The 72,089-nt window shown below is 34.3% G+C and overlaps 1 protein-coding gene and 1 long non-coding RNA gene across 9 annotated transcripts in view; one reads left to right on the top strand and one right to left on the bottom strand.

Annotated features, from left to right (window-relative positions):
- Window positions 1-4,934, bottom strand: part of LOC136035372 (uncharacterized) — a 5,307-nt gene extending 373 nt beyond the window's left edge. Inside the window, exons 1-3 of the long non-coding RNA XR_010619399.1 lie at window positions 4,672-4,934; window positions 2,406-2,717; window positions 1-380 (exon numbers count right to left, since the gene is read on the bottom strand). The exon at window positions 1-380 is cut by the window's left edge and continues 373 nt beyond it. This is a non-coding gene — a long non-coding RNA (uncharacterized LOC136035372). The remainder of the gene's footprint in view (window positions 381-2,405; window positions 2,718-4,671) is intronic.
- An 11,577-nt stretch (window positions 4,935-16,511) lies between these two features.
- Window positions 16,512-70,467, top strand: LOC136035370 (2-(3-amino-3-carboxypropyl)histidine synthase subunit 1-like). 8 transcript variants are annotated; one of them, XM_065717132.1, is made up of 3 exons: window positions 16,618-16,633; window positions 50,722-50,912; window positions 69,158-70,467. In XM_065717132.1, exon 3 carries the CDS (start codon window positions 69,227-69,229, stop codon window positions 70,418-70,420), a length of 1,194 nt encoding a protein of 397 aa, XP_065573204.1. In that variant the 5' UTR covers window positions 16,618-16,633; window positions 50,722-50,912; window positions 69,158-69,226; the 3' UTR covers window positions 70,421-70,467. The 8 variants fall into 8 exon arrangements, with proteins under 8 accessions (XP_065573206.1, XP_065573204.1, XP_065573207.1 ...); XM_065717133.1 differs by lacking the exons at window positions 16,618-16,633; window positions 50,722-50,912 and adding exons at window positions 43,239-43,361; window positions 51,589-51,696; XM_065717131.1 differs by lacking the exons at window positions 16,618-16,633; window positions 50,722-50,912 and adding exons at window positions 43,239-43,361; window positions 51,589-51,710.
- Window positions 70,468-72,089: the final 1,622 nt, after the last annotated feature.

Raw genomic sequence — 72,089 nt, 5'->3', positions numbered from 1 at the left:
ATTCACAACAGAATAGTTACAAGTATTATTGAGCAAACATTATACAAATAAAATCTTGAATAAATGGTAACTGTTTTTAGCAGTAATCATGAAAATTGAAACTCTTCACAACGTTTTCTTGTACTGAAACCCTATTTACTGCCATCTCTGTATACTTAGCAAGCACTCCGAACATTTCAGCCTGAGCCTTGACTCTTAAGTCAGTCGGCAGTTTCTTCAAGTCTTCAGCCAAGGCCATGGAGACCCAATCCGCTGGCTGTTCTTTTTTGCTTTTTTGTTGCCCAATGACATCCACTAAGTCTCCAATTTTGTGTGACACGGAAAAAATTTGTGCATCCAGGTCTGCTGGGTCACAAAACTTCCTCCTCTTTTTATGGCCACTTGAAAAAGGAAAAAAATGAACAAAAAAAACATGAATGTTTGAACAACAAAAAGAAACCAAAGAGCAACCCCAGGACAAAGTGAATGTAGGAACTAGTGTAAGAGGCAATGAGTTTGAGCTGCAACAGCTATGAAAAAATGACAGATTAGGTCACAGGGTCAGACTAGGGCTAAGTCAAGAAAGGTATGCTTATTAGCTATGAATATACTAAGATTAATGCATAATGACATCTTAAGAACCATGGGTCACTCAACTGATAAGTGAATTTCCTTTTCCTCATACAGTAGGCCATTTTACATTTATAACCAAGCTGATGCTTGAGATTTTTGCATTCTCATATAAATGCATTCTATCAATTTGTTCTTGAACAATACAAAACAAGCCCCATAGTGATTAAATCCATTGATATAATTTTAGTCTTATGCCTAAATAAGATTGAAATTACCTCTCAGACTTTGGACCTACTTGGGATGCTTCCTCTGCATCAGTTTCTTTTGAAGGCACAAAAGAGACTGAAACAATACCAAATAAAATGTGGCATTGGTAGAAAAATGACGTTGTAAAACCTTTCTCAACGAATTGTGAAATTGCAATTGTGGAAGTCCATGGACCTAAGGTGTTAAAACACAGAGAACATAGCTCTGTGACATGATTTGTTGATTATTTCACAAGGGGCTCTAGCTATGGGGTTGCTAATGTCTCTACACTTGGTGTGCAGTGCATTCTGGCTTGTTTTGATTGTAGCCTATTTGCTTGAGACTACTTCTCAACCCATTTCCACCCTGATTGGACACATTGTGTAGTGGCTTCTTATGATTTATTTTGCTTGCTTAATATAGGCTACTACTGAATGAACCCCTGCCCCTCTGCCTTTGTTTACTTTACTTTCTTGGCTTTGCTGTGTTACCTGTTTGTTTTTAACCTAGGCTATTGGGATATTTGTTTTGTATCCTCAACATTGATGGTGGTCTTATCAATAATCTACCTATTCTTGAGAATAAGCTTCAGAATCATTATATATTGTGTTTAAAAGAACATTTCATGGCTAACCACAGCATTGGTGTACTAGACATTAGTCCCAACTTTAAAAAAATTTCAGTTCCAGCTAAGCATATCTACTTATGTAGCATCACACCTTAATTCAAGAATTTTATTTCCAAGTAATACTTTTTTTTAACTGTAGAAGTGCAAAGAGCATAGTAATAAATGTGTAGCCTATTTACCTACAAATTACAAAGATGAAGATTTGGAGAGATTTTTTCACAAAAGAAGAAGCTTGATTTAAAAAATAAATATATTAATAACAGAAAGCAACTGACATCAATGAAATCAGACAAAAAAACTCATGGAGAATAAATAATGTCAGCCTTATATTTAACCAATAAGGAGGTAGCACAAAAGAGTATTCCTAAATTTAGAAAAGCCAGTGTTATGGCCATAAGTTCTACTGAATTAACAGGAATTGCCTTTTCAGAACTAAGGCCAGAGAAAAAGAAACTAATAATAAAAAATTAAGGTAAAATGTTGTTTTGTCAAAATTTTTAACTGTAGAAGTGCACAAGAGCATAGTAATAAATGTGTAGCCTATTTAGAAAAGAGTATTCCCAAATTTAGAAAAGCCAGTGTTACGGGCTTAAGTTCTACTGAATTAACAGGAATTGCCTTTTCAGAACTAAGGCCAGAGAAAAAGAAACTAATAATAAAAAATTAAGGTAAAATGTTGTTTTGTCAAAATTTTTAACTGTAGAAGGGCACAAGAGCATAGTAATAAATGTGTAGCCTATTTACCTACAAATTACAAAGATGAAGATTTGGAGAGATTTTGTATTTTGACAATTAGTTAGTAACCTTAGCTCATGTCTCTGGGGGTGTTTTAAATTGCAGTTAGTCTTCAGCTTCTAGGATATCTGTGCTTTTTTACTATATGGAAAATTTTGTTCTCAAACAATACAAAACAAGCCACAATATTGATTAAATCCAGTGATATCACTTTAGTCATATGCCTAAATAAGATGAAAATTACCTCACAAAATTTGGACTTGCTTGGGATGCTTAATCTGTATCAATTTTTTTGGAAGAGTTCTGTGATGCTTCTTCAGCTTCTGGGGACAGGCTGACTGTTGCTATGTTGCTACTTCCACTAGATGCCTGTACATAATTAGTTATGCCAGCTCTTGGCTTGCGGAATTTAAGTTGGTCTGAGCAAAATGCATCAATAGCAAGGAAATGTGGCCAGGCAATAGGTTTTATTTCCCCACCTTTGGCTCCTGAAGGCTCCGCTTGTGGCGGCAATAGGTTTCCCTCAGCTTTTTCCACTGCTCTTCACATGAGAGAGCTAAAAGACAACTAAATATTAGCAAGGTCATGGTGGTTCTGTGCTGAAGATAGAAGCTTTTAGAATAAATAAAATAAACCTGAATATGAAACTAGGAAATATAGAACTCCTGTCTGTTTACAGGAAATGGATAAACATATGTAGGTTTTATTACACTAAAGCCATAGGGACATAGCAATTAAAACAAAACAATGAAGATTAACTTATAAAAAATGACATTATATAAACATAAAAGTCACAAAGAAAACAAATCACAAATTTTACTTTCATGCTCAGCTGCCAACCTGAGCAATTGCCCTAAATTTTTAAACCTTGTAAAACATTCACCCCCATTACATTCACCAGCCATCTCTCATGACCCTCTCATGCACTTCTTATGAAGTGCAATAGGAAGCTATGGGCCAGCCATTCTATACTTTTGCATGCCCTTCCTGCTTACTGTCCCCAGATTTCTTCTTCCAGACCTTCCTGGGACATACAGACAATCAGCAATATTAATACAACATGTAAAACGAACAACAGTCCATACTTTTTCACAAAAGAAGAAGCTTGATTTAAAAAATAAATATATTCTTAACAGAAAGCAACTGACATCAATGAAATCACACAAAAAAACTCATGGGGAATAAATAATGTCAGCCTTATATTTAACCAATAAGGAGGTAGCACAAATTAGTATTCCTAAATTTAGAAAAGCCAGTGTTATGGCCTTAAGTTCTACTGAATTAACAGGAATTGCCTTTTCAGAACTAAGGCCAGAGAAAAAGAAACTAATAATAAAACATTAGGGTAAAATGTTGTTTTGTCACAATTTCAATAGATATAGACTTATCATGTAGGCAAATTTCAGGCTATCTAAAGGGAGAAGCAGTGGATGTGGGTAGTTCAAAATACATTCCTGGGGCATACTTTAGCCTGTAGTCACATCCCTGAAAGTCTCATTTTCCAATTTTGAAAAAAATGAAAAAAAAAACATTGATATGGCTCAAATATCTACTCAAATAGCAGGAATTGGATTTTCAGAACTAAAAGCAGAAAAAAAGCAACAAGTAAATGAAAATTTAGGAAAATGATGTTTTGTCAAAATTTCAGTAGGTAATAGACATGTCATGTAGGCAAATTTCAGGGCCCTCTAGAGGGGGAAGGAGTGGAGGTGGGTACTTTAAAATATCTTCCCAAGACATACTTTAGCCTATAGACCCATCCCAGAAAGATTCATCTTTTTAACCTAAACCTAACAGGTCCATTAACTAAAATTTTTACCAAAACTAGGCCTGTTTAGGCCAGCATATGGTGTGCCAAATGTTAGAAACATAATGCAAAAAGTATGCACTGGGTATGCCAAATGTTACAAATAATCTATTTCTATATCAAGTGTGTGTCTGTGGTAGACTTGTCTGCCATTCAGAAAAGGGGTATGTGCAAATAATTAATAGTGAGGTAGCCTAGTATGCCAAGTAGGCTACTAGACAAGCCAAAATAAAACACTTGGAATATGGTACCTAAAATCATATGGCTTTGTACTGGTTCCCAGTGAGGTCCACAAGTTTTTCTGGGTTATCACTCATTTAACAGGTCACCACTCCAGGGACTGAAGGCCCGTTCTTGAAATCTGGGTGATCTTTTTGTGGAGTGTTGGCCCAGTCAGAGCCATCACTCTTCAGACTGATCACTCAGATTCAAGAATGGATCATCAGTCTATAGAGGTCAGCTAGATTTCAAGAATAGGTCATAACTCTATCAAGAGATCATTCAGATTTCAAGAATAGGCTATCAGTCCCTGGAGTGACGACCTCTCAAATGAGTGGTCACCCATAAAGACCTCTGGACCCCTCTGCTGGTTTCCCCTGCTTTGAAGGAATGAGTGAGCAATAGTTGCTTCTTTTGCAGATAGTATAGCATCTGATATATGGTCTAAAGTGCAACCACACAACAAAAGTAGTGTTCAACCCACCTGTAAACTCACCACCAAACTGAGGGCACATAACAGTCATAGCATAACTAATTTCTTTGAATATATTTTCTATGCATATTCTATCTTTGTGTTTTCCTTGAGAAGCCTGGAATAAGACAGGCTTCTCTCGGACTAGAGAAATGAGAATGTCTTCAGCTTCAATATTCCACATTTCTCAATATGTTTAAAGTTTTGCTCTGAAACTCTTTCCCTATTGGTCAACTTTACGAAAAAAGTTAACTAAACTTTAACTTTAAAGGTTGACTTTTTTTTTCTCTGCTGCCGTTTTATTTAGTAAGAAGTCGACCTAGAAAGTAAACACAGAGGGTGCGTTTCTTTACTTGTCCGATTATTAATCTGATTAATCCAAGCGTTTCTTTAGACACATATGACGTCAGAGGTTAGTCGGATTATCCCCACAAACGCTCAGGATTACTTGTCCGTGGGCTGGCACTTTATAACCCCCAAATAAAAAGATTATTTGAGGTTTGTGACGTCAATGCTATATATTTTTTTAAATGGATAAACATGTGAAATCGTTAAGTCTAGAGAAAAGACAAGGAAACTGTAAATAATAGAAATAATCTTAGCTTTTCAGTGACCTGTAAGTAATATTATGCATATTCCTTAGTATCTAAAGGGTTTTTGGTGTTCTAGGCCTGTCTTGCATAGGCTAAGCTTCATAAGGAGTCAGAAGAAAAGTTTTTGTGTTATTAAAAAGGTTGATTCTTAGGGAGGCAGCTATCACATTGGTGAGTTAGTCAAATGTTATTATATCAAACAGGCCTAGTTTCTAAACCATCCTATAATTATTAGTTGGAAAAAATTTAGAATGATTAGGCCAATACCTATAGCCTTTTATATAGTCTATATTTGTTGAGACTGCTATTTAAACTGGATTTTTAAGATACAGTAGGGGTAAAATTTTACTTTAGCTACTTTTGGCTATCTTTGAAAGAGGTTAGGCTAGGAAAATGAAACTTTCAGGGATGTGTCTACAGGCTAAAGTATTTCCCAGGAAGGTATTTTGAAGTACCTACTTCTACTTCTTTTCCCTCTAAAGGGTCCTGAAATTTTTGGGTGCCTTATTTTTTTGGTTATCAGTTTCTTTTTCTCTGGCCTTAGTTCTTAATTATTCTGGCCTTAGACAACTCCTGTTGATTGAGCAGAACTTTAAGCCATAACACTGTTTTTTTCTAATTCTAAAAATAATCTTTTATGCCACCTCATTATAGGTTAAATATTACCTTAATTAATTACCTTAATTTGCACTTCGGAGCAAATTAAGATCTGTAGATCTGTTGAATGCTCCTGAGTTGAGTCGGTGATGTCTCATAGCAGGTATGAGCAGGACGGAATGTCCCACTCATACTTCCAGTCTTTCGTGGCCCACTCTTTATCCAGTGCCTTCTTGAATGCTTCGGGGGTGGGGGCTGAGACATTTGCTTATATTATTTATTCTCCATGAATTTGTGTTTTATTTGATTTCATTGATGTCAGTTGCTTTCTGTTAAAAATATATTTATTTTTTTACATCAAGCTTCTTCTTTTGTGAAAAAATTTGAACTGTTTTTCTTTTTATATATTGTATACAATGTAAAGGAATACCTGGCCCTTCATTTCACAGATTCAACTGAAAGTATTAGAGGCATCTTACATCAAAATTCATTTGACACATTTTAATGTTTTTTTTTTTTTAGATGACATAGGACACCATTAAAGTTTTGCATTTGCTTTGCTAAAAATTGTCTTAAAAAGTGCCAAGTTTAGAGAGTTATGTTAATATTTTTCTTGCTGATGAGTATAATTTTTTTTTAAATTCCTTCTGTTTAAAGAATTTTAGAGAGATTCTGAGCCAACCATGGGTATATTGTTGTTACAAATGATTTTTCTCAAATGGGGTTGTGGAAAACAAGTAGAATATATAATTTCTCTTTTTTTATTATTTCAAAACCAGAATATCACAAAACTAAGCATTAATATTGCTGATTGTACCTTAAGTAAATACAATCCCTGATGGAGTTTTGTTGATACCTGTTTAAAAATTTATTTGTCTTAATGAAATACATATTGTTTGTGGGACAGCAATGAGCAACTATGACTTGAGTTATTTTTTTTTTTTTTCAATATTTTCTTTTTTCCAAATAATTTTTGTTCTCTGGTGACATTTGTATTCCTTCCTAAGTGGCTGGCACTCTAGGTTGAGAATCCTTTATCCAAAGGGCACAGGTTTAATTTCTGGCATTAGCAGTTTATTTGGTTTGGGACGAAGGTCAGTGATGTAACTCTGTAAGTTCCGCCAGAATTGGCCCAAACTTAACAGGTTACCTAGAGAAATCTGGGGTCAGTAAGCAGGAAGGACATGCAAAAGCATAGGATGACTGGCCCCTAGCTTCCTATTGCACTTCCTGTCTAAAGGATTACCTGGTCCTTTACTAGGCTTCTGACTTAGCCATAGGAGCTTTCTTTTAAACCCATTAAATATAAGTACAAAGGAAGAAATGTCAGTAAGGTGGTCCTTCCTTTTCCATGAATTTTTGATGTACAGACAACAGTGTAGGTCATAAGAATTGGCTGGTGAATGTTTTGCAAGGTTTAAAAATTTAGGGCAATTGCTCAGGTTGGCAACTGAGCACAAAAGTAAAATTTTGTGAATGGTTTTTCTTTGTGAATGTCATATTTATGTCATGTCCAGAATTTTAAAGTTAATCTTCATTGTTTTTTTTTTTAATTTCCATGGCCCTAGGACTTTAGTGTATTAAAACCTACCTATGTCCATCCATTTTCTTTTAAACAGAGAGGAGTTCTATGTTTCCTAGCTCCAATAAATTTATATGCAATTTTGAGACCAGGGTTACAAAGTAGGTCAAAACTTGCAAGTGGAACTATGATATGACTAATTAATTTGTAAGAAATGTATATCAATTTAAAGATTAAAAAATTATGTAGAAAACAAACAAGACAAATAAATAAAAGTATCCCTTTACAACCATTTAATTAAGTGTAACAAATGTAGATTATCCCTAAGATTGAAATGAACAAAGCTTCAATTATGAATCTGTTTTCTTTAAACAGACTGAAGGGACAAACCTCCAAGCTATGACAAATTCAATCTCACTTTTGATCTCTTTCCTTTTCAATAGGAACTTTCTTAGGATTTTTTTTTCAACCAAGTAAAAACATTAGGGACATGATCAGGTATAAGTGACCTTCCACTAAGCCTACATACCCAGGGGAAAATTGTGCAGCTATACTAATAATTGGTAAATTTTTTGTTGTTCATATGTTTGATTTACAAATAAAGTGAACATACTCCTTGATGCCCTTTTTTATTTTTTACAAACATAATAAGTGCTTCAAGTACAAGTTTTTGAGCTCTTGAAAATGACCAAAGTATACTCAAATAGTTTTTGGGTATAAGAAAGCTTAAAACATTGGTCTCAAACTTACTGTTTCATTATTAATCCATTTTTTACATGTTGTATAATCTATGAGCACTGATTTTCCACAATTAAGTTGGATTAATAAATTTTACAATATTATGCTGTATTTCTTCTTCTTTGATGCCAAATTTTCAATTAAGGTATGTGTTTTTGGTCATTTTTGACAAAATAATATATGTTTTTCACTGCCAAAATTTGTTAGGTTAAGTAAGGTCAAAAAGTGCTTAAACTTGAACTAGCAAAATAAGCAATTATTATATTTGTAAAGAACATACAAAAAGGCATCAAGTGGTATATTCATTTTATTTTTAAATCAAAATATGAACAACAAGAAATTCACCTCTATCATGCCTAATTTGCAAACATATAGCCCAAATTATATATTTCCAATGTTTTCTGCCACCTGTTACTTGTTTTTCCAGTTCTTGTTTTGCCACAGTTGCCTCAATTAACAGGTACAAGGGTTGAGGGATAGATTGGCAGAATCAATAGAAAATATGTAATTTCAGCTATAGATTTCCATATTAGCAGGGTTGGGGCTAAAGTAGAGCAGGGCTGCATGTAGAAAGCTATAATTATTATGTAAATTACAAAGAATCATCTTTTTTTAACAGGTTTTCTTCTATAGGTCTACAGGTCCTTCTCTTGGCTTATACCACATCAAGCATTATATAACCAAAGAAGAATAAGTAGCAAAAAGCTATATATACATAAGCACATGTTATTTAACAATGACTTCTCTAGTGCTTAACTATGACCCCTTAGTAATATTAACAAGAAACAAGGGTAAAACTGGTGCAAACAGTATTACTGGCTTTCATATAAAGTGAATATACCACTTGATGCCTTCTTATATGCTCTTTACAAATATAATAATTTCTTCTACTGCAAATTCAGATTTAAGCACTTTTTCACCTCTTGACCTCTTAAAAATGACCTATTAATGGAGTCATTACAAATCTGTAATAGTTTAGAAACAAATTTGGGCTATATATTTGCACATCAGGGGGGTGGGGGTAAAGCATAGCATATATTATATACGTAGACTAACCATTGCTGTTTTTTTTTTAATGTGTTTGTGCACATCAAATTTTAATGAAAAGAGAAATCACCAGTGCAACAGCACAGACAAAAAAATTCAAGCAATGGTTAGTTTACATATTTAATATATGCTACACTTTACCCCCACCCCCTGATGTGCAAATATATAGCCCAAATTTGTTTCTAAACTATTACAGATTTGTAATGACCCCATATATAGGTCATTTTTAAGAGGTCAAAAAGTGCTTAAATATGAACTTGCAGTAGAAGCAATTATTATATTTGTAAACAGCATTACAAAAGGCATCAAGTGGTATATTCAAATTATATGAAAGCCAGTAATACTGTTTGTACCAGTTTTACCCAATGGTAAAACTGGTGCAAACATAAATAGGTAACAGAAAAAGTGAAATTTAGTGTAAATGACAATCAGGAACTGGATCAAGGGGGCCAAAAACAGGGCTATATAATTGGAGTTCAAAGAACGTGGTGATTTTTTAGTGAAAAAAAAAGCACTTCCCTGGCTAATTTAGGACTTTGAATTAATTAGCCTACCAAAATTTTCCTATCCTATGCAATTGAAATAATTTTCCCTTTTCAGAGCATTAAGACAATTTATCACAATAAAAAATATCCAAAGCATCTTGAATGGAATGACTTAAAAAGGCAAATGACAACCACAATTTGAAATCTTACAGTTAAACTTCTGGCCACACAAATTGTATTAGGCTACCCAGCTCTGAAATAATTGCTGAAGCTGTATTTGCCTGTAAAATTTGAAACAGGCCCAAAGTCCTAGCCTCTTCCTTGTCAAAACTTCACATAGCATTAAAATAATAATTACACGTGACCAATGTTGTTATTATTCCCAATTAATCTTGCCGTTTTCAGTAACACGTGGCCAGACAAGTATTTGTTGCTATCTTTTAGGGGTTAAACCTCGATTAGTAAAAATCCCATTGGACAAAGTTGCGTTCGAATCGACTCGAAAAAGTCAACTTAAAAGTTGACTTTTTTCTCTGCTGCCGTTTTATTTAGTAAAAAGTTGACCTAGAAAGTCAACACAGAATTGCGAATCGAACGCTTCAATGGCAAAAAATTTAGAAATATGAAATTGTTTTTGTCTAAAGACAAGGAAATTGTTAATAGGCCTAGTGGAAATAATCTTATCTTTTCAGTGACCTGTAAGTAATCTTATGCATATTCCTTAGGATTTGAAGGGTTTTTGGTGTTCTAGGCCAATCTTGCATAGGCCAAGCTTAATAAGAAATGAAAAGAAAAATTTTATGTTGTTAAAAACGTTGATTCTCAGGAAGGCAGCTATCACATTGGTGAGTTATTCTAATATTACCAAATCTAACAAGCTTAGTTTCTAAACCAACCTATAATTTTTAGTTGAAAAAATTAAAAATTATAGGTTGGTTTGTAACTTTATATTATAGGTTAGTTAAAAACTAAAAATTATTGGCTTCTTTTCCCAGTAAAATTGGTGCAAACAGTATTACTGGCTTTCAAATAAAGTGGATATACCACTCCATGCCCTTTTTTATCCTCTTTATAAATATAATAATTGCTTCTACCACAAATTCAGATTTAAGCACTTTTTGACCTCTTAAAAATGACCTATATGTGGGGTCATTACAAATCCGTAATAGCTTAGAAACAAATTTGGGCTATATATTTGTACATCAGGGGGTGGGGGGTAAAGCATAGCATATATTAAATACGTAAACTAACCATTGGTGTATTTTTTTTTTATGTTTGTGCTGTTGCACTGGTGATTTCTCTTCTCATTAAAATTCAATGTGCACAAACACATAAAAAAAAATATGGCAAAGATTAGTTTACTTATTTAATATATGCTATGCTTTACCCCCACCCCCCCTGACGTGCAAATATATAGCCCAAATTTGTTTCTAATCTATTACAGATTTTGTATACCCCATATTTAGGTCATTTTTAAGAGGCCAAAAAATGTTTAAATCTGAATTTGCAGTAAAAGCGATTATTATATATGTAAACAGCATTAAAACAGGCATCAAGTGGTATATTCACTTTATATGAAAGCCAGTAATACTGTTTGCACCAATTTTACCCTTTTCCCTAGTTATATAGTCTGTATTCATTGAGATTGCTGTTTAAACTAGATTTTTAACATAAAGTAGGGGCAAAATTTTACTTTGGCTACTTTTGACTATCTTTGAAAGAGGTTAGGTTAGGAAAATGAAACTTTCAGGGATGTGTCTGCAGGCTGAAGTATGTCCCAGGAAAGTATTTTGAAGTACCTACCTCCATTTCTTTTCCCTCTAAATGGTCCTGAAATTTTGGGTTATCAGTTTCTTTTTCTCTGGCTTTAGTTCTGAAAAGACAATTCCTGTTGATTTGCCATACTGTTGTTGCCATAACACTGGGTTTTCTAAATTTAGAAATAATCTTTTATGCCACCTCACTATAGGTTAAATATTTGGCAGATATTATTTATTCTCCATGAATTTTTTTTTTATTGGATTTCATATGATGTCAGTTGCTTTCTGTTAAACATACATTTATTTTTAAAAATCAAGCTTCTTTTGAGAAAAAATTTGAATGATTTTTCTCTGAAAAATATCACTGAAATATAAAGTGATATAAAATATGAGAAATATATGAGTGATATAAATATCACTGAAATTTTCTCTGAAATATCACTGAAAGGGGATAGGGTAGGAAAATGAAACTTTAAGGGATGGGTCTACAGGCTAAAGTAAGTCCTGGGAAGGTATTTCAAAGTACATATCTCTACTCATTCTTGCTCTAGAGGGCCCTGACCCTTGATTACCTTCAAAAATAGGCTATCTGTGTTATAAAAGTGAAACCTTACAAAATAGATCTTCTGCTGAAATGAAGTACAACAAAGTTGTTCTCAGCTTAACAACTTTGCTCAATCCCAATTTATAAGGTTTTAAAGATATGAAAAAACATTTCCTAAATTTTGAAAAAAAAAAAAAAATGTTGATATGGCTCAGAATTCTACTCAAATAAAAGGAATTGAATTTTCAGAACTAAAGGCAGAGAAAAGGCAAATGGTACCTGAAAATTAAGGTAAAATGTTGTTTTGTCAAAATTTCAATAGGTATAGACCTGTCATGGAGTCAAATTTTAGGGCTCTCTAGAGGGAGAAGAAGTGGAGGTGGGTACTTTAAAATACCTTCCCAGGATATACTTTAGCCTATATACCCATCCCTGAAAGTTTCATTTTCCTAACCTAACTTCTTTCTGAGATAGCAAGAAGTAACTCAACTAGAATTTTACCTTTTATCTGTCTGGTAAAAAACATCCTTCAAATTTTAGATATGCTCTAATTATACAGGGGCAAAAAAATTGCTTTTTAAAATTACCATTATGAGGTAAGATATTAGCTAAAATGCCTGTATAAAGCAAACTAGCCTACCTAGGGAGTCAAAACACTTGAATTTGCTTGCTGCTTCTTCAACAGTGGCAAAAGGTCTGACAATGAGTAAAGTATGGAATTTAAGTCAGAAACGCCTTTTATGCTTTTTCTATTCTCACCAAAATAAAACACAAATCCCATGTTGACTTGCACAAAAACCTCAAGATAAGTTGTAGTAATTGGTCCTTTAGCCTGATGTAGCTGCTATTTGCTACTATGAGTGCATAGTTTATAATGGGAGCTTAAAATTGTCTTGGCAAGCTGCATGGTTGAGTATACAACCCTCTAGGCTATACTCTCTTTCTTTATGTGCATATTATTGTTTAAAAATGATCAAGCTTCACATTAATCTCCTTTCATGACCTATAGTTGATTGCTAGGGAAATATTTATTCCACTAAAAACTCACCACCTATTTTTGAACTTCAATTATACAGCCCTGTTTTTTTTTTACCCCCCTTAAGCCTGTATCCAGTTTCTGATAGCCATTTAAATTTCATTTTGTCTGTTGCTCATTTCTTGTCAATATTACTGAGGGGTCACAGATAAGCACTAGAGTCCTCATTGATAAATAATATGTGCTTGTATATATATAGCTTGTTGCTACTTATTTTTCTCTGGGAATACAATGTTTGATGTGGCATAAACCAAAGAAAGGACCTGTAGGCATAGAGAAAAATATGTTAAGAAAACCGATTTTTATAATTGCACAATAATTATAGCTTACATAATTTTACATGCAGTCCTGCTCTACTTTACCCCCAACCCTCCTAATATAGAAATATATAGCTGAAGTTACATGTTACCTGTTGATTCTGCCAATCTATCCCTCAACCTTTAACTCCCTGTTAATTGAAGCAATTGCAACAAAGCAAGAATGGCGAAAAGGTAACAGGTGACAGAATACATTGGAACTACATAATTTTGGCTATATATTTACACCTTAGGCAGGTTGGAGGTAAATTATAGTATAAAGATGCATGTTTTTCCCTTTGGTATGTAGGCTAAGTAGAAGATCACTTGTACCTGATGCTGTCCCTGTTGTTTTTAGTTGGATTGGAAACATCCAAAGAAAGTTTCCTTTGAAAAGGAAAGGTGAGATTGCCCAAAAGTGAGATTGAATTTGTCAAAGCTTGGAGGTTTGCCCCTTCAGTCTGTTTAAAGGAAAATGGATTCATAATTGAAGCTTTGTTCATTTCAATCTTAAGGATGACCAATATTTGTGACAATTCATTAAATGGTTGTAAAGGGATACTTTTGTTTATTCATTAGTCTTCTTTGTTTTCTAACAGTTTTTTTTTAATCTTTAAATTGATATCCATTTCTTACAAATTATTATTGATACCAGAGGTCCATTTGCAAGTTTTCACCTACTTTGTAATCCCTGGTCTCACAATTACATTTAAATTTACTGAAGCTAGGACACACAGAACTCCTATCTATTTAAAGAAAATCAATGGATATAAGTAGGTTTTATTGTATTTAAGCCCTAGGGCCATGGCAATTAAAAACTAAATAAAGGAGATTAACTTTAAAATACTTGACATTAAATAAGCATAATAGCCACAAAGAAAAACAAATAACAAAATTATACTTCTGTGTTCAGTTGCCAACCTGAGCAACTGTCATAAATTTTTAAATCTTACAGAACATTCACCCCCATTACATTCACAAGCTATCTCTCATGACCCACAAATTTGTCCATACATCCACATTTCAGGGAAATGGAAGGACCATCACACTGGTATTCTTCATTTCTACTTATATTTAATGGGTTTGAAAGAAAGTTTCTATGGCTAAGTCGGTAGGCCAGTAAAGGAATTGGTGGTCCTTTAGCCAGGTAGTGCAATAGGAAGCTAAGGACCAGCCAGCCTATTCTCTTGCATGCCCTTCCTCCTTACTGTCCCTAGATTTTCATCTGTACTCATTTAAAGTTGGGCCAATTCTAGCTGAAGTTAGTCATATCACCAACCCCTATCCAAAACCAAATAAACTGGCAATGCCAGGAATTAAACCTATACACCTTGGACAAAGCATTCCAACCCAAAGCGCCTACCACTTAGCAAGGAACACAAATTTGACCAGAGAACAATAATTATTTGAAAAAAAAATTGCTATAGTTGTCCCACTACTGTCCTATAAATGCTATAGGCCCATTTTATTTAGACAAATCAATTTAAGACAGGTATCAACAAAACTCCATCAGGTATTGTATTTGCTTAAAATACAATCAAGCTATGTGAATGCTCAGCTTTGTGATATTCTAGTCTTGAAATAATAAAAAAAAAGAGAAAATTTATATTTTCTATTTATTTTTCACCAACTCATTTGTGACAGCCAAATGCCCATGGTTGGCTTAGAACCTCTCTAAATGCTCTGAAACAGCAGGAATTAAAAAAAAAAAATTATACTAATCAGCATTAAACTGTCCCTTAAATTTGAACACGTGTATTTAATTTGAAAATGATGCTACTGCTAGTCAGGTTACTGTGCTGTTCCCACTGGCTCTACTGCAGTTAAAAATGGGCAGTTACCACACAGTAACTGCAGTTACTGAAAAACCATCAGCTGGAACACACCCATAAGCAATTATATCTGTATATTATATCAATTATATATCTTATATTATATTATATATATATACATAAGCAATTATATCAATTATATCTTATAGCAATTATATCTGTAAAGAACATACAAAAAGGCATCAAGTAGTATATTCACTTTATTTTTAAGTCAAAATATGAAAAAAACAAAAAATTTACTCCCGACCTGCCTAATTTGCTAATATATAGCCCAAATTATAAATTTTAAATGTATTTTGCCACCTTTTAGCCTACTTATTTTTCCAGTTCTTGTTTTGCCACAGTTGCTTCAATTATCAGGTACTATGGTTGAGGTATAGATTAGCAGAATCAATAGGAAATATGCAATTTCAGCCTTAGATTTCCATATTAGGAGGGTTGGTGCTAAAGTAAAGCAGAGCTGCATACTTCTCTAGTGCTTAAATATGACCCCTTAGCAATATTGACAAGAAATGAGTAACAGAAAAAATTCAATTTGGACTAAATGGCAATCAGGAACTGGATACAGGCTAAAGGGGGCCAAAAACAGGGCTGTATAATTGGAGTTCAAAGAACTCCAATTATACAGTGATTTTAAAAAAAATCACTGTATATAAGTGATTTTTTAGTGAACTAAACGCTTCCCTTGCTAATTTAGGACTTTAAATTGATTAGCCTACTGGAATTTACCTATCCTATGCAATTGAAATATTTTACCTTTCCAGAGCATTAAGACAATCCATCACAATAAAAAAAAAAAAATATCCAAGGCATCTTGAATGGAATGACTAAAAGAAGACAAATGAAAATCACAATTTGCAATCTAACAATTAAACTTCTGGCCACACAAATTGTATTAGGATACCCAGCTCTGAAATAATTGCTCAAGTAGCTTTGCAGTAACTTTAACTAATATTGCAATAACTTTATAAGTTTTTTCTTAACCATTTTATTATCTACCTATCCCCCAACCCAGTAAAAGATAAAACCCACCCACCCACACAAGAAAAAAGCCAGTTTTAACAAGGATAATAACATAGTTTCTAAGTCTATTTTAGTGCAACCTACCCAACAACAAAAATCTGGCTCAATAACTCACCACACTGGTACACAAAAGTGGTGCCTTCATCCTGGATCCATCTGAACACATACTCCATGATTACCTATAATTGAAACTTTTGCCCTCTTTCCGAGTTAACTTGAGACGAACGTACAAAATGTAAAAGTTGTTAAAAGTCAACTTTTCATTAACTTTCAGTCAACTTTTACAAATCGAACGCTAAAAGTTAACTCGGAATCACAAATAAAACGTCAGAATGCTGGTTTCAGTCAACTTGGAATGTGATTCGAACGCAACTTGAAACGCACCCAGAATTGCGAATCGAACGCTTCAATAGCAAAAAATTTAGATGTGAAATCGTTTAGTCTTAAGAAAAGACAGGGAAACTGTTAATACTGGAAATAATCTTAGCTTTTCAGTGACCTGTAAGTAATCTTATGCATATTCCTTAGGATTTAAAGGGTTTTTGGTTTTCTAGGCCCATCTTGCATAGGCTAAGCTTAATAAGGAATCAGAAGAAAATGTTTATGTTGTTAAAAACGTTGGTTTTTAGGAGGGCAGCTATCAAATTGGTTAGTTATTCAAATATTACCAAATCAAACAGGCGTAGTTTCTAAACCAACCTATAATTTTTAGTTGAGAAAAATTAGAATGGTTAGGTCAATGCCTATATTATATAGTATATATTCATTGAGATTGCTGTCTAAACTGGATTTTTAACATAAAGTAAGGGTAAAATTTTACTTTAGCTACTTTTGGCTATCTTTGAAAGAGGTTAGGTTAGGAAAATGAAACTTTCAGGGATGTGTATAGAGGCTAGAGTATGGGTAAATTTATAGCAAACAGTATTACTGGCTTTTGTATAAAGTGAATATACCACTTGATGCGTTTTTTATTCTCTTTACAAATATAATAATTGCTTCTACCAGAAATTCATATTTTAAGCACTTTTTGACCTCTTAAAAAGGACCTAAATATGGAGTATAAAAAGGCTTTAAACATTGGTCTCAAACTTTATAACATTGTAGTCAAACTTACTGTTTCATTATAAATCCATTTTTTAATGATATATTATCCATAAGCACTGAATGTTATGGCGTTTTCTTCTTCCTTGTTGCCAAAATTTCAATTAAAGCATACGTTTTTGGTCATTTTTGACAAAATAATAAGATATTTGAAATCACCAATCTGTAATAATTTAGAAACAAATTTGGGCTATGTATTTGCACATCATTGGGGTGGGGTAAAGCATAGCATATATTAAATATGTAAACTAACCATTACTGCATTTAATATAGTTAAATTTACGGCAAACAGTATAACTGGCATTTGTTATAGCCAGCTTTCATATTTTGACCAAAAACGCATGCTTTTATTTAAAATTTGCTGTCAAGGAAGAAGAAAGCACCATAACATTGATAAAATTTATTTATCCAATTTATTTGTGGAAAATAACTGCTTGTGGATAATGTAACATTAAAAAAATGGATTCATAATGAAATGGTAAGTTTGAGTCCAGTGTTTTAAAGTCTGAGACCAATATTTTAAGCCTTTTTTATACCCCATATTTAGGTCATTTTTAAGAGGTCAAAAAGTGCTTAAATCTGAATTTCCAATAGAAGCAATTATTATATTTATAAAGAGCATAAAAAACGCATCAAGTGGTATATTCACTTTATACAAAAGCCAGTAATACTGTTTGCTATAAATTAACCAAAGTTTGTCCCAGGAAAGTATCTAAATTACCTATCTCCACTTCTTTCTCCTCTAGAGGGTCCTGAAATTTTAGGCTACATCAATTTTTGGTTATCAGTTTCTTTCTCTCTGGCCTTAGTTCTGAAAAGACGATTCCTGTTGATTTAACAGAACTTTAAGCAATAACACTGGTTTTTTCTAAATTTAGAAATAATATTTTATGCCACCTGATTGTAGGTTAAATATATGGCTGATATTATTTATTCTCCATGAATTTCTGTGTTATTTCATTTCATTCATGTCTTTTCATGTCAATCTTCTTTTGTGAAAATAAAAATTGAATTGTTTTTCTTTTTACATGTTGCATAAAATGTAAAGGGATGCCTGGCCCTTCACTTCATATATTTTAACTAAAAGTTTTAGAGGCAGTTTCTATCAAAATACAATTGACACATTTTAATATTATTTTTTTTTAGAATACATTTGGACACTATTAAAGTTTTGCATTTGCACAGCAAAAAAATTGTCTTAAAAAGTGCCAAGTTTAGAGAGTTATTTTAATATTCTTCTTGCTGATCAGTATAATTATTTTTAAAATTCCTTCTGTTTAAAGCATTTTAAAGGGATCCTAAGCCAACCATGGGTATATTTTTGTCACAAATGATTTTGCTCAAGTGAGCTGGTGGAAAACAAATAGAACATATAATTTTTCTTTTTTTATTATTTCAAGACTAGAATATTACAAAACTGAGCATTCATTTTGCTATTTGTATTTTAAGTAAATACAATCCCTGATGGGAGTTTTGTTGATACATGTCTCAAAATTAATTTGTCTAAATAAAATAAATATTGTTTATGGGACAGCAGTGAAAAATGGTAGGAACTATGACTTGAGTTGTTTTTTTCCAATATTTTCTTTTTTCATATAATTTTTTTTTGGTTGCATTTGTGTTCCTGCTTAAGTGGACAAGAATACTTTGTCCAAAGGGCACAGGTTTAATTCCTGGCATTACCAGTTTATTTGGTTTGGGACAAAGGTCAGTGATTTGACTATGTAGGTTGAGCCAGAACTGGCCCAACCTTGAAAGGTTACCTAGAGAAATCTAGGGTCAGTAAGCAGGAAGAGCTTGCAAAAGCATAGGATGACTGGTCCCTAGCTTCCTGGCTAAAGGACCACCTGGTTCTTTTCTGGGCTTTTGACTTAGCCATAGATGCTTTCTTTTAATCCCATTAAATATAAGTACAAAGGAAAGAATGCCAGTAAGGTGGGCCTTCCTTTTCAATGAATTGTTGATGTACAGACAAGAGTTTAGGTCATAAGAAATGCCTTGTGAATGTTTTGCAAGGTTTAAAAATTTAAGACAATTGCTCAGGTTGGCAACTAAGCACAAAAGTAAAATATTGCAAATGGTTTTTCTTTGTGATTGTTATATTTATGTATTATCAAGTATTTTAAAGATAATCTTCACTGTTTTGTTTTAATTGCCATTGCCTTAGGAATTTAGTTTTAACAGACAGGAGTCATTGCCTTAGGAATAACAGACAGGAGTTCTATGTTTCCTAGCTTCAATAAATTTATATGGAATTTTGAGACCAGGGGTTACAAAGTAGGTCAAAACTTGCAAATGGTACTGCGGTGTGACTAATTAATTTGTAAGAAATATATATCAATTTAAAGATTCAAAAAAACAATCATGTAGAAAACAAACAAGACAAATAAATAAAAGTATCCCTTTACAACCATTTAATGAAGTGTCACAAATGTAGGTCACCCTTAAGATTGAAATTGACAAAGTTTCAGTTATGAATCTGTTTTCTCTAAACAGACTGAAGGGGCAAACCTCCAAGCTATGACAAATTCAATCTCACTTTTGGGCTCTTTCCTTTTCAATAGGAACTTGCTTTGGATTTTTATTCCAACCAAGTAAAAACAGTAGGGACAGGATCAGGTGTAAGTGATTTAGCCTACATACCCAGGAGAAAATTATGCAACTCTATGCTAATAATAGGTAATTTTGTTGTTGTTCTTATATTTGACTTATAAAGTGAACATACTCCTTGATGCCTTGTTTTGTGTTCTTTACAAACATAACAAGTGCTTCAATTGAAAGTTCAAATTTAAGTGCTTTTTGAGCTTTTGAAATTTTTTTAGCTTAGGTCAAAAATTGCTTAAGTTTGAATTAGCAATATAAGCAATTATTATACTTGTAAAGAACATACAAAAAGGCATCAAGTAGTATATTCACTTTTTTGTAAGTCAAAATGTAAACAAAAAATTTACTTCCAACCTACCTAATTTGCAAATATATAGCCCAAATTATATATTTTCAATGTATTCTGCCACCTTTTAGCCTACTTGTTTTTCTTTTGGCCACAGTTGCTTCAATTCTCAGGTACTAGGATTGAGGGATAGATTTGCAGAATCAATAGTAGATGTAATTTCAGCTTTAGATTTCCATATTAGGAGGGTTGGGGCTAAAGTAGAGCAGTGTTGCATATAGAACATGTTAGCTATAATTATTATGTAAATAATAAAGAGTCACCTTTTTTTTAACAGGTTTCCTTCTATAGGCCTACAGGTCCTTCTCTTGGCTTTTACCACATAAGCATTGTATACCCAGAGAAGAATAAGTAGCAACAAGCTATATAGAGGCTACATAAGCACATGTTGTTTAACAATGACTTCTCAAGAGCTTAACTATGAACCCTTAGTAATATTGACAAGAAATGAGTAACAGAAAAAAAAATGAAATTTAGGCTAAATGGGCAATCAGGAACTGGATACAGGCTAAAGGGGGCCAAACACAGGACTGTATAATTGGAGTTCAAAGAACTCCAATTATACAGTGAATTTTAAAAGTCACTGTATACAAGTTATTTTTTAGTGAAGTAAACACTTCCCTTGCTAATTTAAGACTTTAAATTGATTAGCCTACTGAAATTTTCCTATCCTATGCAATTGAAATATTTTCCATTTTCAGAGCATTAAGACAATCTATCACAAGATCTATCGCAATCTATCACAATAAAAAAAATATCCAAAGCATCTTGAATGGAATGACTAAAAGAAGACATATGAAATCCCAATCTGCAATCTAACAATTAAACTTCTGGCCACACAAATTTTATTAGGATAACCAGCTCTGAAATAATTGCTCAAGTAGGTTATTAGTAACTTTAACTAATATTGCAATAACTTTATAAGATTTTTCTTAGCCATTTTATTATCTACCTATCCCACCAGTTAAAAGGAAAAACCCAACCACCTACACAAGAAAAAAGCCAGTTTTAACTAGGCTAATAACATAGTTTTTAAGTCTATTTTAGTGCAACCTACCTAACAACATAAAATCAAGCTCAATAACTCACCACACTGGTACACAAAAGTGGTGCCTTCATCTTAGATCTATCTGAAGACAGTTCCAGTTCCAAAAATTATAGGGAGGTATATGGACTAACAACAAGTCCTTTCACCTCTTTGAAATCTTCTCTAGAAAAACTAGCTAGTGGAAGCGCTATTCTCCTCCAATCTGCAAACCATGGATATATACGATTATGAACAATAATACACTGTTGTTGATTGTGGGAAGTACGAGTACTTGAGCTACCTGTCCCCAGCAGTTTAAGGCACTAGGCCGGCCAGTACCAATACGGCTCTTCCTACTCATTCCCGCTCTCTTCTGCACAATCAAAAACTATGGATAAATCGCGTCCCTTTAAAAATTGACTTCTTCAAGCTTTAATCAAGGTATCAATTAAGGTATCAATTGCTGTCTTAAATACCTTATGATCAATTTCCCATGGCAGGTTAGAATCCAGGATAGCTTTATAAGTATTTGGAATCTTAGCCAAGGAGCAGAAACGCTTAAGAGCAACAGTCTCCTCACTCTGAGCCTGACAATCAAATAAAATATGCTGGATTGTTTCCTCTGCTGAAAAGCAGATTCGGCATAAAGGGGAATGATGTAGCTTCCAATTAAATAACAAGCTATTTAGAAGTAGGGCACCTGATTTCAGCCGGTAATATAGCATTGTATTTAATCTTGTATGAAATGGAGATAACATTAATTTACTGTGATTAACTTTGGATCTTTGCCTGATAATATCTCGTGAATTGAGGTCAGAGGAAGGACTAGGAGATAACATGGAAGCCTTTGCTGCTAGAGAATCAGCCATATCATTATATTTTATACCTTTATGACTAGGAACATGTTTAAAATAAACTTCATTTTCCTTGATCTTAAGATTAAGAAGCTGTCTTCTAATATTATATAAATCTTTGTCATTAGCAATTCTATTAATATTTTGGATCAGTAGTAATGCTGATTTAGAGTTGGAGAGACAGAGTATATTTTCAGATTCCATGTTATAATTTATAAGACCATCAAAGGCCAGGCGGATGGCACATAATTCAGCAGGCAAGATAGAAGATCCCAATGGGAGAGGAGAATAAATATTCAAATTTAGGGATGGGATACAAGCTCCTGCTCCAGCTCTTTCCCTCTGGACAGATCCATCTGTATATATTTTTCTATAGTTGGGGTAAGCCCTTGAGATGTGTTCAGCCAAAATAGTCTGGATCTCGTAATTAGGAATCAAATCTTTACTAATAGAGATAAGTTCTACTTGACAGCTTGGAGGACTCATTTCCCATGGGGGGGGGGACTTGGTAAAGGGATTTGCATAAAGCAAATGTTGATTCCAGTTTGGGACCTCCATTTGAAACTGATTCCATGATGAATGGGCATTGGGACAGGCTGACTTCTCAGCAAAGGTGTGTGCATATACAGCATGCTTGGCTCCATAAGCCTGGATTTGCGAGAAATACTTTATCCTTAGACTAGATGCTCTTTCACTTAGGGACACCAATCCCGACAGTGTTCTTAACTTTGACAGAGGAGTATGCTTATGCACACCCAAAGCTATTCGAATAGCAGAATTTAGTAAAGATTCAAGGATTTTGAATGAGGATGGGGGACGAGCTGAAAAAATTTGAATCCCATATTCTATATTTGAACGAATATATAATTTGTAAAAATCCAAAATAATTTTTAGATGGAATCCCCACTTACTTCCAGCAAGTCTTTTTAGAATACAAAGTCTCTGAATGATCAGAGATTTCAAAGAATTAATATGTTCATGCCACTGCATTTCAGAATCCATTAATAAACCAAGTAACTTCACTGAATTGAAATATGGGATCTCCCTTTAGAAAATTGTCAGTGGATTAGGAGGATCTAGAGTACCATTAGTAAATATAATGGCTTTAGTTTTACTGATTGAGATTGGGAAGCGAAATGCTAAAGAGAATCTCTGGACTAAACTTATATCCTGTTGAATAAGGCTTTGAAGAAGGCTTGTATCCCTTCCTTACTTCCAAATGATCAAGTCATCTGCATAAAGACCAAATGATGCATGGGATACTTGAAATTCAGAAACATACAAATTGAATAGAAGAGGACTCAATATTGCACCTTGAGGAAGTCCTCTCGTAATGGGGCATTGCTCACTTCTAGACTGTTTTACTTGAACGTAAAAATATCTACCAGTTAGATAAGACTTTATAAAACTTATAAAAGGATACGGGAAGTCAAGATTTATTAGGATTTCCAATAGTTTATTGTGGACTACATTTCCATAGGCATTCGACCAGTCAAACAGAACATCCATTGTGACATGTCTTATTTTGAGAGAGTTACAAACATCAATTTCTAGCCGGGTAATGTTGTCTAAAGACCTATGTCCTTTTCTGAAACCTGTTTGTTCACTAGGAAAGAGATTGTTGATTTCAGCAAACCATTCAATTCTTGATAAGACAAGCCTTTCCAGAACTTTACTAAAGGAAGGTAATACCGATATAGGACGGTAAGACTTGAGATCATTGGATGAATAAGAAGGTTTTAAAGCTGGGAATACCTGAGCAATCTTCCAGGCATCTGGGAACTTTTGACTTGACCAAATAAGATTATACAAACTTAAGAGGGCTGTATGAACCACCTTTGGGGACTCAAGAATCCACTTCATATAAATACCATCATAACCTGGGGAAGACTTGATGTTAAGAGAATTAAGTGCTACGCAAAATTCATCTTGGGAAAAAGGTTTCATCAGAGTACCCTTATAAGAACAGGTAACAGGGAGATTACAAAAAGGAGGTCGGCTGGGATGAAAATCTGAGCAATCATTTTTAAAAACATCAGTAAACAGATCTGCCTTCTTTTTATCTGAGACAATTGGATATCCATCCTGAATGATATCATATCTACGGTCATCATTAGGCTGCTTTCGACTATTTAATTGGCTAATGAAATTATGGACCTTTGAAATTGGGGTTCTAAAACTGATACTTGAGCTGAAATTCAGCCATGTACTCTGTTTAGCTCTCCTACAAATTAGTTTCACCTTAGCACATGACTGCTTATAAGAGATTGCTGTTGACTGAGATGGGTGCTTTTGAAACATTTTACGAGTCTTTCTTTTTGCCAGAACTGCAACCCTACACTCATCATTCCACCAATTCTTGGGTCTTTTGGAGCCATTGTAAAAATGTACCCCAGTCATTGGAATTGCCAATTTAGCTGACTCCAGCAGGATTGATCTCAGATCAGACTCAGTGGCATTAATATTAGAATTAGAGGAAACAAAGGATAAATCCACTTCATTTAATATCTCACGAAAAAGGGGCCAAATACCTTTGGAGTTGATAAATGTAGGGACATAGGGTTTGGGAGTGTAGCATAAATCTTGAAATGATGTAAGAATTGCACAATGATCAGATTGAAGAGACGACACTTTTACCATCTGAACTAAATCATAATATGAAGAAGGACCTAGAAGCAAATCTATAGATGAGAAAGAGTTAGAAGAGATATTATACCTGGTCTGAAAGTCAAATGGAGTGAAAATCAAGGTGTCAGGAAAATTGGACAATATGTACTATATTCCTCTCCCTGCTTTGTTGCTACCAGCTGATTGTTCCCAGAGAGGACAATGGGGATTAAAATTACCAAAAATAAAGGTATTATTACCTGATAATTCCGTTTCCAAGATACTTTGGATGTCCTTACTCCCACGTGGATTATAAAAGGATTTTATGGCAAGATCGTTACCATTGGCTAAGGTAATTAATGTACCTACAACATCTATTTCCTCCCTGTAGATAGTTAAGGGTTGAGGAGAGTGTTGGATTGAATCATGAACAAAAATTGCCACACCCCCTCCCTTTCTGTTAGTTGATCTATCTTTCCTGTAGCACTTGTACCCAGGCATTTTGATTTTCTTGTACTGATGAAGATTAGTCTCTTGTAGACAAATAATTCCAATTCTATTATCATTTGCACATTGGATAAGATCAGCAAGTTTATTTGAATTTAAAGAGACGCAATTCCATAGTAGGATCTGCAGCTTAGTTAACATAGGAAGGGTTGAATAGGTGACATACATGATATTTTGAGAGAATGGATGATAATTCTGTTCCTATTTCATTGAAAATAGAATTGGAAAAGTAGTGTTCTGCAATTTCTTTTGTTATACTGGCTTTTTTATCTTTAGCCATATTTGATTGTAATATTAGGTCCACTGATGCAACATATTTACTTAAATTAGTAACATGAGGTTCAACTCTATCTTGCACAGTGATGGCTTGAGTAGAAATATTAGAAACAGCTGCCACTCTTTCAGACCAAGATTTAGGATTAGTTTTAGGATTGTTGAGGGATGGACTAGCTTCAGCCACCTTGGGATGCTCCTTAGCCAACAGAGGTTAAGAAGTCTCAGTAGGAGGTATGAGTGCCTGATTTGGGTTGTTCTCGTGGACCTGTAGCCAGGGTTTTTGAGGAAGGGCTAAATTCCCTTCCTTGGGCTCATTAACTCTTGGACCTGATGGTATTTTGGACAACTTGGCCAGCTCCATTGCAGCTATCGGGAAAGGGACATTTTCTTGAAGAGCAATCTTTAAAACTTTAGCTCGTTGAACATATTTAGGACATGAATTGCGATCTGTTGATTGATGTCTACCATCACAGTTTGTACATTTAGGCACTTCAGTGCATCTACTTTCTGTAGACAAGGAGTGATTACCAAGGCAATTAGGGCACCCTGGTTCAGAAGAAGAACAATATTTAGATGAGTGACCATGCTTAAAACATTTTGAGCATTGAAGAGGTTTTTCTTGGTATATTTTATGAGCGTTTTGCTGACCAAAAAGGAATGCCGAGTCAAATTGGGAACTAGCAGGTAAGATAAAGAGGACACTCTTACTACTTCTTTTTCCCTTAGAATCTAGCTTGCCCATACGATGAACATCCAGAACCTCCCGCATTTCCCCTTATTGTTCATAAGACCATCTTTCAGGTCATCATTTGACAGTTCCAATGGTATGTTGTACAGTACTATTTTCTGAGAATTTTTCAGCGTTAGTTTCCACCACTCACGTGTAACAAGGATATTGCCAATTTTATGTAGGCTAAGTGCTTTGCAGGCTTCATTTCTGTCTAGAAACATAACTGTTAGTGAACCATCTCTGTTCACATTCATAGTGAAGCTGCATCTAAAAGTTTTGAAAAGATTCATTCTAATATTAGTAATATTTTTGATAGAGAAAGATTGATCTTTTAATGTTGGAGTAAAAAGGATAATGGGTTTGTCCTTTTTCTCCACAGCTGGAACTGAGTTTGAGGGTCCCATTATTTCAGGAGGACTCATAGAAGGCTTTTTTCGTTTCTGTTTTCTGCCCACTGTCTGAAAATCCTCATTTAGCAGGTTGTCATTTTCAGGGATTGGTGACTCATAGACAGTAATCATGGTTTCATTCAGGCTATTATCGTTTAATATTGGAGATACAACAATAGGAATATCCGCTTCTGATAACCACTTAGATGCTTGGCCCCCTTCCCTGAGGGGGCTTGAAGAGTTAGGAAACTTTGAGTTCAGGAGAGGGAAATTCGAGAAACTCTAACCACGCAATAAACTTATATGACAAAGCAAAATAATACTTCTCAAACAAAAGGAGTAGCAAGAGCTTTATTTCCTTTCATTCAGAAAATAAATGAAATCATTAATACAAATTTTTTATCAATTGATTTCTTCTTTTCCATGGACATTCCAATTCCAGAATTTGTATGAGGGTCTACAGACTGTATACAGTCTTTTCACTGTTGTGGTTTGTGGGAAGTGCGAGTGCTTGAGCTACCTGTCCCCAGCAGTTTAAGGCCAAGAGGCCGGCCGGCACCAATACGGCTGTTCCTACTCACTCTCGCTCTCTTCTGCACAGCAGATCTTCATTAATAAATTAGCTCGTTTTCCATTGTCTTTTTCATAATTTGGATCATCACCCTATAGATCGGCCTTTCAGTATTAGGAGGTAGTTGAAAACTAAAGATGGAGTCAAACATTTCTTCAATCTTTAGTTTTTTACAAATTATGTTAATCTTATTAGTTTCGGGTGCAAGTATATGGCAATAAAAAAATGTGTGTTGGGGAGTTTCCTCTGTTGTTAAACACCACCTGCATAGTGGAGAATGATATAAATTCCATTGAAATCGGACAGAATTCAGAAAAAGATACCCTGGTTTCAGTTTATAGTGCCACACTGTGTCTTCTCTAGAGCGAAATGGGGAATTTCGAAATGGTAGACACTTTATTTGTCCACGGCGTTTCATAATATTTCGTAGGTTCCCCAATTTTGATTCTGGTTGGGGGTCAATATTTGCTGCTTCATTTGCTAGCCTATCAGCAGTCACGTTATGAATAAGTCCTTTATGACTAGGAATATGCTGGAAGCAAACAAAAATACCACATTTATTTAATCTTTGTAGATCATCTCTTATTAATTTTAAATCTGAATCAGCAGCCTCATAATTTATTTTTCTTATTAATTGAATTGCAGAATTTGAATCTGTAAGGATTAACACATTCTTTGACGAAAGGTTTAGTCTGGCCATAGTTTCAAGTGCTTTATGTATAGCAAATAACTCTGCTGACAGAATTAAAGTGTGGGATGGAAGAGTTGCTGATATATTCAAGGAAACATGAGGAATACACTCCCCTGCTCCTGCTCTTGATCCTTTTACTGAACCATCCGTGAAAGCTAGAATATGTTCAGGAAAGTGTGAGGATATCTTATTAGTAAAGAGTTGACAGACATACTGATCTGAATAATGTGACTTGTCTTTAGAAACTAACTGAAGATGACATTCTGGAGCCACCATTTCTCATGGTGGAGATTTTGGAAAAGGGTAACTATCCGCCTGTTCATTTTTCCAATTTGGGTAATCTTTCAGATACTGGCTAATAGAAGATAGTAGGTGTTGGGGCTTAGCAGGATTTCCAATAGTGGAGGGAAAAACTGCATGGATTTTGCCATATGTTTGTATTTTTGTGAAGTAGCAGTTTCTCTGCATAGTAGCCCTGTCTTTCAGAGCAGTTAGTCCAGAAAGTTCTTTGAGCTTAACCACTGCAGTATGTTTGTGGAACCTCAAAGCAATTCTGATGGCTGAATTTTGGAGTGTCTCAAGGGTATTGAACAAAGTAACCGGAATATTTGTAAGAAATTGTATGCCCTATTCCAATTTAGATAGAATATACATTTTGTAAAAGTCAATAATCAACTTTGGTGAAGATCCCCATTTAGATCCTGCAAGTCGTTTGAGGATGGTTAGCCGTTTTAAAATTGTCATTCTTAACATCATTAAATATGGTTGCCATTTTAAACGAGAATCAAGAATCATGCCCAGTAGCCGAACTGACGGCTCATAGACTATCTCACTCTCCTCTATCCTTAAGGGTTTCGGAAGGGTTACTTGTCGGAACACAATTGCTTTTATTTTTGGTATAAAAATGGGCAGTCCAAAAGCTTTAGAAAACAGGCACACATCATATATGCCTTCCTGAATGATGTTTTGGAGTAAAATTATGTTCTTATGTCTGTTCCACACAAGGAGATCGTTAGCAAAGTCTCCATGTTTTGACTGGCTTCTAAGTTTTAGTTAAGAAATATATAGTGTAAATAAAAGAGGGCTTATGATAGTTCCTTGTGGGAGACCATCTTCAACTGGTTTTCTTATAGACAGTATTTCATTAATCTGTACTTGAAAGGAACGATCAAACAGTTCGTGGTAACGAACTGTAGTAAGGAGCGACCCGGCTCAATAGTAACCAAAAATCTAAAAAATTGAATTTTGATATCAATAGCTACATCAAAGAATCGCATTTTAATGCTGATTTTAAATATATAAGTTTCATCAAGTTTAGTCTTACCCATCAAAAGTTACGAGCCTGAGAAAATTTGCCTTATTTAAGAAAATAGGCAGAAACACCCCCTAAAAGTCGTACGATCTTGACGAAAATGACACCATCAGATTAAGCGTATCAGAGAACCCTGTTGTAGAAGTTTCAAGCTCCTATCTACAAAAATGTGGAATTTTGTATTTTTTGCCAGAAGACAAATCACGGGTGCGTGTTTATTTGTTTGTTTGTTTTTTTTCTCAGGGGTCATTGTATGGACCAAATGGTCCTAGAATGTCACAAGAGGGCTCATTCTAACGGAAATGAAAAGTTCTAGTGCCCTTTTTAAGTGCCCCCTCCCACGCTCATTTTTTTCCCAAAGTCAATGGATCCAAATTTTGAGATAGCCATTTTGTTCAACATAGTCGAAAATCATAATAACTATGTCTTTGGGGATGACTTACTCCCCCACAATCCCTGGGGGAGGGGCTGCAAGTTACAAACTTTGACCAGTGTTTACATATAGTAATGATTATTGGGAAGTGTACAGACGTTTTCAGGGGGATTTTATTTTGTTTCGGGGTGGGGCTGAGGAGAGGGGGCTATGTTGGAGGATCTTTCCTTGGAGGAATCTGTCATGGGGGGAAGAAAAATTCAATGAAAAGGGCGCAGGATTTTCTAGCATTACTATAAGAAAACAATGAAAAATAAACATGAAAACGTTTTTTCAAATGAAAGGAAGAAGTACCATTGAAACTTGAAACGAACAGAGATTATTACGCATATGTGGGGTTATAAAAATACTTTAGCATAAAGAGCGAGGTATTTAAGAGGAGATAAATACCTCGCTCTTTATGCTAAAGGATGTTTAGTAATTTCAACTATTTATTCTACGGCCTTTCTGATTCAGGGGTCATTCTTAAAGAATTGGGACAAAACTTACGATTTAGTGTAAAGAGCGAGGTATTAACGAGGGTAAAAACCCCCTCGTATACATAATAAAAATATAAGGTTATGAAAGTTTGTTTCGTAAGTTAATTCTTAAGTTATGTATATTTTTTACTAATAAAAACGTTCGTTAAAAATTAAAAGTTCTAGTTGCCTTTTTAAGTAACCGAAAAATTGGAGGGCAACTAGGCCTCCTTCTCCACCCCTTAATTCTCAAAATCGTCTGATCAGAACTAAGAGAAAGCTATGTAGCCAAAAAAAAACAATTAATATACAAATTTCATTTTAATAATATATGTGTGGAGAGCCAAAACCAAACATGCATTAATTCAAAAACGTTTAAAAATTAAATTAAAAAAAACTAATTTTTTTTAGCTGAAAGTAAGGAGCGACATTAAAACTTAAAACGAACAAAAATTACTCCGTATATGAAATGGGTTGTCCCCTCCGCAATCCCTCGCTCTTTACGCTAAAGTTTGACTTTTTACCACAACTTCACTTTTTAAAACAATTAAAAGCTTTAGCGTAAAGAGCGAGGGATTGCGGAGGGGACAACCCATTTCATATACGGAGTAATTTCTGTTCGTTTTAAGTTTTAATGTCGCTCCTTACTTTCAGTTAAAAAAATTAGTTTTTTTTTATTTAATCACATAATAAATCCATTATAATTGAAATCGCCAGAGGTGGAAAATTTTTATTATGCATAATTTCTTGTAACTTTATACGTTTTACGTTCCCATATGCATCTGTCCAATCAAACAATACAGCAATGCCAACTTCGCCCTCCTGTAAAGCATCTGTCATATCTATTTCTATTCTAGGTATGTTGTCCATTGTACTATGACTCTTTCTAAAACCTGTCTGAGATTGGGGTATTATTTGATTTACCTCTGCAAACCATTCTAATCTCCTTAAAATCATTCGCTCAAATATGTTGCCCATTGTGGGGAGAACTGATATTGGTCTTTAAGATACAGGATCTTCTGGTGGTTTTCCAGGTTTGAGGATTGGGTAAATAAGTGCAATTTCCAGGGGGTAGGAAATTTCCCTTCTCTCCATGCGTTGTTACATACTTCCAGGAGCTTAGCTCGAAAAATGTCAGGTGTTTCAATCAACCATTTGATGTGTATCTCATCATATCTTGGGGCTGAATTTAAGTTGCATCTTTCAATAGCTGTCTGTAACTCAGATAAAGAAAAGGGTAACATTAACGACTTCTTATGTTGTGCTACAGAAGGGAGGACACATACAGGTGGATTTGGCAAAACAGTGTCTAGAGGTTTTTTCATGAATGTGTTTGCAAAAATATCAGCTTTTAGGAAATCAGAAGTTATTAGTTGACCCTGGTGTTTTATTTCATATTTGCGATCATCAAGTGTCATTCTCTTGCCGTTCATCTTGCTTACGTATTGGTGAATCTTAGATACTGCAGTTTGATGATCTATGTTAGTCATAAATTTTTCCCATGCCTCTCTTTTGGCCTGTAAACATGTTTTTTTACTTTTGCTGAGCTACGTTTATATTCAATTGCAGTGCTCATTGATGGATGTCTTTGAAATGCCTTTTTTGCTACGTTCTTAGCTTCCACTGCAGTAGAGCATAGTTCATTCCACCAATTTTTAATTCTCTAATTGCCAGTTGGAGTCCAAGTGTTGGGGCTTGTCTTGGGAATTGCTTTGTGAGCAGCATCCATCATAATTTTGTTAAGTATTTTTACTTTATCATCAATTTGGGAAAAATCTTCAAATAAATTATAATTGGCTTCTTGCAGGATTTGCTTGAACATTGGCCAATTACCTTTCTTGTTGATAAACTTCCTTTTTCCAGGTTTAGTTTGGTGAGACATGTTAGAGATTATAGTCTTAATAGCGCAGTTGTCACTTTGTAGATCTGTTACTCTACTTATTGAAACCAGGTCAACAGCAGTAGCAGGACCTAGTTGAATATCAATGGTTGAAATTTTTTTATTTTTATATTATAATACGTTGGCAAATTATATGGTGTTAGAACAGCTATATGATTATTTTCTAACAGTAATCTTTCAACATTTTTCCCAGATCGGTTTGATTGTTCAGTATCTTCCCAATGATTGCTATGAGCATTTAGGTCAACAAAAATAAAGGAGATGTGACCAAAAATAAAGGGATCAGTGATGTGACTCTGTATGCTTGGCTAGAATTGGCCCAACTTTAAAAGGTTACCTAAAGAAATGTGGAGCAGTAAGCAGGAAGGCCATGCAAAAGCATAGGATGGCTGGCCCCTAGCTTCCTATCGTACTTCCTGGCTAAAGGAACACCTGGTCCTTTACTGGCTTACTGACTTGGCCATATAAGCTTTCTTTTAAACTTATTAAACATAAGTACAAATCAATTTAAAGATTAAAAAACAATCATTTAGAATTCAAACAAGACAAATAAATAAATAAAAGTATCCCTTTAGAACAATTTAATGAATTGTCACAAATGTAGGTCACTCTTAAGATTGAAATGAACAAAGCTTCAATTATGAATCTGTTTTTTTTTTTTTTTTTTAACAGACTGAAGGGGCAAACCTTCAAGCTTTGACAAATTCAATCTTACTTTTGGGCTCTTTTCAATGGGAACTTTCTTTGGATTTTTTTTTTTTACCAACTAAAAACAGTGGGGAAAGCATCAGGTATAAGTGACTTAAGAGACTTGACAATATTTAGAAAAAGCTACATGCAACCTGATCTAAATAAGGATGCTACTGTAGAGTATCAAAGAGAAGTCTACAGGTATATCCCAAATACAGTAATGGCATATTACAAAGAACAAGAACAGGTTTAGAGAATACCATTGAAGTGGTAAAGAAACAAGAAAATTGAAAAAATTGAGATTATAAGATTAACAAGAAACTATGAAAATTGCAAGTACAATACTAGCCTCCTTCCAACAGGACAAATAAGGGGATTCACACCCCAAAGCTCAGAATATTTTCAATCACACCTTTAGGAGCCAAAAAAAAATTAAATACATTTTTTCACATATGTCAAATATGACAGTTGACTCAGGAGTTCAGGGTCAGGGATTCCACACTCTGTGGTGCCACAAATGGATGGACCTTTGCTTTCATAAGCATTGTTAATCCTAGCACACACCCACACTCAAATATATATAATTCTGTATAATCATAAACATCTTAAACAGCAAAAATAAAAGACTTTTTTTATTCTTGATAAATAGTATTTGAAAAAGGACACTACAAGGCAAATATCAGGTTCATCAGCATGCTAAATTTGATGTGTCAATGACAAGATTTGTTAAATCTTTTCTGGTATCAAATGTGTTAGCTATAGATAACACAGACATTGCAATATCTATTTGTCCATCCATCTGTTTGATTGAGATTCTGAGACTATGACCCAAAGTCAAAAAGGCTAAGGCTTTTAATGTTTTTTTTTTCATTGACCTCAGGTCAAATAGGGAAAGAGAAGGGGGTTCTGTAAACAAAAAATAGAATTTTTTGTTGATTTGCTGAAGTTAGTGAAAGGAGTATCAAATTTAAATGAAAGATGGAATAAATGTACATAGCAAAATATCACCAAATTGGATCCTACTACAATTTATCAGATTTGTTTAGTATAATTTCAAGCAAAGGTAAGGTACTGTCTTTGATATTTGACCAAGTTTAAAAAAAAATCTTTTAGACCAAAAAGCTTAAAAATAAATTTGTGTCTGATACACAATATAGTTAAAGATATGTAGTTAAAGGAAAAGCTATCATATTTTTGATTCCTGGGAAATTAGTTTAAAGCTTTATCCTGATTAGAAGAGGTAGCTCACATCAGGTTACTCAAACATAATTCTAAAGGAGCTAGACCATGGTTAAAATGCTAATACTGCACTGATACTTAGTCAACTATACTGCTATTTCAGCTTATTTGCATTGTGATGTTGACAATGGGATTGAAGCTTTAATGTGATGATTGCTTGAAGACAGGATTATCACCCTATTTAGGGCAGATCAATTTTACTTGAAAGAAAATCACTTGGTAAAATTGTAGTTGACTGACTTCTTGCTATCTCAAAAAGGGGTTATGTTAGGAAAATGAAACTTCCAGGGATGCATCTACAGGCTGAAGTATGTCCTGGGAATGTATTTTGAAGTACCTACCACTATTCCTTCTCTCTCTAGAGGGCCCTGACCTTTGATGACCTTCAAAATATGTGTTATAAAAGTGAAATACTGCAAAATAGATCTTCTGCTTGAATGAAGTGCAACAAAATTGTTTTCAGCTTCACAACTTTACTCAAAAATTATAAGGTTTTAAAGATATGCCAATACATTTCCTAAATTTTTGAAAAAAAAACATTGATATGGCTCAGAATTCTACTCATAACAGGAATTGCATTTTTAGAACTACAGGCAGAGAAAAAGCAACTGGTAACTAAAAATTAAGATAAAATATTGTTTTGTCAAAATTTCAATTTTGACAAACCTGCTAAAACTGTCAAACCTGTCATGTAGGCGAATTTCAGGGCTCTCTAGAGGGAGGAGTGGAGGTGGGTATTCTGGAATTCCTTCCCAGGATATACTTTAGCCTGTAGACCCACCTCTGAAAGTTTCATTTTCCTAACCTTACCACTCTGTGAGGTAACAAGAAGTCACTCAACTAGAATATTTACAATCACTTTATTAAACAACTATCAACAACTGCTGATAAGCTATCACTCTGCTTAGAGATAACCTTTAGCAGGAAATGAGAAATTTTATGTTTTCTCTTTGTTTAAAACAGCTTAATTTTTTTTGCTTCAAGAATAACAAAACAAGAAGTCAATGATCATTGTATTTAGCAGTTATCATAAAATTAAAGCTCTATGATCAATGAGCAAGGTGAAGATCTACATCCTTAATGATAATAATCTAAAAGCTGCTAATCACGAATGATTATTTTTTTAACTGAGATATTCTTAGCCACTTATATTGGAAGGTTTTTTATTACACATTTCTGGAATTTGAAATCTCTCTGGAAACAGATCTTTCTTCCTTATTCTCTGAGTTGCGTTTGATTCACTTTTCAAGTTGACTCAAACCAGCATTCCGACGTTTTATTTACGATTCTGAGTTAACTTTTAGCGTTCGATTTGTAAAAGTTGACTGAAAGTTAATGAAAAGTTGACTTTTAACAACTTTTACATTTTATACGTTCATCTCAAGTTAACTCGGAAAGAAGGCAGAAGTTTCAATTATAGCTAATCATGGAGTATATCTTCAGATGCCAATCCAAGATGAAGGCACCACTTTTGTGTACCCGTGTGGTGAGTTATTGAGCTTGATTTTTTGTTGTTGGATAGGTTGCACTAAAATAGACTTGAAAACTATGTTATTAGCCAAGTTGAAACTGGTTTTTTTCTTGTGTGGATGGGTGGGTTTGTTCTTTTACTGGGTGGATGGGATAGGTAGATAATAAAATGGTTAAGAAAAATATTATAAAGTTATTGCAATATTAGTTAAAGTTACTACTAAGCTACTTGAGCAGTTATTTCAGAGCTGGGTATCTTAATACAATTTGTTTGGCCAGAAGTTTAATTGTTTGATTGCAAATTGTGATTTTATTTGTCTTCTTTTAGTCATTCCATTCAAGATGCTTCGGATAATTTTTTTTATTGTGATAGATTGTCTTAATGCTCTGAAAAGGGAAAATATTTCAATTGCATAGGATAGGAATATTTCAGTAGGCTAATTAATTTAAAGTCCTAAATTAGCAAGGGAAGTGTTTACTTCACTAAAAAATCACTTGTATGCAGTGATTTTTTATCACTGTATAAATTTTTCTTATCACTGTATAAAAAGTGAAAGGGGGCCCTGTTTTTGTCTCCTTTAGCCTGTATCCAATTCCTGATTGTTATTTAGCCTAAATTTCATTTTTTCTGTTTCTCATTTCTTGTCAATATTACTAAGGGTTCATAGTTAAGCTTTAGAGAAGTCATTGCTAAATAACATGTGCTTATGTAGCATATATATAGATTGTTGCTACTTATTCTTCTCCGGGTATACAATTGTTGATGTGGTAAAACCCATGAGAAGGACATGTAGGCCTATAGAAGAAAATCTGTTAAAAAAGGTAACTCTTTATAATTTACATAAAAAGTATAGGTAACATGTTCTACATGCTGCCCTGCTTTACTTTAGCCACAACCCTCCTAATTTGGTAATCTAAAGCTGAAATTACATATTTTCTATTGATTCTGCCAATCTATCTTTCAACCCTAGTACCTGATAACTGAAGCAACTGTGGTAAAACGAGAACTGGAAAAACAAGTAGACTAAAAGGTGGCAGAATACATTGAAATATATGATTTGGGCTATATCTTTGCAAATTAGGCAGGTTGGGAGTAATTTTTTTGTTGTTCATATTTTGACTTAAAAATAAAGTGAATGTACCACTTGATGCCTTTTTGTATGTTCTTTACAAATATAATAATTGCTTATATTGCTAATTCGAATTTAAGCCCTTTTTGACCTAACTTAACAAATTTTGACAGTGAAAACCTACATTATTATGTCACTTCTTAAGGTTCACTGAAAAGCTAAGATTGTTTCCACTATTAACGCTTTCAATGTGTATTCTTTAGGCTAAACGATTTCATACTTATATTTTTTTTTTTCCAATGAAGCGTTCGATTGGCAATTCTGTGTTGACTTTCTAGGTCGACTTCTTACTAAATAAAACGGCAGCAGAGGAAAAAGTCAACTTTTAAGTTAACTTTTTCGAGTCGAATCAAACGCAATTCTGGTCTTCCTTATGCTTTGGATATGGATCGCCACTATCTTTCTTTAGTTTCTTCTAAAAAACCTCAGATAAATGCTGCAATTTCGTAGAATCTTTCGTAGGGTTTTTTGACATCATAACCCTACAGATGAAATTCTAGTCCGGACTGAGAATTCTTCGAAGAATTCCGGACGGATGCGAAATTAATTCTGCATACTTGAGCTGTTGTTGTTGTTGATTCCAACGTTTTTGGAGCATGAATCAGCTCCGTCACGTACGTATCAATCTTGTCCAGACAATGTGTATGGAGAATTTATAAGAAACGATGACTACTATCAGATTAGTGAATCACTTAGAATCGTTATTTGCAGATTCTTTATTGGTGGCAAACCATTTTTTCCACTAGAATAGCCACCTACGTCAGACCACCCTAATTAATTCTATAGTATTTACAGCCGTAAATTACAATTTACATTAAAATTCGTGGGAAACACATTAAACTTATACAATATATTAAATACATTAATAAACATTTGACTTGATACAACATGACCCAAGACTGTTAAAGCACATCGAATAAACTTGAAGTTCTAATAAAACAACCCAGTGCAGAAACAGACACCCTACGAGCCCATGGAGGGGCGGATGAATGACCCACCACCGCACGGAAAGTAAAGACACCAAAGAGCTTTAGAACTTTTCTTTTTAATATTTCACGCTGGATATAATACTTTTTACACGACATTATAACATGGCGGACATCTTCATATACATTACATACAATGCAATTTGGGGAGTCAACCAAATTCCATTTAAAGAGAACAGAATTCACTTTAGCATGGCCAGATCTGATTCGAAATATTGTTGTGGCAATTTTCCTCTCACTGTGAATTAGGTCCAATGGAGGAGGCTTAAAATCATATAGATCCAAGATTGTATTAGTGGACTTTCTTGTGAAATCAGCTTTCTCATCAATTGCGGATTTGGCCTCATAACCCTGAATATATTCACTCAGGGACAAGTTTACATCCAACAATTCACCATTTATGCAACCCCATTTTGCCATTTTGTCAGCTGACTCGTTCCCAGGAATACCTGCATGTGCTGGGACCCATGTAAGTTGTAGATCATAACCATGTATTAGAAGGTCATCAACTATTTTTTCAATTTGTGCAGCAGTTTCTTTGGCATCATTTCGTTTCATAGCTAAGTAATTTAACACAGATAGAGAATCAGAACAAATCAAAAAGCTACCAACTATACCGTTTGACTTAATATAAAGAAGTGCTTGATAAATAGCAATCATTTCTGCAGAAAAAACAGTAAGCTTGTCAGGTAGCTTAAAACCGCAAGAAGTACCAGTTGACGGGACTACAAAAGCGCAGCCTACACCCATTTCCGACTTAGATCCGTCAGTATATATGTGAGTAAAGTCAGTCCATTGCAGAGTCAGCCTATACCACTCTAATTTTAAAATTATTGTTCCTGAATCATTAATTCTATTATCTAGAGCTAAGTTAATTACATTACCTATTCCGTTGAAGCGTGAGGAAAGGTCATCTATATTTGGGGTTGGAACTAGGCCTGGAAGGCCAGCATTACTCATCAGACAAGAATATTTATAGACTGTAGGGGAAAACCTTGGTCTAAACTGGAGATCTTGATTCCATGTAGCAATGCTTTCTTTATAAACAATATGATTTGTTGATCCCATTTTTTTTAGAAAGTAACGGGCTTGAAGATTATTTCTTCTCCTCTGAAGTGATGTGACGCCAAGCTCACAGTAGAGGGCTGGGGTGGGGGTGGTTTTTAAGCAGCCTAGAGCTCGTCGGAGAACTTGATTAAAAGCTGAATCAAGTTTCTGGAGGTTGTGCTTAGTTGCTTCCCTATAGAACATGCTACCATAGTCCAGTTTGCTGGTGATTGTTGCTTCAATTAGTTTTGAAACACAAGAATATGGGACTCCTCTTTTAGAGAGGCAGATTGCATTGAGAAAGTTTGCCCTACTTCTCAGGTTACCAACAAGATAGTCGATGTGGTTAGTCCATAGCAACTTTGAATCCAGTAAGACTCCTAGATAGCAAAATTTCTCTGCATGTTGGATGTCCACTCCTGCTAAAGACACAATGGGGGGTTGAACATTTGTTCGATTTTTCCTTGAGAAAAGAACACTTACTGACTTCTCTGTTGAAAATGACATGTAGTTTTCCATTGTCCAATTTTCTAAGTAATACAGGGCTTTTTGGACTGAAGCCTTAAGGCATCCCCTATCTCGAGAGGAGGCAGCTACTGCAATGTCATCAGCATATAAGTATAGTTTACAACCCAGTATCGTATCTAAGTTTATATCGTGACATTATACTAAAAACAATAAAGGACTTAGTACCCCTCCTTGGGGGAGACCCACATTATTTGGAGCACTAAAAAAGCCAGACGAATGATTTTCTAAAGTTATTTCTATTTTCCTCTCAGTCAAGAAATTACCAATCCATTCCACGATTTGAGGGCTAATATTTAGCTTCTTTAGTTTTGCCATTAGAGTAAGGATATTCACTCTGTCAAATACTGAAGTCATATCAAGGAAAACAGCTAGAGTTTCTTTTCCTAGGCGGAATCCCTGTTTTATTTGATTTTCAAGCCTCACAAGACAGTCTATTGTACTGCGTTGGGGCAGAAAGCCTAGTTGTTCTGGCTGAACTACTTTCTCAATTTCTGGTAGAACTTTCTTTTTTATCAGTCTCTCCATTAGCTTGCAGAGGCATGAAGTCAAGGCAATTGGGCGATATGATTTTGGGGATGTAGGGTCCTTTTGGGGTTTCAGGATTGGTATTATTGCAGCTTTCTTCCAAAGCGATGGGACATAACCTTCCTTGATGGACCTATTAAACAAAGTTAAGACAGAAGCCTTAAGCAGGGGGGACATGTTGGACAGCATTTCATTGTGAATCCTGTCTGGGCCCATAGCCCCTGGTTTTAATTTTTTAATAATCGTATCAATATCCTGTTCTACAAGTTCAATATCATTCTTAGGGAAGACCTGTGTAGGTTGCATAGTGGGTCGGTTTTGAGTAGAAAGTTGTGGAGGAATGTTTGCAATTAGATACTCTTTCAGAAGTTTTATTTTCTCGGGTGTTGTGGCGGCAGTGGTTCCGTTGTGTATCATGATGCCAGATATTGGGGAAGACCTTTGTCCAGTGTAGACTTTCCAGTTCCTCCACAACTCTTTGATTGATGTAGTCTTCGTAAACTTTGTCTCAATTAGAGTCTTCCATCCATTCTTGATTTCTTGGGGAACAATTTTCCTAAAGATGGCTTGTTTTGCATTCATTTCAATTTTGTTTGTAACTGTAGGATTTCTTCTAAACTTGTTTCTTGCCGTGTATCGTTCCTTATAAGCTTTTTGGCATGCAGCATTCCACCCTGGTGTGGAGTTTCTAGATTTTCTTTTAAGTTTTACATACCCAAATACCCTTTCACTAGCATTCACCATAACTTGAGTTAACTTCTCATTAAGCTCCTCATCAGAGGTAGGTAGTTCAACATCCGTCAGATCCGAGTCTACCTCTCTCTGCCATTCAGGCCAGGACTCCTTGCGGAACTTCCAACTCACCGACTTCATTAACTGAAGTCTATAAGCAGAAAAATTAAGCACTGACATTACAGGGAAATGATCAGAGTCAAAGGGTGACGGTATAACAACCTCAAAGTCAACTGAAAGGTCTAAAGAAGCAATTGTTAAATCTATAGTAGAAGTCTTCCCATTTAAGGGGTTTAGCCTAGTACCTAGATCTATTGGAGTGATAAGACAAACCATATTTTGAGGATCAGTAATAAAATCTGCCAGTAAATTAGAATTATGATTTGGAGAAGATGTTGAGTCCCACATTGGGTTATGAAGGTTGAAGTCACCAGCAATTATTTTCCTCTCTTTACATTTCTGAAAAGCATCTTTGAACTGCTTAAAATCAAAGTCAGTTGCAGTCCTGTTATAATAGTTGATAACGGATATCCAGTTATCCGTTCCATCCTCTTTGACAGATATAATCCCAAATTCATTTTTTCCTGGGGTAAAATCATCTACTATTTTAAACGGGATATTATCCTTAACTAAAGTCATAAGTCCTCCCCCTGGTCCTGTCTTCCTATCCCATCTAGCCATGCTATAGCCTTTAAAATTTGGGGAAGTTTTCTGTTCATTCAATAAAGTTTCCTGAATTAGTACAATATCTGGCTTACTCCTCACTAGAAGGTTTTTCAATTCTACTACCTTTGATTTTCCCATTCCCCTAATGTTTAGTTGGATTACCCTTGTAGTCATTCTTTGATTTTTTGTTTATGAACACGCTTATTTAATGTCTTTTTCTCTGGAGAGGACAAAATTTTCTTTGGAACAAAGTTATCTTCATCCATACCATCCTCTGAGTCCGTTTCATTTCCAGAAACAAAGGATTCAGATTTCTTCAGTGAAGACAGGATCTTCTGTACCTCTGACTTCGAGCTTTTGCTTAACTTTACACTGGAAGCAATCAGTGAGCACAATGATGACACTACTGTGGTTAGTTGGTCTATTTTTTCTCTCAGTAAGACAACTTCCTTGTTAATTGGTTCCTGTATTTTGCTTCTGGTGGGATTGAAGGGTGAACAAGGACTGGAAAATTTTCAAAGTTTAAAGCTGGTGGTGGTGTGTGCAGAGTCTTCCCTTTGGTGTCAGTGAAAGCTTGAACTGCATCTTTGAATGATATACCTTTTGTGACTGACGTTTTCAGAATTGCAGCTCTAAACTTGTAATCCTGGCACTCTTTACTGAGGGCAGTGTGCTGTCCATTACAGTTTGCACATCTTACTTTTTGTTCATTTCTGTTTTTGTTTAACTCAGGGCAAGCTGTCATGGGGTGATTATCTCCACAAATACCACAAGTATCTTTACCCCAACAGTTTAGAGAGTTATGGCCAAATTTCTGGCACTTGAAACATCTCAACGGTTTTGGTATGAACTGTTTCACCACAGTGAGGGCACTCCAAATAGGAATTATTGTAGGAAAATCCATTTCTTGAGAGAAGTCAACATGTATAGTGTAGCTAGTGTATGGTTTACCATCTCTAGATGTGGGATGAGGGTTTAGTACAGTTGCCTTTGTAACCTGTTCTACTTGCTCAATCTCCTTACAGAGTTCTTCAGGAGTAGCTAAGTCCCTGGGAACGTATAGTACTCCTTTTCTGCTTGAGTATAGCATATTTGCTGGCTTCATTTCAAATTTGATCACTATATTATTCAATGTGAGATCCCTTATGCCTAAGATCTTATTAGCTATGTCTAGATTTTTTGGAACAACTTCAAGAGAGCCTCTAGGACCTATTCGTGGGAGTATTTTCCCATAATCATTTCCTAGAGCTACAGCCAATCTACGCCCTAGATATCCAGCAGAAGTCTTTGATAGAGGGACTAGCATACCCTTGTCATTAGTGTCAGTAATTTTTGTCATATCATGACCTTTAGCCAACAAATTTGGTACAGTGGGTCCACCTCTAACTCCCCCACAACCTCCACCCTTCCCAGGACTACCAGGAACCATTACGTCTTTCACGTGACAAGCTTACTTTGCAGAGAAAAAAAAAAAAAAGTGAATGCACAAATACAATTAAACAGACCTCAATAAAGTAAAAAGAGAGGCAAAAATACAAGCAAATAAGGGCACTATATACAACACATACATACAAGTAAGCAATAATTCATATGGCACAAGATCTCAAGGAGATAAAAGAGCCTAAAAGGTGGTCTGAATATCAACCATACAGTCCCTTCACTGTTTTGCATTTACCAAAATTCAATAAACACTTTTCACCTTCACAATAATTTGTTATTTTTGTTTTTTCAACCAACAAAATCTTCAGGTATTACTATTTTCTACAACTTGAATTGTTGCCAAGCAGCGTTTTAACAGCACTTAAATTGATTATTTTGAACTTGTATCACTAATCCCAAGTTGAATAATTGTAGTTTAACCACAAAATGTTTTATTCAACCATGTTCTTATAGGCTACCAATTCCAATAGACTAGAGAACTTTATTATGACTTTTATATTCCTGTGTAATTCTTAAATTACTTTCTTCTGTTTCTTTCCACTTTTATAGATTTTATCAATAATCCTCCAATTTCAATTCTCCATGGAATTGCACATCTTCTTGTTGTAGTTATTGTCTTTATTTAATTTAATAAAGAATCGCCTATCTTCTTCTGATTTTTTCCTGTCCATTTTGAATTCTATTTCTGTTTCAAATTCGACATTTTATCCAAAATAATTAAGCTCTGGCTATTTTCTATACCCATACTTGAGCTTTCGGACACGCTCACTATTCTCGTTCCCAGCGGGCTGGGCAGTAACCATTTTCCCGCTTGGAACGGAAATAGTAACCATTCGTACTTCAGTAAGTCCCTGGAACACACCCTATATTTAAAATAAGAGAAAAAGGAATAAAACCTTTTTGGTTTAAAACTGAATTTGTGAATAAAGCACTTATTATATTTAGAAAGAACAAAAAACAGCCCTTAGTGGTAAGTTAACTTTGTTCCTAGGTCATATATTTAACTGCTTATTCTTAACAAGCCTTTTTGGTAAAGGTCTAGAGCAGGGGCTATTGAGAAAGAAATGTTGGTAAAATTCTAGTTAATCGACTTCTTGCTACCTTGGAATGGGCTTAGGTTAAGAAAATGAAACTTTCAGGGATGGGTTTTCAGGCTAAAGTATGTCCCGGGAAGGTATTTTACAGTACCCACCTTCACTTCTTCTCCCTCTAGAGGGCCCTGAAATTTGCCTACATGACAGGCCTATACCTACTGAAATTTTGACAAAATAATATTTTACCTTAATTTTCAGTTACTAGTTACTTTTCATCTGCCTTTAGTTCTGAAAATGCAATTCCTGTTATTTGAGTAGAATTTTAAGCCATATCAATGTTTTTTTTTCAAAATTTAAGAATATATTTTAAACATTCTAAAATGGAATTGAGCAAAGTTATGAAGCTGAAAACAATTTTGTTGTACTTCAGTTAAGCAGAAGATCTATTTTGCAAGATTTCACTTTTATAACACACATATTTTTAAAGGTCATCAAAGGCCAGGGCCCTCAAGAGGGAGAAGGAGTAGAGGTAGTTGCTTCAAAATACCTTCCTGGGACATACTTTTGTCTGTAGATTCATCCCCCAAACTTTCATTTTCCTGACCTAAACCCTTTCTGAGACAGCAAGAAGTCGATTAACTAGATTTTACTGAAATGTTAATATAACCCACAGAATAGGGTACAAAACTTCTATTTAAGAAAAGTTTGGTATTCTGATAAAATATAAGAGAGTTTTTGGACTGTCACTATTTATCACAGCGTGACACAATGCTAGTGTAGACAATACTGGAGCCAGGCAGGTGTGAGTAATTTCTGAAAAATTCAAAATGTGATTTCTGTTTTGAAAATCAATTGAATATTGGAAATTAAAAAGGCTATTTAATATTTGCAATTTTTAGAATAATTGTTAAGCTATAAAAGCTACATTTTAAGAATCAAAAGACAATAATCTTTCTTTTAATATTTAAGTAAAACTGTAACAATTAAAGAGCATATCTATTAAAATAGGATGATTAGTATTTCCCAAAAGAAGTCATTCTAGGTAAATCAATAGTTTTGATATTTAACTATTTGTTGATATATACAATTCTTATTTTGCAACAAGATGTAAGGGCTATAGTTTTATGGATTTTTGCTCATTAGATACTGATTTTGGTAAAATTCTAGTTGTTTGACTTTTGGCTATCTTGGAAAGGGGTTAGGTTAAGAAAATGAAACTTTTAGGGATGGGCCTAAAGGCTAAAGTATGTCCTGGGAAGTTATTTTTAAGTACCCACCTCTACTCCTTCTCCCTCTAGAGGGTCCAGAAATTTGCCTACATGACAGGTCTACACCTATTGAAATTTTGACAAAACAACATTTTACATTAATTTTCAGTTACCAGTTGCCTTTATTCTGCCTTTAGTTCTTAAAATGCAATTCCTATCATTTGAGTAGAATTCTGAGCCATATCAATGTTTTTTTTCAAAATTTAGGAAATGTATTTGCATACCTTGAAAACTGTATAAAATGGAATTAAGCAAAGTTATGAGGCTGAAAACAATTTTGTTGTACTTTATTCAAGCAGAAGATCTATTTTGCAAGGTTTCACTTTTATAACACATTTTTAAAGGTCATCAAAGGTCAGGGCCCTCTAGAGGGAGAAGGATTGGAGGTGGATACTTCAAAATTCCCTCCCAGGACATATTTTAGCCTTTAGACTCATCCCTGAAAGTTTCATTTTCCTAACCTAACCCCTTTCTGAGATAGCAAAAAATTAATCAACTAGAATTTTACCCTGATTGTAGCTAACACATTCTGACTACAGATCCACTGTACTTTACCCCCCAATGCCATGAAAATCCTTTAGCCAATATTTTTTTAACCAAGAAAATCCTCTCTAAAAATACCCTTCACATTCTCTTTGCACAGCCCTTGCATTCTGGTACTAGAGGACATTCTTTGAAGCTCTCCATGCAGCATTCCATGAGTAGACATAGAAGCCACTTCTTCAGCCAAAGAATCATCAATATGTGGAACCAGCTCTCTGAAGAAACAGTTTCTGCTACTCCAACTGATATGTTCAAGTCCCACTTTGATAGGGAATGGCTCTGCCAGGAGTTCCTTTACAATTGGAAAGTTGCAGAGTCCTCCACAAGAGTCTAATCTAATAGCCATAATCTATACCAAACGAATTCTTTTTTCTTATGGAGCATCACAAGGATGGATAATTTGTATATCACTCCAAGCTGTGATTTAAGGTAAATTTTAAGGTAAATGCCCCTTTTGTGACCCAAATATAATCAACTAAAAGAAAAGAAGAACATAGTAAACAAGAGTGATGGTTGGTGGAACTCAACAGATATATAGTTTAGGCTATATAGGCTATTTGCACATTGGCGTCAGGTACAGTGCAGTAGTGCATCTAGGGTCTCAATTTGGGGGCGTGAAGAGGGCTCATCAGATGAAAGCTACTAGAATTCCAGAAACTTACTTGCAACTAAATATATTACTGTCATACTGCTAAAAGAAGATTTAACAAAAAATAAAGATTTCTCTCTACTATAAAGAGATGAAATAATGCGTTCAAATGACCAAATTGAAGAGCTATAATCTTACTAACCCTTGAATCAGATGCAAAACAACATAAGCACTGTAAAGACTTCTTATACTTTAATTCATGTTGATTTCCTCTCAAAGCTGCTTAAAACATCAACAATATACACCTTGACATTACAATTGATAGACACATGTGGAAGACCATTCAACCTACCTCCTCCTATTATATTTTGGAAGTATGTTTTAAGCTGCTTTAACATGCTAAATGAATCCTCTGCTGATGTTAGAACATAGGATGTTAGAATAGAAAGAACATAATTAAAAGTGTATGCACAGTAGGAAAAATAGTTACCACATGCACAAAATATTTTGGAAACTTTATTGGAATGAAGAGACTTGCCTATAGACCTCAATTTGACATGCCTGACAGTTAGCTCAGAAATGAGGCAAGTCCCAAAGAAACAAAAATATTTATAGTTTTGCAGCTTTATCACAACCTTGGCCAATACAGCATCAATAATAAAACAAGGTAATAGAAGGTGGATCTGAAATGCTGTTGCTTGGTGGTTAAGAAATATCATGTTAAGTTCTACACATAGCTGCAACAACTTGCTCGTAGGAGTATCTCCTTTGTTCCTTTGCATATTCAGGATTTCAAATTTCAGGTAACTTGAAATCCTGAAAATGGATTTCAAATTACCATCACATTTGAGTGATGGTAATTTGAGCTTATGTAATTGTGTAGGATACAGAAGATGTTGAAACCCCTTTTTGCATTTAGTTGCTCATCTTTGGATAGAATCAAGAGCAATCTGGTCTACTTTATTAATTGGCATAGCAATGTGCATTCTGTAGTCCATTCTAGGTTTCACCAGGGTCTTGCAGAGTTTTGTAACTATTGCTAGAGATATGCTGGCTATAGTTTGCTTGATAATAACTAGAGTTTGGTTAGCTGCAGCTTCTACAGCTTGGATTCAGCAGTTGAATTTAAGGTCTTCTACTGTCTAGTCTCATTTTCTATATAAAGAAAGAAAGTTTCCTTCCACTAGCTCTTTTAATACAGAATTGCCTGGAATGAGTACAGTTGGTAAGGATAAATAAATTTTCCATCAACAGAGAAACAGAAGTTGAAAGCAGAAACAAGCTTACTTTTTCAACAAGAATCCGGGAAAGTAAAGCTGAACTTGGTTATGGCTGCTAGGCTGCTACTAAGAGTTGGATTTTGCCATTAAACCTTTGTCAGACTGGTTGTCAACAAAGCTGTGCAGTACTCCAACAACAGCAAAGAAAGGCTCCAGAAAGGTGACAATAATATCATGTATGTGAACCCACTATGTGCCAGAACAGCAAAGAACCCTTTTGCTTTTAGGTATGGGACAGAGCAGAAGCTAGTGACCCAGTCTATTTGGGGGAAGAAGAAAATTAAGCAGTGAGTGTAAATCTCAGTGGATACTGCATTTATACCAATTTTTAGGCACAGTTGTACATACTGTACATATATTTGTAGTGAGAAAGGCCAAAAAACTTCCTTCTTTTTGACAATTGTCACAGAAATGGATAACAAGAACAAGCTGTCCCATTGAAGTTACATCAGGGGCAGATCCAGGATTTTCTTTGCGGGGGGGTACACGTAATAGGTTGCATCAATACACTTGCAAACAAAGAAATACCCACAATTTAAAAAGGAATTGTGACAATTATGTGTTGTGGAAGAGTCATAAATTTAATCTAGAATCTGGTGATGGTTAAAGTTCTAATACATCTGTTGAAATTAAAATGGTTGAAGAGTAGTGATAGGCCTACAAAAATAGTAGGCCTAAATTATAAAAACTATCCCACTATAAAAAAAAAGGTTTCCACAGTCTGTACAAAACAAAATGATATTGAACATTTTCTGCATAATTTTTTGTCTTTGCACTTCTGACCTCTATACCAAGTGAGTTAAGCTTATTATTGTCAAAAAAATTTCATCATGCACTCTTTGTGACAATTTTTATAGTTTAAACCATTTAGCATCTTACCTAACTTTGTAGCATTGGTTAGTAGCTATAATAGTTGTGAAGAGTAGGAAATTAGGATAAAGATACAACTTATATATTTGTAAAAGATGTATGGTCTATTTGTATTTGTCTATTTTATTTTACTAGAAATCAGATATAGAATTTTATAAACAAGAGTATATTTCCCTATTTCCTGTCCCACCATATATATTTGTTACATGGTTGATGTCCACCTCAGTATTTTGGTGAATGCTTAAAATGGCTATTCCGGTCAGTTTAGAGCTCTTCATTAGTGTTTTCTCTTCTATTCATCCTAAAATATTTAAATAAAGACCAAAATCATCAGAAAAATATGAACTCGAATAAAGATGCATGTTGATATGGGCCTCAAACTAACCATACGAGTTGAAGTACTCATTAAAATGCAAAAAACTATGTGTTTGCTAGCTTTGCATTTGATAGGTATAGATTGGTGATCTGAATTCTAAGGGTTTCAAGCTGTGGAGATTTCTGATTTTTTTTTTTTAATCTTTAGATTTTTCAGATATTCAATTCTAATGTTTAAATCTTTATATGTCTGTAGAGCAAAAAAAAATAAAAAAAAAATTAAAATTTGACTCTTGATTTAATTAAGTAAGAGAATTATCTTGGAAGATTTTTGATTTATAAACACCTAATCCTGGAATCATGATTGGATGGCATGTATTAAGATAAGTATAAAAATCTTCAGTGGTACATATATCAGTTTAGACAATTTTATGGATAAGTAAATGCCACCCCTATACAAAAACGTAACTATATTATGTGACTGGTTGGTTTTGAGAAGGTGAGAAATTCTGAAGTAATATTGTAATTGCATTCCGTTCCTGTGGTTAACTCAAGTTGTGTGAATTTCTATTTTTTATCATCATCTTATTTGTAAAAGCTTGGAAAAATTGATGGCATTCCACTGATTCAAACTGATAAATCAGAAACCCATCTATACTGGCTAGATCAAAAAATAAAATAAACACATGATTATCTGCCTTCTTTTATAAACAATTTTTCAAAAATCTATTCTTCTTAAATGATTACTCTGACCTTTGAAGGAGTGTTTTGACTCATATGTATAGTTTTAAGTATATACTTATACAAACCTTCATTAAAGTTCGAAAGAGTTTGACCTTTATTTTAATGTTTTAGGATGAACAAAGGAGGTAGTATGTCATATAAAGCAGAGCCTTAGTTAGGCGAAAATAGGCAGTAAAGTGGCCATCGTTATTAATAGTGGCCACACAATTAAAAATGGAATAGTTGTGGGCAAGTCAAGTCCTGGCTAATTGTAGAAAAAGCCAAGGCAGATAGTCCAATTAAGTGGGCGTCAAGTCATGGTTAATTTTATCCCTTTCATTGCTGTTGTTACCAACTCCCACTTATGCCACACCTCTCATGCATGTCACTCCACTATGCCAAACTAGAGTCAACCTTGTTAAAGGGTCTCCCCTGGGAACACGTGCTGGTTGACAGTAGTATACTTGAAAATTTTCGACTATGCTTGAAAGTTTTCGACTATGCTTGAAAGTTTTCGACTATACTTGAAAATTTTCGACTATACTTGAAAATTTTCTTCTCATGCATATCACTTCACACTGCCAAACTAGGGTCAACCAATAAATTGATAATTGTTACCCTTCTCATACATTTAATTTCTATAATACAAATCCTCTAAAAAACAACAATGCTGTAAAAACCACTCTGCTTTGCAAAAAGAGCAAACTAAAAAAATGAACCAAAACAGACAGCCAAAGAAAATAATGATATCAATTTCTTTGCCTCAATGCCATTGCAAGATTCAAAAATAATTTTTTGGCAGTAAAAAGAAGTAAATATTTTACTTTTCAGTTCTGTTGTGACAGCACCATCCTAATATATCGTTTCGACAGCCTAAAATAGTTAGGATTGTAAATTTCTCTCCTTGTTATTACAAAGTGTTTTCACCTCCCAGTTGGCTTTTGTAATATGGACAGACTCCCTTGATAAACCCAAAGTTAATTAAATACTTTTTGGGCATATACATCATTAGTAAAATGTAACAGATACCACTTTAAGTAACTAAAACCTTGTATTAAACTTGCTTACAAAAAGAAACTGTCTGAATAATTAAAAAACTTATCAAAACTCAACTATTTAAACACCAAATACAAAAAAAAAATTCATCCTAACCAGAGCAAGCAGTTCCAACCATAAATCCATCACGAGGTCAGGGGGGTGCACCCCCTGGATCTACCACTGAGTTACATTGCTCATTTGATCTGCCAATATCTAAAAACGCTTCACCATTTTTTTTTATCCAAAATTGTGTCCCAAATGGCATTACCCACACTATCAACAGTAACTTTCTGCACTAGAGAAGATGTATATTTCCTGCTTTTGGTGGATGATTTGATGTGCTCCCACAATTTTGTGATTCTGCAATCCATCATCAATCACAACAACCCTTTGAATACCCCTTTATTTCAACACTTTGTTAAAAAATCATTTTTACACAAAGACCCTTAAGGGCTAGCTCATGAAAACCAAATAATAGAATAGCCTGGACAATTTGTTATAAAATTTCTCAGTTTTTAAACTTGTCCTTGGTGTCTTGCAAAATCAATTACTAGCCAATTGGAATTCTTTTTCCTTCTTGTATTTTGATAAACATGATAGCCTCTTGTATGAGAGTTACATGATACTGTCTTTCACCATGATGCTTTAAATCAGCATGGGTATCTTTAAGGTCAGTGTATGGCATTGAAACTAAGCATCCAAGCATCTGATGTGAGCCTGTAATGGTCTTAAGATTTGGCAAAAAGGAAGCAGTGTCTATAGACTGGACTCTTTTGAAGGGGTGAAAACCAACAATGACTACTTTTGAAGCCATGGACTTTGAAAACGTCAACGTTTTGTCACTATTTCCTCAAAATTATGGTAAACAATTTCAGGAAACTAAAACTTGTTTCCTGGTTTCCAGTGCCTACACATTAAGTCCATCTTTCAAGCATCAGAAACGTTTCAAGGATGAATTGACTTGAAAAGCTGGTTTAATTCACAAATTTTTGAACTAAAGTATTTAAGTATTTTTAAGAAACTGAAAGACAAAATTGAAAGATTTTCAATTGAATGACTGTTTTTTGCATGGATTTGTCAATCAACATTATTTACATTTTTGAAACTTCACAACTGCATAATTGTCAGTAATGTTTCATATTTGATTTTTATGCTAATTCCAAGAGGAGATAGGAGAACTGACCTCAGAGTTGCGGTTCTCCTTTCATTGTAGGTCTTAGAAGAAAGGACTTGGTTAAAAAAGCTCATATGACACTTGTGACGAGATTGGAAGAGCCAAGAGCTCATATGGCATAAGCTCTAGAAAAATTCTAAGAATCAATAGATTGATTTAAAAGAAAAATCAGAGGCTTAATGCTAATCGGGATTTAAAATAAAAGCTCTGATACACATGGTCCTTCTAAATATCAAAATTCATTAAGATCTGATCGCCTACTGATAAGTTGAAAATAACTCATTTATTCTAATTTTTCTTCTCTTTTTAGCTCCCCAGATTGTTGAGTTGGGGAAAAAGACTCTATCACGTCAATTTTTGCAGGTCCCTGACATGCCTACCAATTTTCATTGTCCTAGCACATAAAGAAGCACAAAAATCACCCAAGCACTGGACCCCCCTAACTCTCCCAAAGAGATCGGATGCAGTTCGGTTACGTCAATCACGTATCTATGACATTTGCTTATTTTACCCATCGAGTTTCATCCCAATCTCTCCACTCTAAGCGTTTTCTAAGATTTCTATTTTCCCCCTCCAACCCTCTATGTCTCCGGATCCGATTTGAATTAAAAAAGGAACATTTCAGACATAAGATCATAATATATATGCAATTTCATTAAGATCTGACCACCCATTCATAAGATAAAAAATATCTCAATTTTCACGTTTTCCATGACTTCCTGTTTCTCCCTCCAAATCCCCCCAATATCACCTTATCTTGTCGGGATATAAAATAAGAGCTCTGAAGAACAAGATCAAATTTCATTAAGATCTGAATACCCGTTCGTAAAGTACAAATACCTCATTTTGTGTAATTTTTCCGAATCTCCCCTCCAATTCCCCCAAAGAGAGTGGACCCTCTTTGGTTTTGTCAGTCACGTATGTTAGACTTGTGCTAATTCCTCCCACCAGGTTTCATCCTGATCTCTCAACTCTATGCCTTTTCCAAGATTTCCGGTCCCTCCCCCCAACTCTCCCCAATGAGACTGGATCTGGTTGGGATTTAAAATAAGAGATCTGAGTTACGAGGTCCTTCTAAATATGAAATTTCATTAAAAATCCGATCACTCCTTCGTAAGTTAAAAATACCTCATTTTTTCTAATTTTTCAGAATTAACACTCCCACTAACTCCCCCAGAGAGAGTGGATCTGTTTTGGTTAAGTCAATTACGCATCTAGGACTTCCTATTTTCTGGACTGTTTATTTTACCCACTAAGTTTCATCCTAATCCCTCCATTCTAAGCGTTTTCCAAGATTTTAGGCTTCCTCCTCTAACTCACCCCAATATGACCGGATCCGGTCGGAATTTGAAAGACGAGCTCCGAGACACGATATCCTTTTAGATGTCAAATTTAACTAAGATCTGATTACCCGTTCGTAAGTTAAAAATACCTCTTTTCTAATTTTTCTGAATTAACCCCCCCCCCCCCAGATGGTTGAGTCGGGAAAACGACTGTTTCTAATTTAATCTGGTCTGGTTCCTGATTCGCCTGTCAAATTTCATCGTCCTAGCTTATCTGGAAGTGCCTAAACTAGCAAAACCGGGTCCTACAGACCATCAGAAGTTCAGATTACTATATTTCACTTGGTAAATATCAAGTGCTATGAAAATGGGAGAGTGAACAAAGGGCCCAAAGAGAGGGGAAAAATGAAACTATGGTTGTCGAACAATCTATTCCTGCATACCTTGTTCATCAACAATCTTCTTCTCTTATCCAGTAAGGATTTTATGGCATATATTGGTGGTTAAAAGACTTAGATGAGCAATATATTCATTTTCTGAAACTGTAAAATAAAACTGCTATGCAGCATACCTTCTCTGATAGAGTTGTAAGCTTAAGGCAGCTTCTTTATCACTACAAAAAGTTTGAAGATTTTCATAACTTCTCTAAGGTGTTAAAGAAATTTAGTGTATTGCTGCAATTAAGATTTGCAAGTAAAGTACTCCATTAGAATTTGAAGTGAAATAAGGTATTTAAACCATTGTTGAGGTTTTCATGTCGACCAACAATGTTGACAAAAATTATAGATCTATACCCCATGGAAAACTAATCTGGACTATTGTTGCCAGTGCAATGCTTTTATAGTACTAATCGGTTTCATTTTTAATGTTCAATCTCTTGGGTATCTAACACTATAAAAAAGAAAATGCTGTGTAAAGCTGCAATTAAAAAACAAAACAAAAAACAACTCATTAGTAATTCCCTTGACAGGAATGGTTTTGCCAGGAATGAGATTAGCCAAGTACCTTCCGCCATTGCCTCAACAACTGAAGAAGAAGGAGTCAAAGCCCTATCTTCATCAACTACACATAAAGGTTTTGAAAAAGATCAAAAAGAGATTGTAGATAGTTTTGTTGTTTCACTAAGGTACCTGTCAATATATATTGGACAGTAAATATCAATGCATCATGCTGAGTCAAATACTAGTATGTAAAGTTTATGCAGCTTTCAACCTGATCAAACGCAATCACAGTAATTATGAATTAAGACTTGCCAGAGACTCAAGCTAATTGATGAAGTGACCAGGGGAATGACAATTCGTGGCTAAGGACATGACAGAGATCACAAAAGGGATATAAAAGATCTATAAAGGGGATAAATGTTATTGTTGTGTAGTACTTCCAGTATATTTTCAAAGTATACAACAATTAATCAAGAAGACTGCTAAGGGCAAGAAATTAAACTGTTAAAAAATTTCTTTGGGAGTTATTTTTTGGGGGAGGCATGGCTGCCCTCTCAATATGCCATAGGTATAAAGTATAATGGAGCTTCAGTCAAAATGTGTTATCTACAATTATTCTGTATAATATGAAGTAAGAACTGTCTTCTTAACATTGTTTCCAAAGAATTCTTTCCTTCACAATAGCCACTACCTTTACTGCTAATTTACCTAAATCAAATAAATAGTTTTCAAATCTTTAAAACTTATACATCTTTGAATAAAACTGATTGAGAAATACACATTCATTGTGCCGAATTTGAGCATTAGTCTACATCTATTTCTCAAGATTTCAAAAATTCTAGTTTAGAGGTTTCTAGTCATCTTTGAAACGAGTTGAGTTAGGCGAATGAAACTTTCAGGAATGGATCTAGGACCAAAAACACCCCAGGAAGCTACTGTCAAGTTGTTGTGTTTACCATTTTCTATTACTGAGAAGATTTTATAGCCTACATGACCGACTAAAAAAAATATTTTACCTAATTTTTGTGTTTTCAATCTCTTTTATTGGCATTAGTTTTTGAAAAACATAATTCCTATTATTCAGTAGAATTTCAAGCCATATTAAAGGTTTTTTTCATAAAATTTACGAAAAAGATTTATAGATTTTAAAAATCTTAGATATTGGGATTGAACCAAGGTATGAGGCTTAAAACAATTTTCTTGTGCCTCATTTGAGAAGAAAGTCTATTTTCAAAGTTCCACTTTCATAACATTAAGATTGACAAAGATCAGTGCCCCCTAGAGGGAGAAGCAGTTTAAGGTGCTTCAAGATATCTCATCTAAGTACGTTTTGACCTTGAATTCAATTTTAAGAGTTTCATTCGCCTGACTCAACTAGTTTCCAAGATTCAAGAAGCCCCTAAGCTGGAATTTTACCAGAGAAAGCTTATAGATTAAGGACACTTGAGCGTTCACTGATGTTAGGGTAGATTTATGAGTGAAAACTTGTTGGGGGATTGCATAAATAAGACTAATTGTTTGTGGCAAAAGCATCTGATAGTCTTTGTTGAAAGATATCTCTTAGGATGATAAGTATCCTGCTTAGCTGATCAGTATTTATGGCTTTTTTAGAAATATCATCAGGATAATGATTACCCAGAATATCTGGGGATCCAGTTGAGATATGTTGTTTCCAACATAGATAATGCAAAGGTTCAACATTAGGCAATTAAAAGGATGTAAATCTAATTTACACTAGGAGGTCAAACCTGGAAGCTAGTAGCTTGACAGGGAGTCTGTGTAAATTATGACATGTTATAAATTAAGGTCAGGTGGAAAATTATTTATCCACCACATTTATGGCATTTATTTGAAGTGACAGCAAAAGTCTAGATGAGGAGCTTTTATGTATCTTCTAAAAAAGTTGAATTAATGGAATTACATGCAGCAGTGAATTCAGGGCCTAAAATTATATGTTGAGAATGTGTTCTTAAGCTTTTATCTTAGACTTTTCACTACTTCTATAAGAAAATTTGGTGAAAGACAAGTTTATGCTTATTTTAACCTTTTACATTGTTGAACAAAACATATTTCCCAAAATCTTGATTTGACTCTACATTTTGTTGATTCTTTTTTACAAAGATGATTTTATTGATTTAACTCGAATATTAAGCCTTGTTGGGGCTTCTTATTCTAATCTGAACTAATTAAAAAAAAAAAAAACGAAAAAGATATTTTGCAAAGAAAAGTAAAGAGCTATGTTAAATTAAAGATGAGTAGAAATTAAGTCAAATAACTTTTCATTTGTAAAACTACCATAAATCACCACCAATAAAAAAATGAAATCTAAAACAAACTTAAATTACAATGAATAAACATGTTAAACTCAAATGTGTAGAAACTGAGAGAAATAGGACTAACATCCCATGTGCCTTCTAAAAACCAGAGCATAATTTTCATTTACTGAAAACAATAGTCATTTCAAGATGTGTGTTATATATATCATAATTTTGAAGAAGAAAAAAATAACAATCGCAACCAAGATTACCGGAAGAAAAAAAATGAATGTGAACTGGTTGCTTTATATATATATATATATATATATATATATATATATATATATATATATATATATATATATATATATATATATATATATATATATATATATATATATATATATATATATATATACTGATTGAATTAAAAACAGCTTTTTTTAACTGGAAGTAAGGAACAACATCAAAACTTAGAACAAAAAGAAATTATTACGTATATGGGGGGGGGGTTGACTCAGGTATAGAAAAAATTCCAAAACATCTATTAGCAGAATTTGAAAGAATTCCAAAAGCTGCCACCGCTTTAGCAGCACAACTTGTGTTTTGACAGCTTTTATTTTGGCAAAAAGTATTTTTATATGTAAAAATGGTATTTTCAGACAAAATATATCAATAAATTTGGAAAGTGTCAAGTAGCATTGCTACTTTGCTACACCACTTTTTGCATGGTGGGATTCACCCTCCTCAATTCCTTGCTGTGTACGCTACTTTTTAAAAATTTAAAAAAGCTTTTTATTCTAATTGAATGGTCCTCGTGTTTTATGATTTTTTCTTAAAGAATTGGGACAAAAAGTCAAGCTTTAGAGTCAAGACCGAAGCATTGAGGAGGGGGTACCTCCCCTCATGTACGTAATAATTTCTGTCCGTTTCAAGTTTTGATGTAGTTTCTTACTTTCAGTTTATCACTTCTGATCGATTTTAAACAATGCCAAGAAATGGAAAATTCTTTCTCTCGGTGGAAGATTCCTCCCAGACAATTGCACAAGAAAAATTTCTTGCAGACGGTTCTGGTTCTAAAATTTTTCTAAATTTTTTCTTCTGGTTCTAAAAGGCTGTCATAGAATCATGCCAGAAATACCCTCCTCTATGGAAAAGATTTTTTTGCAAATAACATACCCCCTAGTTGAAAGTTTTTCCTGCAGAAAATCCCTTCTGGAGATTTTACCCCATTGAAAACTCCCCTACGGAGAGCTTATCCTGTAAGAAATCCCCCCCTATGGAAAGGTACTCTAAACAGCTCCAACCTGGTAACAGCTCCAAATACCGCAATTCAGTTGCCGTAAAATGTAGTCAGAAATGAGAAAATAATAATAATAAATTAGAATTCGTATTGGAATACTGGCAAATTTCCCAAGTGTAAAGCTTTTCCTGGAAAGCTCACCCTCTGGAAACCCCTCCCCGTGGAAAATTTTCCCCATCAAAAACCTACCTAGTAGAAAATTCACCCCCCGCCGCCAACCCGGAAAATGTATGCATACTTTCCAATAACAAATGCTATGCATAAACAACAGGGAAATTTTTATAACTTAAGGACCTTTCCCCAGGGGCTTTTGGGGGTCATGTTATCTCTAAAGGTGGAAAAAATTGGGCCCTCTAAATATACTGTCCCCTAAATGCTATCTCAAAATTTTGATCGGACGACTCGGGCTGAGAGGGGGGCTAGTTGCTTTCCAATCTTTTTGGTCTCTTAAAAAGGGCAATAGAGCTTTTAATTTCTGGTTGAATCATCCTTTTCCCAATATTTTAGCACTATTAGTTTGATGCTATCACCCGTGAAAAAAAACAACAAACAAATAAACACGTCTGTGATCTTTCTTCCAGCAAAAAATACTAAATTCCACTTTTTTGCAGATGGGAGCTTGGCAGTTCTATAATGGCATTCCCGGGCACTTTCAATTTGATGATTTGATTTTCATTAAGATCCCTTGACTTTTAGGGAGTATTTTCCACCTTTTCGAAAATCAGGGAAATTCTCTGAGGCTCGCATCCTTTGATTTGTAACGATACATTAAAAGAATCTTGTATATTTTGAATCGGCATAACTAGCGAGTTCTTTTGATATAACTATTGATAACGAAATTCTGTTTCTTAGAGTTTTGATTACTATTGAGTTGCATCACTCCTTACTTACTGTTTGTTATTCTGAACTGTTTGATGCTCATTTCTTAAGCTTTCAGATTGAAAGTCTTAATAATTTTGGATTTATTAAATTTGACAACAAATTTAAAATGTATTTTTATCAGTTAAGTCTTCTTGTTCTGGTTTTTAGAAGGTAAAGAGGGCATCAGCCCTACACCTCCTAGTTTGTGCTTGCTTTGAGTTTGTGCTGGTTATTCATTATAATTTCTTTTCATTTTGGGTTTTATATATTCATTGATGGTGATTCATTGTGATCTTATGCTAAAAATATTCTTTTGACTTCATTTCTGCTCATATTCGGTTTAGTGTAAATCTTTACTTTTCTTTGATGAACTTCTCTTGTAGAAAAGTTTGTTTAAATTATTTTCTGTTTATGTTTAATTGACATATTGTTTTTTTTGGCTGTGAAAAGAGCATTTTTAGTATTTTCTTTATGAGAATCCAGATTTGGGCTTCGTATTTACATGTTGTACAACATTTTTCAACATCTTTTAGTAATATATACACTTTGAAAATCTGGGCAAAACATAGGATATTTTGATTTAGTTTTACAACTTAGCTTTCCTTGAAAAAGAAAACTTGATACCCTATTCTGTTCCTAAGACATTGTTCCTATGCTATTTTGAAAAACTGGATGTACTTACAGACACTGTTGATTTTGTTCAATAGTAAGAGTAGTAGTAGAAATTAGTATTAGCAGTAGACACTCTGGAACTGTGTGTTAGACAGCTGGACCAATAAAGCCTTCCTAATACTATGATTTGGGGAATACTTTCTAATGGAAGTGTTTTGAAAAATACATAGATCGCCTGTTTTCTATGTCTGGAATAATTGACATATGTGGGAGAAAATCGAGTACTGGAAATTGGTTAAATTTGACGTGCACCTGCTAGAGTGACTTGACCTGTATGATACATTGTATTAATTTAAATCATATTTTAAATGGGCCTTAAGTATTACGTCAACGAGGAAGGGACAACCCTTCTCTTATGCGGAATAATTTATGCTCATTTTAGTGTTGCTCCTAACTTTCAGTTAGAAACTTGTCTTTTTTATGAAATGAAATACCTATTAATATTTTTTTCTGAAGTTTTATAATCAATCTTATTGCATCAACCTTTTTCTTTCTTGTACTATATAAAACAAAAAAGAAAGTTTTTCGGCTGAAAGTATTGAGTAGCGTCAGAATTAAAACAAATAGAAACTATTCCATATATGAGGGGGGCTGCCCCTTGACGCTAAAGTCTATTTTCTTTAAAAACGGTTCTCATTTAAGTTCTACCACCCTTGAGTTTGAGCAGTTTTCTTAAAGAATTTTGACAAAAGTTAAGATTTAGACTAAAGAGCGAGGGCTGAGGAGGGGGCTGTCCACTCATATACGAATATTTTCTTTTCGTTTTAACTTTTAATATTGATCCTTAATTTTAGTTGCAAAGGTTTGTTTTTTTTCTGACCGTTTTTACAATTATTCCAGTAAATCTCTTCCCTCCCTATTCGATACAATCATCCCTGGAAAAAAAAAATTAACACACTTCCATGATCTTGCTCCTTGCAAAAAAAAAAAAAAAAAAAAAAAAAAAATTAAATTTAACACTTCTTGAGATGGTTTTTGAAGACAACCTCAGAACCTACAGCGGGTTCTCTTATATGCTGGATCTGATAATATAATTTTCATTAAGATCGCTTGACTTTTTGAGGTGTCTCCCCCCTTTTCCTAAAACCAGGCAAATTTTACCGGATTCGTTGCTTTTGATTGGTGAAATTAGAGTTAATAGTTTTTATATAATCGGAATCAGCATTAAAATTCTACTCTTTGATGTATCTACTATTATCAAAATTCCTTATTTTAGAATTTCGGTTACTTTTTGCCCATTTGCTTTTTACTTATGTTTTGGTACCGAACTCTTTGATACGAGTAACGACTGAATGGAAGAATGATTGAACAAAACAAACGTCTAGAAAATTTCTTTTATATTCTGATGTATTGCATTGCGAGACGTTAAAGGCTATAACAGGTCAGAATTATTCATTCTTATACAATGACCCTTAAGTTGGGCCGGCCGCAATAAGAAACAGAAAAGTATTTATTAGACAGAAAAACAAACAAAATTGCATGAAAGTTGATTGCCTTTGACAGTGAGAAATTTATCAAAAAAATTGCATCATAATAGGTAAATCAGTGAATTGTTTTAGGGGCAAGGGATAATGGACATTTGGGAAACGCCCGGTCCCTTTGCTTCACCTATGGCTAAGAGGGGATGGTTAACATACGTAATAATAATATAGAAAAATATGAATTTTACTATTTTGGAAGGGATGGGGGAGGGCTTGCTTATTTTATACTGATCTGTTAAGCCCCACAAAAAATTATTAAAGTCGCAATAATTAATCAAATAATCCTGTTAAAAACAGCAAATTGCTAATTTTTCAATATTTATATATCAGAAATTCAACATAGACAGTCAAATATATCAAAATACCATTTTTTGGTTTATTTAAGACAATATTTTCAACACGCTACCTCTGGGGGGCTTCAACCTTATAGCTCCCTGGGTACAGCCATGAAGGACATAACCTTATATATATATATATATATATATATATATATATATATATATATATATATATATATATATATATATAAATAAGTTGTCTGTGTGTGTGTGTGGGTCTGTCTGTCGGGTGACGTCATGTTTGTGTGTCGACTGACGTCATGTTTTCAACTGACGAAATTACAGACCGGGACATCGGGACACAAATGACGACCGGGACATCGGCACATAGGGAATATAAATGACGACACTCAAAGAGAAAGCGACCGGGACAAAAGGAATGTTCGATTAGCAATCACCATCAACAAAGCACCGGGACACAAATGACGACCAGGACATAAGTAAAAAAAAAACTAAAAAAAGGTAAAAACTACAAAAAAACTAAAAAGAAAAAAAACTAAAAACTAATAAAAAAACAAAAAAAGCTAAAAAACTAAAAAAATTAAAAAAGAAAAAAAATAAAAAAGGAAAAAAAATGAAAAATAAAGGAGAAAAACAAAACTAAAAAAACGAATGTATATACAGACCGGGATACAAATGACGACCGGGACACAGGGAATATAAATGACGACCGGGACACAGGGACACAACTACAACGGGAACGCCGGGGGGCACAGGGGGATATAAATGACGACCGGGACACAAGGAATATAAATGACGCCCGGGGCACTCAAAGAGAAATCACAGACTGGGACACCGGGACACAAATGACGACCGGGACACAGGGAATATAAATGACGACCGGGACACAACTACAAAGGGGACGCTGGGGGCACAGGGGGATGTATAAATGACGACGGCGACACAGGGAATGGTCGATTAGCAATCACCATCAACAAAGCTCAAGGGCAATCATTAGAATCATGAGGTATAGATCTGAATACGGATTGTTTTCCCATGGACCATTATATGTTGCATGTTCAAGAGTCGGTGAACCTGACAATCTATTTATATGCACATACAATGGGACAGCAAAGAATGTTGTATATTCGCAAGTTTCACGTAGTTAAAATCATATATATATATATATATATATATATATATATATATATATATATATATATATATATATATATATATATATATATATATATATATATATATATATATATATATATTCACAGGTGGGACATAGGGACACAACTACAATGGCGCGCAACTAATATGGCGCGTAACGACTTACGCGCGCGGGGGGACTTGGGGTGGGGGCGCGAAGCGCCCCCCCCCCCAACACCCCAACAACTAGTATATATATATCTATATATATAAAAATAAGTTGTCTGTGTGTGGATCTGCGGATGGATCAGGTGACGTCATGTTTGTTCGCATATGACGTCTGAATTATTTCACACTAATACAAAAGAAGAAAAAAACTAAAAAAGGTAAAAACTACAAAAAAACTAAAAAGAAAAAAAAACTAAAAAAGCTAAAAAACTAAAAAAAAACTAAAAAAAGGTAAAAATCTAATAACTAAAAAAAAACTGAAAAAAATAAAAAAGGCAAAAACTACAAAAAAAATAAAAACTAATAAAAAAACTAAAAAAGCTAAAAAACTAAAAAGCTAAAAAAAACTAAAAAAAGGTAAAAAACTAAAAAAAACTAAAAACTAAAAAAGAAAAAACTAAAAAAAGGAAAAAACTGAAAAATAAAAGAGAAAAAGAAAACTAAAAAAATATGAATAAATATATATAAAAATAAGTTGTTTGTGGGTTATGTCTGTCTGTCTGTCTGTCGAGTGACGTCGTGTTTGTCCGCATATGACGTCTGAATTCGGGACACAGGGACACAACTACAATGGGGACGCCGGGGGGCACAGGGGGATATAAATGACGACCGGGACACAAGGAATATAAATGACGCCCGGGACACTCAAAGAGAAATCACAGACTGGAACACCGGGACACAAATGACGACCGGGACACAGGGAATATAAATGACGACCGGGACACAGGGACATAACTACAAAGGGGACGCCGGGGTGCACAGGGGGATATATAAATGACGATGGCGACTCAGGGAATGGTCGATTAGCAATCACCATCAACAAAGCTCAAGGGCAATCATTAGAATCATGAGGTATAGATCTGAATACGGATTGTTTTCCCATGGACCATTATATGTTGCATGTTCAAGAGTCGGTAAACCTGACAATCTATTTATATGCACAGACAATGGGACAGCACAGAATGTTGTATATTCGCAAGTTTTACGTAGTTAAAAACATATATATATATATATATATATATATATATATATATCTATATATATAAAAATAAGTTGTCTGTGGATGGATGGATGGATGTGTCAGGTGACGTCACCTGAAAAAACTGGATCAGGTGACGTCAAAACTGAAAAAACTAAAAAAAGGCAAAAACTACAAAAAAAACTAAAAACTAATAAAAAAAATAAAAAAGCTAAAAAACTAAAAAAACTATAAAGGTAAAAACCAATAAAAAACTAAAAAAAAAACTGAAAAAACTAAAAAAAGGCAAAAACTACAAAAAAAACTAAAAACTAATAAAAAAAGTAAAAAAGCTAAAAAACTAAAAAAACTAAAAAAAGGTAAAAAACTATAAAAAATAAAAAATAAAAAAAACTAAAAAAAAGGAAAAAACTGAAAAATAAGCTAAAATAAAGGTAAAAACCAATAAAAAACTAAAAAAAAAAGGAAAAAACTAATAAATGACGACACTCAAAGAGAAAAAAAAGGCAAAAACTACAAAAAAAACTAAAAACTAATAAAAAAAATAAAAAAGCTAAAAAACTAAAAAAACTAAAAAAAGGCAAAAACTACAAAAAAAACTAAAAACTAATAAAAAAGCTAAAAAACTAAAAAAACTAAAAAAAAGGCAAAAACTACAAAAAAACTAAAAACTAATAAAAAAAATAAAAAAGCTAAAAAACTAAAAAAAACTAAAAAAACTAAAAAAAGGTAAAAAACTAAAAAAACTAAAAACTAAAAAAAACTAAAAAAGGTAAAAACTAAAAGAACTAAAAAAGAAAAAAATAAATGACGACACTCAAAGAGAAAGCGACCAGGACAAAAGGAATGTTCGATTAGCAATCAACAAAGCACCGGGACACAGGGAGTATAAATGACGACCCGGGGGAAACAGGGGGATATAAATGACGACCGGGACAAAAAAACTAAAAAGAAAAAAAAACTAGAAACTAATAAAAAAACTAAAAAATCTAAAAATCTAAATAAGCTAAAAAAGAAAAAAAAAGGAAAAAAATAAAGGAGAAAAACAAAACTAAAAAACGAATGTATATACAGACCGGGACACCGGGATACAAATGACGACCGGGACCCGGGACACAGGGAATATAAATGACGACCGGGACACAGGGACACAACTCCGGTACACCGGGATACAAATGACGACCGGGACACAGGGAATATAAATGACGACCGGGACACAGGGACACAACTACAACGGGGACACCGGGGGAAACAGGGGGATATAAATGACGACCGGGACAAAAAAACTAAAGAGAAAAAAAAACTAAAAACTAATAAAAAAACTAAAAAATCTAAAAATCTAAATAAGCTAAAAAAGAAAAAAAAAGGAAAAAAATAAAGGAGAAAAACAAAACTAAAAAACGAATGTATATACAGACCGGGACACCGGGATACAAATGACGACCGGGACCCGGGACACAGGGAATATAAATGACGACCGGGACACAGGGACACAACTACAACGGGGACACCGGGGGAAACAGGGGGATGTAAATGACGACCGGGACACCGGGACAGGGAATGGTCGATTAGCAATCACCATCAACAAAGCTCAAGGGCAATCATTAGAATCATGAGGTATAGATCTGAATACAGATTGTTTTCCCATGGACCATTATATGTTGCATGTTCAAGAGTCGGTAAACCTGACAATCTATTTATATGCAAAGACAATGGGACAGCAAAGAATGTTGTATATTCGCAAGTTTTACGTAGTTAAAACCATATATATATATCTATCTATATTCACAGGTGGGACATAGGGACACAACTACAATGGCGCGTAACTATTATGGCGCGTAACGACTTACGCGCGCGGGGGGGCTTGGGGGGGGCGCGAAGCGCCCCCACCAACTAGGTGTTGGGGTGGCGCGAAGCGCCACCCCAACAGCTAGTATATATATATATATATATATATATATATATATATATATATATATATATATATATATATATATATATATATATATATATATTCACAGGTGGGACATAGGGACACAACTACAATGGCGCGTAACTAATATGGCGCGTAACGACTTACGCGCGCGGGGGGGCTTGGGGGGCGCGAAGCGCCCCCACCAACTAGGTGTTGGGGTGGCGCGAAGCGCCACCCCAACAGCTTGTATATATATATATATATATATATATATATATATATATATATATATATATAAAAATAAGTTGTCTGTGTGTGGATCTGTGGATCAGGTGACGTCATGTTTGTTCGCATATGACGTCTGAATTATTTCACACTAATACAAAAGAAGAAAAAAACTAAAAAAGGTAAAAACTACAAAAAAAACTAAAAAGAAAAAAAAACTAAAAAACTAAAAAAAACTAAAAAAAGGTAAAAATCTAATAACTAAAAAAAAACTGAAAAAAATAAAAAAAGGCAAAAACTACAAAAAAATAAAAACTAATAAAAAAACTAAAAAAGCTAAAAAACTAAAAAAACTAAAAAAAACTAAAAAAAACTAAAAAAACGGTAAAAAACTAAAAAAAACTAAAAACTAAAAAAGAAAAAAACTAAAAAAAAGGAAAAAACTGAAAAATAAAAGAGAAAAAGAAAACTAAAAAAATATGAATAAATATATATAAAAATAAGTTGTTTGTGGGTTATGTCTGTCTGTCTGTCTGTCGAGTGACGTCGTGTTTGTCCGCATATGACGTCTGAATTATTTCACACTAATACGAAAGAAGAAAAAAACTAAAAAAGGTAAAAACTACAAAAAAAACTAAAAAGAAAAAAAACTAAAAAAGCTAAAAAACTAAAAAAAACTAAAAAAAGGTAAAAACTAAAAACTAAAAAAAAAACTGAAAAAACTAAAAAAAGGCAAAAACTAAAAAAAACTAAAAACTAATAAAAAAACTAAAAAAGCTAAAAAACTAAAAAAACTAAAAAAAGGTAAAAAACAAAAAAAAAACTAAAAACTAAAAAAGAAAAAACTAAAAAAAAGGAAAAAACTGAAAAATAAGAGAAAAAGAAAACTAAAAAAATATTAATAAATATAAAAAATATAAATATAAATATAATATAAATTAGCAATCAACAAAGCACCGAGACACAAATGACGACCGGGACACAGGGAGTATAAATGACGACCAGGACATAAGTAAAAAAAAAACTAAAAAAACTAAAAAAATGGTAAAAACTACAAAAAAACTAAAAACTAATAACAAAACTAAAAAATCTAAAAATCTAAATAAACTAAAAAAGGAAAAAAATAAAGGAGAAAAACAAAACTAAAAAACGAATGTATATACAGACCGGGACACCGGGATACAAATGACGACCGGGACACAGGGAATATAAATGACGACCGGGACACAGGGACACAACTACAATGGGACGCCGGGGGGCACAGGGGGATATAAATGACGACCGGGACACCGGGACACAAGGAATATAAATGACGCCCGGGACACTCAAAGAGAAATCACAGACTGGAACACCGGGACACAAATGACGACCGGGACACAGGGAATATAAATGACGACCGGGACACAGGGACATAACTACAAAGCGGACGCCGGGGTGCACAGGGGGATATATAAATGACGATGGCGACTCAGGGAATGGTCGATTAGCAATCACCATCAACAAAGCTCAAGGGCAATCATTAGAATCATGAGGTATAGATCTGAATACGGATTGTTTTCCCATGGACCATTATATGTTGCATGTTCAAGAGTCGGTAAACCTGACAATCTATTTATATGCACAGACAATGGGACAGCAAAGAATGTTGTATATTCGCAAGTTTTACGTAGTTAAAAACATATATATATATATATATATATATATATATATATATATATATATATATATATATATATATATATATATATATATATATATATATATATATATATATATATATATATCTATCTATCTATATTCACAGGTGGGACATAGGGACACAACTACAATGGCGCGTAACGACTTACGCGCGCGGGGGGGCTTGGGGGGACGCGAAGCGCCCCCGCCAACTAGGTGTTGGGGTGGCGCGAAGCGCCACCCCAACAGCTAGTATATATATGTATATATATATATATATATAATATATATATATATATATATATATATATATATATATATATATATTATCATGAAAAGAGAAATCACCAATGCTACAGCACAAACACACAAAAAAAAAAAAAAAAAAAAAAAGACAGAAGGAGAAAAGGAAGACTGTTTTCCTAAATTAGTGGTTAATATAGACCAGCACTTGAATGAGGCCTTAACCCTACTCATCCATACAATCACATAGGTCAAACAGCATAGCCACACACAATCAACCATAAAGAATAATCCATGGACAGGCAGTCATGTCGTCAATAAGTATAAGTCGTCATTTACCAAACAATAGAAAAAATAATATAGACAAATAATTCAGAGGCAACACCCAACATAAGGGCTCATCAGGAGAATACACTGGCCTATATAGGGTTTCGCCACTCTAAATTCTCTACTCAGCACAGTGTTGTGGCTACCACAGAATATCCATGGCATCCCCGCGTCAGGTATCACCCCCAAAATACATGCCTATGAAAAAAAACAGCAAATGTAAAACAACCAAGTAAAACCAAAACAAGCTTATCCTGTTAATATATCCCTCCCTTTAGCAACAATAGGTAAACTAAATATTATAAATTTTACCAAATCACAAATATTAACACATTGTAAAAAACCTGAATGAACTAAACAATTATAGAATTCATCTTTACCATGTGGCTAATTTTTTAGAAAATCCGCTCAATTAGAAACACAATTCAAAATAAATGGCGCTGTGACAACATTTCTCAAACCTCCGAAATTAGTTAAAAATTTCTTTAAGTATTTCTAGATAATTCTTTTGATATTTATTTAAAAGTTCGTTATAATGAAAACTAAATTTTTTAAATTGCCAAGTTAATTTATTTGCAGAAAAACCTCTTGATATCAATTTTTGGCTTAAGATTTTACATCTATTTTTAAAATCAATATAATTACTACAAATCCTTGCATAACGAAGTAACTGTGAGAAAAGCGCTGAATATGTGATATTTGAGTGTATATTACTTTCAGGGAATGGGAAACTAATCACTTCAAGATCAAAATCATCCGTTTTATTATACATTTTAAAACTTAATTTATTATTATCCCAAATATTAATATTTAAATCTAAGAAATGATTTTCATGACCAGCGCCATGACTAGGCTCAAGAATAAGCTCTGATGGATATATATTTTTAGAAATATCAATGAAATCCTTACAATTTAAGACCAAAATATCATCTAAATATCTTTTATTATTTGACCAAGCATGTTTTAAATTAATTGGATTATTCTTATCCATCATATATTTATATTCTAGTTGACTTAAAAACAAGTCAGCTATAAATGGGCTGGCATTCCCCCCCCCCATGGGAATTCCCATAATTTGCTTGTACAAATCACCCCCAAATCTTATAGAAGTTTAATGTTGCTCCTTACTTTCAATTGAAAACTTGTTTTTTATTCAATTTCTGATCGTTTTTAGATAATGCCGTGAAATCCAGGGCCCCCTTCGTGGAATATTGCCCTCCCCCGTGAAAGTTCTTCCATGGAAACATTCTTCCGTGTAACTCCCAACCCCCCAGCAGAAAAAAATCCCCCCTGAAAACATCAACCGATACTATATGCAAACAATGGACAACGTTCATAACTTGCAGCCCTTCCATCAGGGACTGTTTGGGATTAAGTCATCCTCGGAGACATAGTTATTAGATTTTTCAACTGTGCTGAACAAAATGGCTATCTCAAAATTTTGATCGGGTGATGGGAAGAATTAGCGCGAGAGGGGACCTAGTTACCCTCCAATATTTTTGATAACTCAAAAGGGAACTAGAACTTTTAATTTCCGTTCGAATGAGCCCTTTCGCGATATTGCAGGACCACTGGTTCGATACGATCACCTCTGAAAAAAAGAAAGAAAAACAATTAAACAGGCTCCGGCGATCTTTCTTCTGGCAAAAAATACGAAACTCCACATTTTTCCTGATAGCAGCTTGAAACCACAATAGTGTGGTTCTCTGATACGCTGAATCTGATGATGTAATCTTCATAAAGATTCTATGACTTTCAAGTGCTGTTTTCCCTTTTAATTGAAAAATAAGGCACATTTGCATCGTTTCTCTTCGTTGTATTCGTTTTTCTATTGGTATCACAATTTTGATTTCTAGAGTTTCGGTTACTATGGAGCCAGATTGCTCCTTACTTACAGTTCGTTACCACGAACTGTTTAGTACCTCCAGCATTTTTATTTTGGGGAGGCAAAAGAGGTCAGCATCCAGAGACACAAGGGGCATGGGCTGTATGATAATTTTGTTTTTCCAAATCATTGGGAGGGGGAAGTGCCTCCCTTGCTTCCTCCAAACGATCCCTCGTCACAAATACATATCTATAAAATAAAATTCAATATTGAATATCTTACAGGATATCCTGCTGATGTAACGGTGTTTTGTTTTTTAAGTCAAGCAAACGAACTGATTGGATTCTATTGAAATGGCTGTTGTTGTATCAGCAAATGCACAAAGAAAAGTGTTCACTGCTAAAATGGCCCATGGACCTGTTAGGCAGCCAAATCAAGTCCCTTCTCATATTTTGGAAAACAAAAAATTACAAGCCCTACTACAGTCACTTCCCATTAACTACAATTTTGAGATTCACAAGACGTTGTGGAAAATTGAGCAGATCAAGGCAAAGCGAGTTGCCCTGCAAATGCCTGAAGGCCTGCAAATGTTTGCTTTAACAATAAGTGACATTCTTGAAACGTTTAGTGGTGTAGATGTTATTGTATTGGGTGATGTAACTTATGGTGCTTGTTGTATTGATGACTATACAGCTCGTGCTTTGGGGGCTGACTTGCTTGTACACTATGGTCATAGCTGTTTAGTTCCAATTGATAAAACTCATGGAATAACAGTCCTTTATGTTTTTGTGGATATTAAATTTGACATGCTTCATTGTCTTGAAACAATAAAGTTGAACTTTCCCAACGATGTTCATATTGGAATGGTCAGCACAATCCAGTTTGTGAATAGCCTTCATGCAATAGCTAAGGAATTGAAAGACATAGGATATAAAGTGACTATCCCAAAAAGTCAGCCTTTATCTCCTGGTGAAATTTTGGGATGTACCTCACCTTCAAAATTAGATTGTGATATTCTTATATATCTCGGTGATGGTAGGTTTCATTTAGAGAGTGCAATGATAGCAAATCCCCATCTATCTGCTTACAGGTATGACCCCTATTCAAAGAAGTTTACAAAGGAAGAATATGACCACTCAACCATGAAGAAAAACAGAAATAACGCAATTGTAAAAGCATCAAAGGCAAAACGCTTTGGACTAATAATAGGATCATTGGGACGCCAAGGAAGTTCAAAAGTTGCAGATTTTTTACTAAAAGAGCTAAAAAAACGAGAAGTTGTCACTCTGTTATTGTCTGAAATTTTTCCATATAAACTGGCAGCAATGAGCTCAGTAGATGCATGGATTCAGATAGCTTGTCCTAGATTATCTATTGACTGGGGTCTTGCATTTCAAGCCCCTTTGTTAACTCCTTATGAAGCTTCTGTTGTATTTGGTGAGGCCAAGTGGTGTTGTGACAGTGCTTATCCAATGGATTTTTATGCAAATAATAGTTTGGGCAGTTGGACACCAAATTACAAACCATCAAAGAGTGATAAAAGATAAATCGTAGTGAAAAATGCAATGAAATAAACCTTATTTTGAAAATGTTATTAATTTCTTTTTTCTTTCTTAGGCTATTGTTAGATTTTATATTCTCCATTAAAAGAAATTATAGTAAAGAGCAAGTTTAGCACTTAAAATTAGAGAAAAAACACTGCATAATTACGGGCAATGGTAGGCTTGTACCCCTATCAATTAAATACGTAAATACTACATGTATAATATACCGTCTACCAAAAACACAAGATGCTTGGAACATAGGCACAAGTCCTGTTGGTTGGATGAGGGGTGGGTAGAACCAATGCCTGGAATATTGACTAAGGGACTGAACCCCTCAGGTCTTGAGTCATTGCTTTGAATACATAAATATTTGTCTATGCAACACAGATTTTATGGAATTTTCATGAACCCCAACCTTCTAGAAAAATTAGAACAAGACACCTTATTTTCCTACACTTTTTTTGTCTTTTTTTCAATCTGCTTTCTTTATAATAGGCAAATTATGGTAAGGCAAATCCAGGAAAGGCTCTGGAAGCGGAACACCTTCCTTCATATTAAGGATGTTTCTTGACCTTTAAAAAAATTATAAATCTTAACGTTTATGCTCCCTTTGCAAGTTTTTCTTTTATGTCATTTTTTAGCAACTTTACAGTTCTAATCTTTCCAATTAAGGTGACAATTCTATCATCTTTCAATTCTCGTTATTCGGGTTCAGAGACGCCAAGCGGACTAGTTCCCGAAAGTCCCCTCATTCTTCAGTATCATCAATATTTTATCACTGAAAATCCCCATCATACCAAACCAAAGTATACACTGTTCAAAGAGTATTTTGTAGTAGGTTGAAGCATCTCTTCTTTCCAACTTAAGATGGGATGGATGAACCTAGTGTTGTGAGCATAAATAAATAGTTTGAGTGCATTTTTGTCATTTGCATTTATTTGTCAGCAAAAATATGATGGTGAAGTCGGGGGGACTAATGATAAAAAGCTCCGCGAGGAGCGCCGAACCCGGTCTAAGGCCAATAGCTGAGATTCAGGCTTATCCATTTGCCAAATTGGATTATAGTCGCTGTCAAAAGGGTTCTAAACAATGAACTCGGTATTTTAAAAGGAAAGGCAAGTTTGTTACGCAAATCAACATAGTATTTAGAGCGGTTGCAAGGATATTATGGATCGAACTATGTTGTCATAATCTGGTAGGAGGTTTAAAAAACAAAGCCGTGTCCGGCAATTTTAAGCCCGAAGAGAGCGGGAGAGTTTCGACATTATTCATTTACTATCTGTAGTTATAAATTAAGTCAAAAATTGAACCAAAGCTTTTCCCGTTAGGCTTGTAACTTGCAGGGTATGTAGACAGGACCAGGTAAACTTTAGTAAACAAAATATTTGACAATCGGTTTAAGCGATCTGTAATACCTAAAAGTGAGTCAATAAACCTGAACTTTTTCCAGAATGGTTTAAGATTTTCAGAGCAAGTAGGTAGAGGTAAGGGGATCTGAGAGAAGACAAAAGCTACGGGGATAATTGTTGTAAAGATTTGTGGCACCCAAATTGTTTTGTCTCCAATTGTCAAGTAACTAATAGGCCAAGTATGTTGAGTCAAAAGAAACAAAAAAAGAAGGAAGCTGTGGGCCGTATCGAAACATAAAACCCCAAAATAGACTAAACATTGA

The sequence above is a fragment of the Artemia franciscana genome, chromosome 14 (genome assembly GCF_032884065.1).
Source record: "Artemia franciscana chromosome 14, ASM3288406v1, whole genome shotgun sequence".
Classification (NCBI taxonomy): domain Eukaryota; kingdom Metazoa; phylum Arthropoda; class Branchiopoda; order Anostraca; family Artemiidae; genus Artemia; species Artemia franciscana.
Note: the sequence above shows the minus strand (reverse complement) of the source record. Positions and strands in the feature narration are given on the sequence as shown.

Bases quoted from the DNA above. Each gene is read 5' to 3' on its own strand.
- LOC136035370 (XM_065717134.1), top strand. From the start codon at position 69,227: ATGGCTGTTGTTGTATCAGCAAATGCACAAAGAAAAGTGTTCACTGCT.